This window comes from Sorex araneus, chromosome 1 (genome assembly GCF_027595985.1).
Source record: "Sorex araneus isolate mSorAra2 chromosome 1, mSorAra2.pri, whole genome shotgun sequence".
In the NCBI taxonomy this organism is placed as follows: Eukaryota; Metazoa; Chordata; class Mammalia; order Eulipotyphla; family Soricidae; genus Sorex; species Sorex araneus.
In genome coordinates, this window is record NC_073302.1 from 244,187,431 (window position 1) to 244,252,156 (window position 64,726).

At 42.1% G+C, this 64,726-nt stretch overlaps 3 protein-coding genes across 3 annotated transcripts; 2 read left to right on the top strand and 1 right to left on the bottom strand.

Annotated features, from left to right (window-relative positions):
* The first annotated feature begins 37,895 nt into the window (after positions 1 to 37,895).
* Positions 37,896 to 50,306, top strand: MED4 (mediator complex subunit 4). Its single transcript, XM_004604569.3, has 7 exons — positions 37,896 to 38,048; positions 39,778 to 39,844; positions 40,085 to 40,255; positions 43,236 to 43,293; positions 45,216 to 45,302; positions 47,588 to 47,719; positions 49,680 to 50,306. Exons 1-7 carry the CDS (start codon positions 37,924 to 37,926, stop codon positions 49,850 to 49,852), a joined length of 813 nt encoding a protein of 270 aa, XP_004604626.1. The 5' UTR covers positions 37,896 to 37,923; the 3' UTR covers positions 49,853 to 50,306.
* Positions 39,356 to 39,626, top strand: LOC101541942 (60S ribosomal protein L39-like). The gene has a single exon (XM_055123707.1). The coding sequence runs from the start codon at positions 39,356 to 39,358 to the stop codon at positions 39,509 to 39,511; it is 156 nt and encodes a 51-aa protein (XP_054979682.1). The 3' UTR covers positions 39,512 to 39,626.
* A 530-nt stretch (positions 50,307 to 50,836) lies between the features above and the next one.
* On the bottom strand, positions 50,837 to 60,098 carry NUDT15 (nudix hydrolase 15). Its single transcript, XM_004604658.2, has 3 exons — positions 59,915 to 60,098; positions 56,321 to 56,517; positions 50,837 to 55,442 (listed from the first exon to the last, which is right to left on the bottom strand). The coding sequence occupies exons 1-3, from the start codon at positions 60,067 to 60,069 to the stop codon at positions 55,306 to 55,308; spliced, it is 489 nt and encodes a 162-aa protein (XP_004604715.1). The 5' UTR covers positions 60,070 to 60,098; the 3' UTR covers positions 50,837 to 55,305.
* Positions 60,099 to 64,726: the final 4,628 nt, after the last annotated feature.

Here is a 64,726-nt window from a genome sequence, read left to right on the forward strand (position 1 = left end):
AAACATCACTACTCTAGGTTTGGGTGTTTTTTTTTCTTTTTGGATCACACCTGGTGATGCACAGGGGTTACTCCTAGCTCTGCACTCAGGAACCACTCTTGGCGGTGCTCAGGGGACCATATGGGATGCTGGGAATCGAACCTACGTCGGCTGCGTGCAAGGCAAACACCCTACCCGCTGTGCTATCGCTCCAGCCCCACTACTCTAGTTTTGAAGGTAGATGTTGCACATCTCTAAAGTGGCAAACACTGGCCTTCCTTTTCTTTTATTCATATTATTATCTAGTTAGGGACCTCCCCAGCAGCTCTGGGACCACACCCAGCAGTGCGTGCCAGACAGCTCAATGTAAGTACCTATTGAAAAGGTTTGCTCAGGAGCCAAGTGTGCAGGGCTCAAACTTGGAGTCTCCTGCATGCAAGTCATCTGCTCCAGACAGCCCTTTAAGCTATCTCACTTGCCCTGGCCTCGCTTTTACATTTCTGCAGGCTTTTTTTTTTCTTTTTGGGTCACACCCAGCGATGCTCAGGGGTCACTCCTGATTCTGCACTCAGGAATTACCCCTGGCCATGCTCAGGGGACCATATGGGATGCTGGGAATCAAACTGGGTTGGCCGTGTGCAAGGCAAATGCCCTACCCACTGTGCTATCATTCCAGCCCCTACATTTCTGCAGTTTTCAGGATAAACTGATGTCTAGTTGGTTAGTGTTTTCTGTCTTTTATTATTAAGTATATTCAATTGTTTGTCAACAACTTAAATTCAATGTTTAAACTTAAATATTAGGTATCTTGCAAGGAGCTGGGCCCATAGTGATGTGTGGGATAGCTCCACTTTGCTGATTAACTAGGACAGGCAGATCTGACCCGCTCCTGCTTCCCACACAGAAAATTAGAATGATCCCTGAACTAAGTGCCTCCAAGGAGTTGCATGAGTTTGTAATGCAGGTTCTGTCCTAGTCTGGGAGTGTAGAGCTAGGTGAGGGAAAGGGTTAGTGTGCTGGCAGTTGGGAGGGGAGATGGTACACTGGAAGTTAAAGATCCTGAAGCGGAAAAGGGCCCTAAAAAACTTTGATCTTTGCCTTATAAGCAATGAACAGTGAAAAATACTAGGCATCTGTGTACTTGAAATGATCTTTGAAAATTTTAAAACCCAGCGGGTAGGATGTTTGCCTTGCATGCAGCCAATCCACGTTTGATTCCTCCGCCCCTCTTGGAGAGCCTAGCAAGCTACTGAGAGTATCTCGCCTGCATGGCAGAGCTTGGCTAGCTATCTGTGGCATATTCTATATGCCCAAAACAGTAACAACAAGTCTCACAATGGGGATGTTACTGGTGCCCACTCGAGCAAATTGATGAGCAATGGGATGACAGTGACAGTGACAGTGATTTTTGGCCGGTGAGATACGTAAAGAGAGGGGTTCGGCAGGGCAACACCATTTCACTGAAACTCTTCAGTGCCACCCTAGAGAACATCATGTGATGACTGGAATGGGAAGGAATGGGAGTGAAGATAGATGGTAGGCAACTACGCCACTTCCGCTTTGCTGATGACATCGTTCTCATAACGCCAAACATTAGCCAAGTGGCACAAATGCTGGCTGACTTTGACCACGAGTGTGGAAAGGTTGGACTGCAGCTGAATCTTACCAAAACAATGTTTATGAAAAACAAACTAGTCCCTGATGTTCCATTTGCTCTCAATGGAATGAACATATCCAAATGCAGCAGCTCTGTGTACCTGGGTCGAGAAATCAATATGGGGAACAACTTGGTGCCAGAACTGCACAGGAGGAAGAGCGCAGCGTGGAACGCCTTCAAGAGCATCTAAGAAGTGGTTAAGAGGACAAAGAACCTCTAGCTCTGGGCACATCTTTTCGACTCCACTGTTCTTCCTGCACTAACATATGCCTCAGAGACCTGGGCCCTATGAAAACAGGATGAGAACGCTATTCGGGTATCCCAAAGAGGAATCAAAAGAGCCATGCTAGGAGTATCAGATTTCACTCATGTGAGAGAAGGAATCCGAGTTCCGACCTCCATCGACTGTCAAGAATCAGGGACGCTGTCTCGTTTGCCAAGGTGTCAAAAATCAGAGGGACCCGGACACGTAATGCAGTTCAGAGATGACAGCTGGACTAGAGCTGTTACCGACTGGATTCCACAGGATATTAAAAGACCACGTGGCCGCCCACCAATGAGATGGTCAGACTTCTTCATCAAATCCCTGAATGAATGATTTGAGGTTCTTCCTGTTCCTGGAGCAAACAGAAATCACTGGGCTACACTATCACACGACAGGAACAAATGGAGACGTTATTGGTGCCCGCTCAAGCAAATCCAAGATCAACGGGATGACAAGTGATACAAGTATATTTTTGGCACTATTAATTACATGCTAAGATTAATGAAAGGGTTTCATATTTACAGTGTCCTAACACCACACTCTCAAGCAGAGTTTCTACTTTCCTCCACTACTGTCTCAGGGTCCTCCTGCCCAAAACCTCCTTTATCCTTTATATCCATATGGTAAGGTCAATTCTGTTAGAGCAGTTCATAGCTTCAATTGCCTTGGGGTGTTTATTTTATCCCCATGTCTTTAAAGCCCATATATGAGAGAGACTATTCTGTATATGTCCCTCTCTTTCTAACTTCTGTCAGCATAACACTCTCCAGTTTCATCAAGGTATTGGCAAATTGCATAATTTTACCTTTTTTTTTTAATGACCGAGTAGTATGCTATGGTCTCTCTCTATATATATACACCACTGTTTCTTTATGCAATCATCTGTTCTTGGACACTTGGTTGTTTTCAGGTTTTAACTGTTATAAATAGTGCTGCAATGAACATAGGGGTTGTACTATCTTTTAGAGTTTTTGGCCCCCTGGGATAGATGCAAAGTAGTGGAATTGCTGTCATATGTGAAAGCTCAATTCTTAGTTTTTATGAGAAGTGTCTATATTATTTTCCAAAAAGGTTGAACCAATTGATATTCTCACCAGCAGTGGATGAGAATTCCTTTTACTCCACAACCACATCAGCACTTGTTGATTTTATTTTTATGAGTCCTATTCTCACTGGTATGTGGTAATATCTCATCGTTTATTTGCTGGTATAGTGAAGCAACAGGCCAAAAGAAATCAATATGCAGAAATCCATTGCAGCTTTATATTCAAACATTGAAATAGAAAAGAGAAAACAATTTAAAACAAAAAACAAGAAAAAAATGGTACAGAGAAATAGTATAAGGGTTAAGGCATTTGTCTGCATCCTTCCAACCCTAATTAGAATTCCTGCACTGAGTAAGATGCTCCAAGCACTTCCAGGGGATAGCACAGAGTCACAAATAATCCCTGAGCACCACAGGGTGTGGCCCCCAAATGAAACAAAACAAAAATACACATGGTATTTTTTAGAGACATACCCTAAATACTGTTGAAATTTATACGGAGAAATAAAACTCCCCAAATAGCCAAAGAAGTCCTAGTGGGTAGAAAGAAAGAAGGTTCCTTTTTTCCCAACTTTAACTTATACTCTAAATCTGTAGGAATCAAGACAGTGTGGTATTGGAATAAAGACAGAATCTCAGACCAATGGGATAGAATTGAGAGCCTAGAGATAGATTTTCTGGTAGGGATTGTTTATCTTCAACAAAGGAGCAAAGAGTATCAAGTGGAGCAAGGAAAGTCTCTTTAAGAAATGTTGATAGGGAAGTTGGTCAGGTGGGATGTAAAAGCTTAGACTGTTAGGAGTGATATTTCTGTGCAGAGAGTATAGTAAGGAGAGCAAGCTTAGAAAGACCACTTCAAGACTGTTAAACCAGAGGAGCTACATCAAAATGGTGGCTTGGACTATGGTGAAGAAATCTGAAGGTCAGATTGCTATCTGGCAATATATTGATTTGGGATATAGAGAGGGAAAATCTCATGACAACTCCAAAGTTTAATTTCTATCTTTTATTATTTGGCAAGCATATTAGTATTCTTTGCTTTATTATTTATTGTGGAGTGCTAAGTGCTTCCTTTTGCTTTGTATGAATGGAATATAAAAGATAATAAATCCCAAGTTTGTGGGCTGGAGCAATAGCACAGCGGGTAGGTCGTTTGCCTTGCAAGCGGGCGACCCGGGTTCGATTCCCAGCATCCCATATGGTCCCCTGAGCACCGCCAGGGGTGATTCCTGAGTGCAGAGCCAGGAGTAACCCCTGTGCATTGCCAGGTGTGACCCAAAAAGCAAATAAATAAATAAATAAATAAATAAATAAAATAAATCCCAAGTTTGTGAGCCATTACTTCTTTGGGAGAGCAGATAACGTACATTTTTCATCTAATTATTTCCATTAGTATTTGTGCCATTTTGTCTTGCTCTTATATTAAATTCACTTAGGTTACTTTCACATTCTTTTTAGTGAAGGCTAACTATATAAATAAGTAATATTGACATGAGTAAGTATGAGTTGAAGGCTTTTCAAATAGTAAAATAACATTTTAGTAAAACATGCCAAAGGGTCATGCACCTCTCTATCTCCAACCATGAATGTGGGTGGTCAAAGTCTCGGCTTGTATCGTTTGGTTTAGGGGAATACCCTGAGGTGCTCAGGAATACTTCTTGCAGGATGTTTGGTGATGGGATCCAATCTGGAGATATAGAGAGTAGAGAGCACAGGGACTCTCTGTAAATCGACGTGAGTTGCCTCTGAGCCAACCCAGTGCTTGCACATGAAAGACATGTACTCCACCACTTGAGTCACATCCCAATCCCCCAGATTAATTTCCTCGTGTTGGGGGGGGGGTGGTGGGGAGAGGTGGTCCCCAGACTGTGCTTAGGAGACATGGGGCCACTCTTGGAGAGACTTGGGCAACTGGCCTTGTGGTTCAAAGCTCAGCCAGTCCTGCAGTTCTGCTCAGCCCAGCAGTGCTAGTGGTGCTCAGGGCTCTCCAGAGCTACTCCCAGTATGCTGGGGGCAGGGTGAACATGCAGGACCAGTGATGGAATTCAGGTCCTTTCCAATGCAAAGCATGCCCCCGGTCCCTGAGTTACTTTTTCAGCCCTTCAGATAAACATTTTTTTAGTCTTCATACAACTTGAAAATATTTAAAATGTTTTTAATCTATTTTTGGTGAGTTGTCGGGGGGAACTCCCAAGCATTGTTCAAGAGACCTGAAGGCCCCTCCTGGGCGATGCTCAGCCAACAGGGCTGGAGATTCATTGTGAGGGTCTGAAAATATGGTGGTGCTCAGACCCTGTGGTGCTGGGCCTTACCCAGGCTGGAGGCCTCCAAGGCTGCAGCCTGCAGTACTCATGGCCTCCGATGTCATATTCAGAGATACTTGGGGACCATGTGAAACCAGGGATTGAAGTGGAGTTTGCCACTTATATGACATGTGTCCTAACCCCTCTCTGACCTCTCTGACCCCAATATTTTCATTTTTTATTGTATATGTATGCTTCTACAAGACCAAGCTCCCAGAAGGGAGCGACACAGAGTCTCTGCCCCCCCCCCTCCCATGTCTGGCTGTCTTCACCAAGGCCCCTCTGAGGGAATGGGTTGCCTTTCCCTCCCGCCCCAAGCAGAGCCTTGACAGTTGAAGACCTCCAGAACCCAGCCACTGCCATGCTCAAGGCCAGTCTCCACATATTTGGACAAGCCTCACGCATGAAAGGACTGGCAGAGGAACCCAGGTGTGGGGGACCCGGGGCTGAGATCTCCAAGCCTGCTCAGATGGGGCCTGGGCCTTCTCCACCCAGACCCCCATTTTCCAGTTGCTTGGCAGCCACACCCACAAACTGCCCTAGGCACTGTGTAATCCACCAAAGGCCAACATCCAGAGACTATAAGACCAAGCTCTCGGAAGCACACAGCCACAAAGAGACATTTAATAGCCTTGTTCTCCCTCTTGGAGAACCTGACAAGCTTTCAACAGTCTATTGCCCACATGGGAGAGCCTTGCAAGCTCCCCATGGCGTATTCATATCCCAAATACAGTAACAGATATATACATACCTCTTGGAGAGCCCGGCAAGCTACCAAGAATATCCCGTCAGCACGGCAGAGCTTGGCAAGCTACCCATGGCATATTCGATATGCCAAAAACAGTGACAATAGGTCTCATTCCCCTGACCCTGAAAGAGCCTCCAATCGTTGGGAAAGACGAGTAAAAAGAGGCTGCTAAAATCTCAGGGCTGAGTGTAATAGAGACGTTACTGGTGCCCGCTCGAGTAAATCGATGAACAACGGATGACAGTGATACAGTGACAGTGATATATGCTTCTGCTGGTTTTTTTTTTGCCAGATGGAAGTTTTAATTACAGTTTTAAATTTATCATGATTTCCCTGTATATAGTTGTATCATTGAATACAAGTATATAAGTATACAAGTATATGTTCTGTGAACAGTTTTATATTTTTAATTGATGATATTATATGAAGACTCTAGAGAGTTTTGATGGAATTATTCCTAAGCCTTATATAAGCTAAAGAAAACTGTACTTTTTGTTTTGTTTTGTTTATGGGCTAATCCAGCAATGCTCGGGTCTACTCTTGGCTCTGCATTCAGGAATTACTCCTGGCAGAGCTCTGAGGGACCGTATGGGATGTTGGGGATTGAACCCAGGTCAGTCACATGCAAGGCAAATACCCTGCCTTGAGAACTGTACTTCTGATGAAAACTTAAATATGAGCAGACTTCCTTCATTGAACTAACACTCACTGGCACCTATTACATGCTGAATCATTACATTCCTGTGTGTTGAAAATAAATCAGGCATGACAAATTTCCAAATGAAAGCTTGTCTATTCTCAGAAACAGAAATAATAAATAAATATACTGCCTAGTGGCCAGAAATAAAAATTCTTGTTTCCCAAACAACTTCAAATTTATAGCTTAGTTGGTCCTGTCTTTTCTTTCTGGATGTCCCAGCAGCATCCTACTTGTTCTTCGGTAGAGACCAGTGACCTTCCTTTGTAGTACAGGTACTTATTTCCAAGAAAAGATCAAATGTTCCTCTGAGCTGGAAACACCCACTCTCCATGTTTCAAAGGGCTTCTCGCTTCTGCATTCCAGACATGTTCAAACGAAACCCAGGTTAGAAAAAGATGTGGCCCTGGTTTCTAACACAACTTGCTGCCTCTTACTCTGAAATTAGATTCGTTAAAAAAAAAAGTTTATTTCTCATTCACAATTTAATAGTTGTGTAATGATTTTTGCATAATTTAATGCCTATTTAATATTCCAGGGGGACGGGTCACACGCTGCAGGGCTTATGAGATACTCCCAGCTCAGTGTTTGAGTTGCTCTTGGCCGTGTCCTGGGGTCCATATGTGGTGCCAGGGATGAAACCAGGCATTCCATATATAAAGCACACTCTCAGCCCATTGAAATTTCTCTCTGGCCCTCAGTATTTATTATTAATAAAAGTGTCTGATTCTTCTTTTCTGTTCATAGATGAATCACAAAATATTCCTTAGTTGTAGATCCCTCCACCCAAGATTTGCTGACAGAGCTCCAATAGAGCAACTTATTGTTGGGTAAATGCCATCTCTGAAGCATGAAGTAGTAAACAGCATTCTTATTTTTTTTTGTTTTTTTGCTTTTTGGGTCACACCCAGCGATGCTCAGGGGTTACTCCTGGCTTTGCACTCAGGAATTGCTCCTGGCAGTGCTTGGGGGACCATATGGGATGCCGGGGATCGAACCCAGGTTGGCCGCGTGCAAGGCAAACGCCCTACCCGCTGTGCTATCACTCCGGCCCCAGCATTCTTATTTTTGTTTTGGGTTTTTTTTTGGGGGGGGCACTCCACATTGATGGTGCTTATGACTTATTCCCAGCTTTATGATCAAGGATCACTCTTGCTGGTGTTCAAGGAATCATACGAAGTGCTGGGTTCAAATCAGGGCTGTGTGCAAGACAAGTTCTTTAATATCTGTGTTATCTGTCCAGTTCCTAAAGCATAGTTTTAGAACTGAAAGGTGCCAGTGAGTCTCTTGGTTCAACTTCCTCAATTTAAAGAAACAAGCAGAGACCCAGAGAAGTCTGGGAACTTCGCAATGTATTTCCTGTATTTATCCAAAGTCATCACAGCCATAAATAAAAGAGCCCTCTTTATTTTATTTTATTTACTTTTTGCTTTTAGGGATCATTCTCAGTAGTGCTCAGGGCTTATTCCTGGCTCTGTGCTGTGGGGTAACTCCTGCAGGGCTCAAGGATCAATATAGTGCCTGGGATGGCATCAGGGTCAGCTGCATGCCAGGTGAATGTCCTAGTCCCTGTACTATCTCTCTAGTCCACTCTCTTTATTTTTATTTGATTAATTCATGTAGTTAGCATGTTCATCTGTTGGGTTTTGATCTTGTTGGTGGGGGCACACCCAGCAGTGCTCAAGGCTTGCTTTTGGCTTTGTGCTCAGGAGTCACTCCTGGCAGGGCCCAGGGAACCTATGGAAAACTGGGGACCCAGCCTGGGTTGGCTGTAACTGCCCTTCCTGCTAGACTATTGCTCTGGCCCTTGTTGGGTTTCTTAAATGTGGAAGTATAAAGATGTAGTGGGTAAGTTGTCCCAAAGCTCTCCTCCTAGGGAAAGTCACTGTTAGAAAGGCAGCACGGTGTCACTAAAGGAATAAGCTTTGGAGCCATATTATGTCAGAAGCTCATCCATCACGGTTTCCAAACTTCAGTATCTTTATCTTTAAAAGAGGGATGTAGAGGGGCCCAAGAGATAGTATAGCAGATAAGGCTCTTGCCTTGCACATGGCCAACCTGGGTTTGATCCCAGCACCCGTTTTGGACCCCTGAGCCCTGCCAGGAGTGTTACCTCAATGCAGAGCCAAAAGTAAACTCTGAGCACAGTTAGGTGTGGCCCAAACACCAAAAAAGAAAAAAATATGTAATATTTGATTCACCACTGTATCACTGTCATCCTGTTGTTCGTCTATTTGCTCGAGTGAGCACCAGTAATGTCTCCATTTGTCCCTGTCACGTACTAGTGTAGCCCAGTGGTGTCTGCTCGCTCCAGGAACACGAAGAGCCTGAGATCTTAGCAGTCTCTCCTTACTCGTCCTTCTCAACGCTGCCACACTAGGAGCTCTTTCAGGGTCAGGGGAATGAGGCCCCTATTGTTACTGTTTTTGGCATATCAAATATGTTACGGATAGCTTTCCAGGCTCTGCCATGCAGGCAGGATACTCTCGGTAGCTTGCCAGGCTCTCTGAGAGAAAAAACTGCATTGCTCTCTTCCAGTTTTGTTTTATAGTCTCTGGATCTTGGCCGTTGATGAGATTACATGGCGCTGGGGGCGGTTTGTGGGTGTGACTGCCAAGCTACTGGAAAACGGGGGGATCTGGGTGGAGGAGACCCAGTCCCAATCTGAGCAGGCTTGGATATCTCAATCACAGATCCCATATACCTGGGTTCCTCTGTCGGTTCCTTCATGCGTGAGGCTCATCCGAGCGTGTGGAGAGTGTGGAGAGTGGCCTTGGGTATGGCTGTGGCTGGGTTCTGAAGGTTTTCAGCTGCCAGGATTCTGCTTGGGGTGAGGACGGAAACTCAACCTGCCCCCCTCCAAGGGGACCGCGGTGAAGACAGTCTGGTGTGGGGGCAGGAGAGTCTGCCATTTGCTTCATAGTTAATATTAAAATATATCTCATAGATAAAGCATTCAGCTCAGTGACTAAAAAGATTGTATTTAAATTTTTGGCAATTATTAGCATTACAACTGAGAGAGGTCTATATATAATTTATCTCGGTTTTTCACACATTCTGTCATTTTACTAATACATCATTTTTATGTATGTTCATCTCCGTAAAGAAACAGCAGAGTTATTTTTTGTTTCAAAGCCAAAGTTGCATAGATCTTCTCCCCAGAGAAGAAAAGCTGAATCAGCAGTTGCCAACAAAGGAGAAAGGAAACAAGGTTTAATTAAGAGGAACTATTTTGGAATAAACAGCTGGATTTACAAGGGTGTGCATGAGAATTCTTTGAAGCATGCATTTAGAGAGTAAAGGATATAGAATAATTGATGGCTATATTAGCAGATCAAAGTGTCTCAAGGGCATCACAGGCTGTGGAGTTCAACCATTTGCACTTTTCCTCCATTTAGTGTGTGTGTTTTGTGGGCATAATAATAATTTGTACTCACACAGGACCTTTCATCTGGGGAGGAGCTCAAAGCACTTTGAAGATGTTAATAAGAAAAAGACCTGCTAATTAAGATGGCTTCAAAATAAAAAGTCTGCTTTCAGCATGTTTCCATGATTGCTGGGGAGGTTCAGACATAATGAGATTTGTTATCAGAGCAAGTTAATTTGGAGTGACGTTTTCTTTTTAAAATATACCATTGAATTTACTCTACTGATGAAATGTTTTTCTCTGGACAGGCACACTAGATATAACAGAAATAACTCAGTTATCCATGACATGCTTTGGTTTGAAGACCACACATTTACCTAGATTGGTTTTTTTGTTTGGTTGGTTTTTGTATTTTTGGGGGTAAAGCAAAGAGAAGTACCAGGTTGGATATTTGTAATGAGTTTTCAGGTTATCAGATAAAGTTGTAAAGTAGACCCAAGAAATAAGCTTAGCCAAAAATCAAAGCATTCCAGGACCTTTCTGAAATTATATTTATTGAAGGAAATGCAGAGAGCAAAATATGGAGAGGACTTTGTCCTCATGCTTGGAACTTCTTCATAACAAACATGTAAAGCAATTTGTTCTGTAGGTGAAGTTCATTTATAAAACCTTCCCTAACCCCAGTTGCCATAATTGGATGTCTCTTTCTTTCTGCTCTCTGGGCAAGAAATATGTTATTTGTTTGAATCAGTTATATGTCCGACTATTTAGAAACAAAGTCCGTTTTTTTCTCATATCAGATGTTTATAGTTCTCCCTAACTAAAGTATAAATGCCAAGAAAGCAATTCCTTCTTAATGCTTCCTTAGAGCAATTGTGTGTGTACATATATATAGAGAGAGAGCATCTGTATGATAGAAGCAATTGTCATGACTGAAAATTATAAAGTTGGCTTGAAAAAAATTAGACGATGGGACTGGAGATATAGTACCTTGGGTAAGGCCTTTCATAGAGTCAACCCAATTTCTTTTTTTTTTCATTTATTATTTTTTTTAATTTTATTGAATCACCATGAGATAGTTACAAGCTTTCATGTTTGGGTTACAATCTCACAATGATCAAACACCCATCCCTCCACCAGTGCACATTCCCCACCACCAATATCCCGGGTATACCCCCCCTTTCTCACCCTCCCCCTGCCTCTAAGGCAGACAATATTACCCATACTTTCTTTCTACTTTTGGGCATTATAGCTTTCAACACAGACACTGAGAAGTCATCATGTTTGGTCCATTATCTACTTTCGGCACGCATCTCCCATCCCAACTGGTTCTTCCAGCCATCATTTTCTTAGTGATCCCTTCTCTATTCCATCTGCCTTCTCCCCTCTGCTCATGAATTAGTCTTCCAGCTATGGGGCAATCCCCCTGGCCCTTGTATCTACCGTCCTTGGGTGTCAGCTTCATGTGATGCTACCCCACACTCCACAAATGAGTGCAGTCCCTCTATGTCTGTCCCTCTCTTTCTGAGTCAACCCAGTTTCGATCCTGGCATCACATATGATATCCTGAGCACCACCAGGAGTGATTCCTGAATATAGAGCCAAGAGCATTGCCAGGTGTGGTCCAAAAACAAAAAAGAAAAATATTAGATTATGTATGGAATTAACTGCTCACAATTTCTCTCTCCCTTCTGCAAAAACAAAACAAGAACAACTCTGTACATCAATACCATATACTTCAGCACTATTATAGCCATCTTATCTGAATTATAATAAATTTTTAGTGATGACTCCCCTCTCCAACAAAATGAAAATAGACAAAATGGATAGTTGATAAGGGAAAACTAAACAGGTAGATTGGCCAATTTTTAAAAATATAACTCATGGGGAAAAGATAAGTTTTATGTATAAATATATACAAGCATATTATGTATTTCACATTTAAATATTACATATTTTACATATATATATATTGGCTTGGGGAAATAGTTCAAAGGCTAGTGTGAATGTTTGCATGCAGGAGGCCTAGGTTCAATCCCTGGCACTAGATGGTCCCTCAAGCAACAGTGAAAGTGACTCCAGAGCATGGAGAAATCTCTGAGCACTGCTGGGTGTTCAAAAAACTAGCAAATCAACAAAATGCAGATAAAATTCATGCAATTAGGAAGCCCTAAAAAATATAAGTGAGTTCTCAATAGTGAGTATTTCTGGTGAGACGGAGCTGGCTATAGAAGGAAAGTCTTAACCTCCACTGTTTGAAATTTCATCAGTGAACAAGTATTACCTTCAGTCTTAATAAAAAAGAAAACTGCTTATTGACTTGAAGTTTGGATTTGTTGAACTTGCCTTCAGCTGGGCAGATGACCTAATATCCCATATTTCTAAATTTCTCAGTCTTTCTTCCTTACAGAGATTCTGGCAGTGAGCACACCAGAGGGGACAAAGTCTTCCTTTTTCAAGAGTAAGCATTTGGCTGGCTTGAAACCGACTCCCTTGGGCATCTCCCTTGGGCACCTTTCCAAGCCCTTGCTTTCTAAACTTGGTAGACTAATGCACTGGGACAGATTCCCTGGCTGACTTGGGCAGTTGTCAAAATCTCTCTGGTAACTTTCCTAGGACTTTTGGCCTCTAATGAGACATCAACGTTTTTCAATTGTAAATAAGTTTAGATCAAAATTCAAGCAGGCAATATCCCTGGCCCTCCATCTCTTCTGCTCTTTCTTTCTATCCACTGTGTTATTGCTTACTTGAACCTTGTGCTCCTCGGGGAAATAATCAGAAATAGTCACCTGAGCTAATTTCCTAAGTGACCGTTTTTTTGTTTTGACCAGCAGGAGGGATGTAATCTATTTTCTGGGTTTGTGTAGATTGGCCTACTGCCAGCATGATTCTCTCCACTGAAGGAAAGCTGAACATTCTCAAACAGGAAAATAAGAGGAGATTCGTGTGAATATTATAAATTATTTCACTTTGCTGTGATCTGGCCTGACCCACTTTTAGTAGGAGCTGGTGTAGGGTTAGTTTGTGGTTACATAAACTAGCCTATTATCCAGAAGAAAGAATACCCTCTGGTGGTTGGATTAGATCCTTGCACCATAGACTATATTTTAGTTCTTGCCTAGATTCCTGACTCTACTTGGACCATCAAATATGTAAGCATTTTTAGTTACAGAAACCTATTCTTTTGTTTGTTGTTATTTTGAGGTGAGGGGGCCATACTCGATGATTCTCATGGATCACTCTGGCTCTGAGCTCGTGAATCATTCCCAGAGGTGCCGAGGGTAATCATGTGTAGTGCTGGAATTCTAACAGGTTGGCTTCATGCAAGGCAAATGCCTAAAGCACTATACTATCTGTGTCTCTGGTCCTGTTTATATTTGTTTTATTTTGTTTTGGGGACCACATCTAGTTGTGCTCATAGTACCATGACATTCTGGTGGTGGAACCCAGACCTCCTGCATGCCTGCATCCAAAGGAATTTTTTTTTTTTTTTGGTTTTGCAAGGCAAGCTCCCTACCTGCTGTACTATCTCTCCAGCCCCCTGCATCCAAAATATGTGCTCTAGTACAGTGAGTTATCTTTCTGGTCCCCAGAAACCTATTCTTAAAGAAATCAGCTCAATTTTAGTCTGGAGTGATTATACAGAGGCAAGATGTAAATTTATGTTATTATTTTTCTGAGTTGCTGAGTTATACATCATGCAGATTAAAATTTTATGCTGCTTTGTTTGGGGGTCATGCCCAGCGGTGTTCAGGGCTTTCTCCTGGCTCTGTGCTGAGGGGTCACTCTCAACGATATGTGGTGTTGGAGATCAAATGGGTTGAGTGCCTGCAAGGCATTCTTACTTCCTGTACTATCTTATCTTCTGTACTATCTCTCCAGATCACCAAAAGATTACAATTCTGATATCATTTTATTGTTGGAAAAAAACTGCTTTGTTATACAAACTCAAGTATATTTACTTTTTATATAGGTTTTGAAAAATGTACTTGTTGAGTAGTAAAGAAGGTTTTTGGTAGTCATAGTGTACTGCTACATCCAGCCACATAATACCACATTCTAATGTATTCATAGCTATGGATTCCAATCTTGTTAATCTATGCATTTGAATCGCCACAGTTGGGTTCATTGCACAAAAACATCATCAAAACAGATGTTTCTGCTCCACAATTTGCAGGGTGGTGTGGAATGTTTAGCTGAAGTTGGAGTTCTGAGGACCCTAGACGTTGGCCTTCATCAGGCTTGTTGTTTGAATTTGGGAATGAAGCCACGAAGCTCATTGTTTCTCATTCTGAATATTCCTTTTTGTTTCTGTTTTGTGAGAACTCTACCTAAAGCTTTTTTCCTTGTCTGCTCTTCCCAGCTACAGATCAATTCTGAGTAAACAGAGTGGAACAACCCAGGGTTCCTTCTTGGGAAGCCAGCAGTAACGCCTGCAGCGCAACGTATTGTTGGAGGGGCTGTGGCTCTGCAATCAGAGGCGAGAGAGGAGAAAAGGAGCCCAGCCTTTTATGTAGAACTTTCATTTACTTCTTTTTTGAGACATTCATGAACCTCTGCTAGGTGACCAGCATGTCAGTTTGCCTTTGACTGCGAAGAGGACCAGCATCTGGGACTGGCTCCTGAGAATCAGGACACCCATGTCAGGGTGGGTCTAGTACTATATGAATTCCGTCTTTGCTCCTGTCTCACTTTCTCCAGTGAGTTATTATTTTATTTACCCCAGATCTGCCAAGTGCTGTCTCTTATGCCTCCTAATACAATCTGTGGTGTTTGAAAATGTGGTGCTTGAAAGGAGTCTCTAAGTCACAATGTTAACCATGGGAAACATCTTCCTTGAATTAAAAAAAAAAAAAAAAGTACACAAACATGAACTTGAGACAGGCAGGGCTGAGCCACTGTGCTGTAATGATGATTGATCATTTTGAGACACATGGGAAGGTTGATTGCTCTGTGCAAAGTCTAGCGGTGGGGGAGGGGAACTGCCTGGATAAACAGACAGCCCAGAGACGCCCAAGTGCTGCGTAGGAGGCCAGAGAACAAAGTGACAATTTATGGGTTGGGACAAAGGGGAGGGGATCAGTGCAGGCAGAACTGAAGCAGAAGGACAGGATGGAATCCAAGAAAATGCAACTCTAGCAGAAAAGAGGAGAGATCATCCCAGAGGAAACATGGGTTTGAGATCTAGGAATGCCACTGGGCGCTGCGTGGGCTAGTTGCCCTAAGGCTGAGATTTCAGATTATTTAGAAGAGGCTCTTGGAACAATCCCTAGGTTTCTGTATCACAGCTTTTGCAGTTATTGTACATCCAGAAGACACAACTTTACCAATCAGTGGGAGCACCTCTTTCTCTCCCTGTCCCTCTGCCGGTCTTTATAGTATGAAGCCTGGTTCGTCTAAAGAATCACCCATTGTAATTCTGTGATTGGGACTGTCTCTAAAAATATTCAGGGTGCAAAGAGTAGAAACATTGTCAAAACTCTGAATGCTGACCCCACCCTTCCTTCTATTGAGTCCAGTCCAGGGTGGGACCGCCCTGGGGAATAAGAGCAAGCGATCCTTCACCTCCCTGTAAACAAGCTTTGGCACAGACTGGGAGCCCTGGGTCCGTGCCCTAGTTCTCAGCAAATCTAACGATCGTTTCTCTGTGAAGTGGAGCTGTTGCATTCCCACTGACCTCCCTTGCCTTTCACAGCAACCTCATGGACCTCCAGTGACCCTTTGCAGACTGGACATAACAAAACAGCACCACACAATTTTACCTAACTGACCTTTTCCTTACATGAGGCTCACTGTTCTCTAGTATAAGGAACCTCTTCATTAAATCCAGGCAATGGCTATGTGAAGATGAGTTTATAAGCCAGATAACCAGCACCCTAAATAGAACCAAGGAAGACAGAGGTGGACAGTGGCTCAGCAGGATTTGAAAGCAGGGATAGGAGCAAAGTTCTCCAGCCTTGGCCTTGAAGATTCCTTCCTGTACAAAGAGGAAACATTAATCTGCAAATAGGTCTGAGAAAATTATACCTTCTCTTACTTTCACACTGAAGAGTCTTCATTAGCATTTTCCCAGAGTCTTGAGTTCTTAAAGGGACAATGCTAACACAAAGGAAAGGCTTAGCTTTACCCTCCTCCGTTCCCTCTTTCTTTTATTTTTGTTGTTGCTGTTGCAGTCACCAGGGATGCCTGGTTGTCACTTACACCACCATCCCAGGCTGTCGCTTCTACCACCATCCGTAGGGAAGTGAGGGTGGTTTATGCCACTCTAGTTGTGCTCAGGGCTAACTCCCTGCTCTGCATATCTAGTGCTGGGCCAGAGCTTACCCACTGTACTATTTCTCTGGCTCCATCTTGCATATTTTTTCCCAACTGGAATGCTCACTGGAGGTTACACACAGGTTGCAGTGCTTGTACACTCAGCCGCAGTGCTCACGGAGGTCTGTCCTCCTTTAGTTGTGGTGCTTGCGGGCTTCAGGTAAGGGGATATACTATTAGTTGAGCTTAGGGTTGTGGTACCTGCTGGTGACTGCTTATACTTACATGCACTTGTCAGAGTTGTACTCCTGGCCGAGGTTCTGCCCCACTTTTGAGTTTGCAGTGCTTTCTTGCCCTGGGCCCACTCCTCTCTGTGGTACTCACACACACAGGAGGGCTGTACTGCAGCTGGAGATGGAGCTTGTGGCTATGCCATCTGCAATCCTCGATGCTTTAAGCAAACAGAGCCGCCAGGACCATGCTTGGCACATGTAGGCCACAGAGATTTGAACGGATGATTATACCCTGAAAGGCTTAGACTTTCAAAACCAAAGCTTTTATATTTACATTTAAATTCATCGTAGCTTTCGTATGAAATAGTCTGAATCACAACAGCTCACAACTCTGGGAAGTGTTTCTTATTTTCCTTATCTTGGATTTGTTGTTTGCTTAGTATTTTATGGCCTTGACCATCTACCATCTTCCTTTTGCTGTTCTTCTATATCTTTTCCTCTATTTCAAATTATTTTTGAAGGCCAGAGCAATACCACACAGCAGGTAGGGTGCTTGCCTTGTACATGGTCAACTGGGATTCTATCCCTAGCATCCCCTCTGGTCCCCTGAGCCCACCAGGAGTGATTCCTGAGTGCAGAGCCAGGAGTAAGCCCTGAGCACAACTGGGTGTGGCTCTGAACACTCTGGCCCCCCAGTCAAAAAAAAAAAAAATCCTTTCTGTAAACTATTTTATTCTACCCGATTTCTGTTCCCAGGTTCCACCTGGGTTCCACTGGCCCTGTTTATTTATTAGTTCACAATAGTTGCTTCCTTTCTCAGTTCTGGAAAGGCATAAGTCCCTCCCTCCCCAAGCTGTCCTTGGAACACATAAATGAATACAAGTTTAAACGATTAAGTTGATAATTACATCTATTAAGAATATCTTGATCATCCTGCTTTTGTTTGTTTTGTTTTTTTTTAATTTCAAGACCAACAGTTATTTCTATGCTTTAAAAAATAGAGGAGGTTCAAGTGATAGTACAGCAGGGAGGTGCTTGCCTTGTACGTGGCCCAACTCAGGTTCGATTTCCAGCACTCCTTAGGGTCTCCAAAAGTACCGCCTGACTGCAAAGCCAAGAGTAAGCCCTGAGCACTGCTGAGTGTGGCAAAAAAAAAAAAAAAAGGGGAGGAAAATTCCACTAGACAGTGGCAATTAATCAGATTCATTTTTCTTAAAGCAACAACACAAAAGCCTGACTCTCCACTTCTTTTTTGTGTCTGCTGGTCCTTAATCATAGGTACAGTTCAAATTCCTTTCTCTACTCTGTGTCTTGGGCATGATCTTGCCTGCATATTTTGTAAATCATCAATTTTTAAAAACTTAACAACTGGTTCTGCTTTTAGTGGTGCCAATGAAACCATTATCTTTGAATTGAATGTTAAGGTATGCTGTTTGCTATTAGATTAAGGGTTTCCTTGGAGTGAGTCCAGTGCTTTTTAATCTTTTTTGATAAGCAATGGCTTTCAAAGTCTTGGCTTGGAAATTCTTATTTTAAATTAAGAATTTTTATCTTCCTATAATTTAAGTGATGCCAGACTATACAGGCATCCTCCTGATCTACCAGACAGTGGTTCTTCACTGGAGCCACAGAGCCTGAGTCTAACAGAGAATTCAGGCAACCATAGTGGACCAACTGTTCTTGTATTAAAGGGTAATTAGGCAGCTGAACTAAGAATATGTAAAGAAGCTACTGAGAGAATGTTCTGCTACTTCTGTCATTTCAATGCTTCTGCCAACTCACACTGGTGTGTGTGTGTGTGTGTGTGTGTGTGTGTGTGTGTGTGTGTGTTTTAGTGCAGTTGGCCCTGGTTCATGGCTCAAAGTACTTTGTACGTAGCAGTCCATTAGCCCTGCATTCCTCTGAATCAGGGAGCTGACAAGTGGAAATAACCCAGTTTCCAAATGTGGACTCAGAGGCACAGGGAGCTTAAATAACTACAACGGGACCACTGATTCAGACAGCAGAGCGGTACACAGATGGGACCCAGAAGGCATCAGAATGTTCCTGGGGACTGTGTCTGGTAACCTCATGGGCGCTGGCGGCCCTTTCAGGAGCAGAACTACCCACAGGAGAAACCACCTCCACGCTGGACGCCTCCTTATCCCGAGCACTCGGAGGTAAACACGTGGTTGGACAACATTGTTCCTGTGCAGAAGTTCTGCCTACTCGACCCTCTTCTCTTTGAACCAACTTTCTTTCAGCTGTCACCAAGAATCTGCTCTTTAGGGCAAAAGGTATCAGAAACCTTGGGTCTACCACTATTGCCCTGGGAAAGTTACCTAACTTCTCTGTGGTTTAGTTTCTTCCCCTGTAAAATGGGAGTAAGTACTAGTTCTTGCTGCAGACAGGGTGCTGGGGAGTCAGTGAGTCAATAAAAGCACTTAGGATAGAAGCCAGGGCAGAGTGGTTTAATGTGCTTTCTTCCTCCTTAGGAGACCTCACACCAGTGCCTTCTCGTGGTTTTATTTCCTTTTCCTAGTAAATAGCCAAATCCCCATATCAACCATTAACTTTTTTTTTTTTCAGCTTTTGGGCCACACCCTGTGGTGCTCAGGGCTTCCTCCTGGCTCTGCTCTCAGGGATCACTCCTAGTGGGACTCAGGGGATCATATGGGATGCTGGGAATCAAACACACATCAGCCATGCTCAAGATGAGTGCCCTCCCTGCCATACTATCACTTCAGCCATCAGCCATTAACATTTTAGTGAGAGGGGGTTTTACCTCCACCACCTGCTTGCTGATTAAGTTCTACCTCGACTGTTGAATGAAAAGCATTACTCCCTGTTGAAAGAAGTTTAAGTACCTTTAGAAAATGAGAGAAGGTAAGAGGTGAGAACAGGAAATGTTTCCGTTTCCCAGGGCCTGACCCACACAAGGTGAGACACTCCACAGTGAGCCATATTCCAGTCCCTATCCTTGAAAACATCTGAAGGATTCAACTTGTCTTTAAGTAACTCTTCTTCCAAAGACCAAGTCTACCTCTCAGAATTTAAAGGAAAAAAGAAAAGAAATGCCTGGTTAGGCCACCATTGAAGGGTAACTGGGGTAACTAGGGACATTGGTGATGGGAAATGTACACTGATAAAGGGACAGATATTGGAACATCGTATGACTGAAATTCAATCATGAAAAACTTTGTAACTGTATATCTTACAGTAATTCAATTTAAAAATAAATTAATTAACAAAAAAAAGTTTTTCTCCATCCTGATCCTGTACCTTCCTACACTTGCATAAATAGCTTTCCCTTTCCTCATCCTTAAGTTTGGGGCTTAGGTGGGGGAGGGGAGGGTCGTGGGGTTGGGCAACACCTGGTGATGCACAAGGGCTTATTCCTGACTGTGCTCAGAGATCACTCTTGGCAGTGTTCAGGGGAACTTAGGTGATGCTGGTTTTCAAACCAGGTTGGCAATGTGCAAGGAAAGTGCCTTAATGCCTGTATTATCTCTTTGGCCCTTACCCTTTGGTTTTCAGTCTTCTTTTCTGTCCTTCTAAACAAGACCTCTAGTTGGCAGGAATGCAGGGGCCCACTTTCTTGTGGCCTCTGCTCACCAGCTACCCTGGCCTACCTTCTTCTCACCCCAACCTTGTCTAGCCATGACAATGATGTTGTATAGATCAAAAACGAGAATAATCCAAGCTATAAAGGTATAATTTACATATTAATTAACAAACATCCCATGTTTGTTTGCCAATTGTGATTGTGTAAGACCACAATTAAAAACAGACCACACTAGTAAGTATATAAAATATTAAATGTATTAGCCTTTGGAAAAAGAAAAACTAATGGCAAAATTATTCACATGTGCTTTTTCAAATTCTTCATTAGTTGCTGTCAGAGCATTATCATTTGATCATAGTCCTTTGAGTCTATGCTTTTTCTGCTTCCAAGGCATGTGTAATTAAATACATGTAATTCAACTCCCAACCCCTTGCTATTTGGGAGAGATGAAAGGCAAGGAATAGAGAGAAGGGACCAAATAGGAGGTAGATATGAGACAAAAAGGTCTGAGATGACTTTTCCCAGGGCCTCTTCCTACATAGTTCTACCAGAAGTATTTTAAAGCCACTATTTTAAAACCACAGAGCTTTGGATTCAGTGATTTACATTTCAGCTATCCTTAAATGGTAATCTACCTTTAAAGGGATTTTTTTTTAAATTAGAAATACTCTATTTCCATTTATGTTGAAGTTTTAAAGAACACAAGTGACTTAACTAAAGTTTTCACCAAAACTCTAAAAAAATTTGAGATGGTTGGTAATCTCTTGGTCTTTGTTTTCCAACTTGCTTTTTACTCTTAGGTTCTCTGTCAGAACCCCATTATTACCGATTTTATAAGATATTTACAGGCACTTAAATTTTCATTCACTGTCCCACCAACATTGTATTATATATTTTAGATGCTTCAGTGTCTATTCATAATAACTCCCAAAGTAACATATTTTATTTTTCTCTAAACTAGTGTCTCCTGTTAACTGGTTTCCTTGGCAATGCCAAGGACCCTGTTTGATCCTGGCCCTCCAAGTAGGCACCTGATGGTAGAAGAAATGTCCTCAATGGAGCCAAATTTATTTATTTATTTAGCTATCCACTTACTTATCATTATTAAAGTAACTGGTTTACATCACTGTATGTGTTTTCAGACTACAATTTTATATCTCCTGAAATGTAAGTTATGAAATCACACCCTTCACCAAAGTCCCATCAGAGTCTATTGGTTTCCTCTATCCTTTGCTCCCATTCTGGTAACTTCAGTTCTGCAGTCAGAATCCAAGAGTTTGTTTGGGCTAGAGTTGGTCTGTTGCTTTTCTTTCTTTGTTTATATTCCACATCAGTGAAATCATCCAATATTTGTCCTTCTGACTTATTCAGTTTAGCATAGTCCTCTCAAATTCAGTTCACAATATTGCATAAGACAAGATTTTATCTGCTTTTCCCCATAGTTGACTAGGACAAATACATATATGTATATATATATATATATATATATATATGTATATACCATATTCCTATCTGTCCTGGGAACCTAGGTTGTTTAGGTATGTTGACTATTGTTTTTAAAAACTGCTGCTACTATGAATATATCTTTTTAAATTCTATTTAAAGAAAATATTTTTCGGGATGGAGCAATAGTACAGCGGGTAGGGCGTTTGCCTTGCACGTGGCGGACCCCGGTTCGATTCCCAGCATCCCATATGGTCCCCTGAGTATCGCCAAGGGTAATTCCTGAGTGCAGAACCAGGAGTAACCCCTGTGCATCACCAGGTGTGATCCCAAAAAGCAAAAATAAATAAATGAATAAATAAAATATTTTTCTTTCCTTTCCCTTGATTATTATTGTTACACGCTCAGCTGTAGTGATACCACATCTTTAGTTGTGGTGCTTGACTGGTCCCACACTTCCATTGTGGTACTGGCACACATCTGACTGCTGCGGGTCAGAAGCTGGACACTATTGTAACCCCGAAGATCCCACACAGAACCACAGGAACATCCCACAGTACAAGTGGATGGAACTGGGGAATGAACTCGTAGCTTCACACTTGCAAGGCAGTCACTTTTTGACAATCTCTTAGTCTCTTTTTCATTTTTTTCTTTTTTTTTTTTTTTGGTTTGGGGCCCCATCTGGCAGTGCTCAGGGCTTACTCCTGTCTCTGCACTCAGGGATCACTCCTGGAAGGCTCAGGGGACCATATGAGGTGCCAGGGATTGAAACTCAGTCAGCCACATGCAAGGTAAGCACTCTGCCTGCTGTACCTAATCACTCTAACCTGTTTTAGTTTTTTTCTTAACGTTCGAGGCCAAGTAAAACATTCATGTTCCCAGTGCCTCTTAACAGGAAATTTATTGCATCCTGTAATGCTTCGTTGCACCTTCTGAAGACTCCTCAAATTAACCTGGACTTATACCTGCTACACTTTCCCTGAGGCAGTATTTTGACTTTCATCTACCGCTTCAAGAAAGTATCGTTAAATGAATGGTCTGTTTCTAAACCTATGATTCAGTCCATTCTTTTCCTCTGTAGGACACTGATATTTCTAACAAACACTGAGAGTCTTGACCCACTATTGGTTCAACCCACAATGACTCAAAGTCCATCTTGTTTTGGTACAGAATCCTCCTAAAGAAAAAATAAATAAAATAAATACCTGATAGAAATTAGACACCACACTAAGTGTTTGAGTTTATGGCATTTCATTTAATTCTGAAAATGACTCTAGTAAGAGGTTGGACTAGAGACTGGCACAATAGATACTCATAAACATTTGCTGAATGAAGGAAGAAGTTCCTATTTTTTTTTTTGCTTTTTTTTTGGGTCACACCCAGCAATGCTCAGGGGTTACTCCTGGCTTTGCACTCAAGAATTACTCCTGGCGGTGCTTGGGGGACCATATGGGATGCCGGGGATCGAACCCGGGTCGGCCGCGTGCAAGGCAAATGCCCTACCCGCTGTGCTATCACTCCGGCCCCGAAGTTCCTATTTTTATTTTACACTATAGATGAGAAAAAAATCCACATAAGAGAGACCACTGAGTGACCGAGGTAGATTTGTCTCTTTGTTCTTTATGCAGCATACCGTGTGCCTTAAGAACAGTAAATGGTCATTATACTCTCTGAAAAGGTTTCTGCTACATCACCATTTAAGGATTTCTAAGGATTTTCTAAGTCTTCATAATCAACACCCACTAAACCTCCTCAAGTCATCAAAGTCCTTTAATCCCTAAATGTGAAAGTAAAAAGCAATGCTTTATCTTTGTGTTTATGTTGAATAAAAGTCTGTCCTGCATCTTGTAGGTCTCAGATATCAAGTATCTAAAGAACTGCAAAGAATCTTTCAAGAAAATTCACAGGGCAAAATTAATCCTAATGACTCATAAATTATATACTAGATGACAAAGCAACTGTCTTATACAGTAGCAGTCATTTTGCCCTTTCCTGCCCTGTTGAGTTCTAACCCCTTTTTGGCCTATCCACCCAGCTCCCCGCATTGACTGTCATAGCATGCCCCTCTGGGTTTTGTTCCTTCTGTGGGAAGCTTATTCCTATCTGTGAGCCATTTTTTTGTGGCCCACCCAACACCTCAAAGACTTACTAAAAGCAATGCTGCGCTCCTTATTCCACAAACCATTTCTTTTCCAATTTCCTGTCCTGTTAATGGGTATTTCTTGCACTTATCATAGTCCTTCTTCTACTCAACTAGCTTGGATGCTTACTGTCCCCATGTTAAGCATTATCCTATCATATCTTAATTATTCCCACAAATACTGAGGGTCAGAGGCAGGTGACATAAAGGTCCTCCTAGGTATTTTTTTTAAGAATTTTATTTTATTGAATCACCATGTGGAAAATTACAATGTTTTCAGGCTTAAATCTCAGTTATACAATGCTGAAACAACCATCCCTTCACCAGTGCCCATATCCCACCACCAAAAAAAAACAAAAAAAAAAACACAGTACACCTCCCATCCCGCACCCCCGCACCCCCCCCTGCCTTGTAACTGATAAATTTCACTTTACTTTCTATTTACTTTGGTTACATTCAATATTTCAATACAAAACACATTATTATTGTTAGGAGTACCCCACTAGAATCAGACCTGTTGTGAAGAGATATGAGGTTTTGGATTTCTGTATGTTAGCAACTAAGTCCAAGGAGATTTCTTCCAGATATTGGATCAATGCAAGCTTGTAAACCCCATCTGTGGTCTTCATAATATGGCAGTCACCATGCCCTTCACCCTCGGCAAGGAAGAGGCGAGAGAGAGAGAGAGAGAGAGAGAGAGAGAGAGAGAGAGAGAGAGAGAGAGAGAGAGAGAAATACCTTTCCCCTCCTGGGAGGGCATGGGGCCGCAGCTTAGTTCTCAGTCTGGAGACATTCTGCGAGGAGCTGCCCATGCCGAAAAATTTAGCTGGCGTCTGGAGTCACGCTCGTGCAGCTGTGGGGAGGCCGCACACACGTGCAGCCTCCGGGATCACATCTTGGCAGCAGGCTGGTCCTTCTAGGTATTTTTGACTCACCTCCTACGCCAAATAAAAAGATCTTCCTCATATGGTCCCCTTTTGTGGCTGTAGTTATGAATTTCTGCTACAAAAGTAAGTAGAGTCTTGCTGACAACGGCCATCTACAGTTTCTTTCTGTCCTTAAACTGGAATCTTGGTTGTGTTCCTTCACATTTATCAAGGCCAAAAATGAAATTCCTATTTTCTCTAAGATCTGCACCTTGACGTTGCAGATCCATAGTCAGTCCCCAATTCTTCTGCAATATGGTCCCCTCAACCTCCACTCCCTCTCTCTCTGAGAGACACTTAATTTAGTCTTTCATGGCTGGAGAGATAGTGCAACAGGTAGGGAGCTTGCCTTGCATGTAGCCGACCTGGATTCAGTCCCCAGCACCCCATATAGTCCTTGGAACCCCACACCACCAGAAGTGGCCCTAAAACAAACCAAAAAAGATCATTTCTTTCCTAAATTAAGTTTTAGGCTTGATATTTTATGTACTATGTCTTAAGTTGTCTACTTCTTTGCATTCCCCACAACTGTCTTGGTTCTGACGCAAATGAATATTTTTTGTGTTTTGTTTCATGTCCTATGTTTTGCTAGCTCTTGAATTTCCCTACTACATCAAAATAATTTATGTTTTGTCTGTTTATCTTTCAAGATAGAGCATAAACTCCATGATAGTAAAGAATGTGTCTGTCTTGCTATAATATCCCTAGGACATTGAAGTTCTTAATAAATAGCTAATAAATGAGGGATCAGGGACATAATTCCGTGATAGAGCATTTTCCTTGTATGGCTTGGATTTTATCCTTGACACTGCAAAATAAATATTTAATAAATGAATGAGGAGCCACCATAGGTCATCATACTATTTTAGATATCATTGGTCACAGCAATTCATAACATATGGAAACACCATAAGCCAGATCTATGAGAAGAGAAACTTCCCTTATTAATGATGATGGTCCTGATAAGCAACATGGTTAGAATATTTAGCACAGTTACCCAAAATCTAATCTCTGTTACCTTGGCTATTTAAGTGAGTTTACTAGGTTGCAGGAATTCCTTAATGCTCAACACACTGATACACATTCATACTATAATGAATGCCCTCTTGACCCTCATTGTGACAAAACTAAAATATCAACTGTTACAAGATTTGGTCCACTGGGGCCTCTGACACTCCCCACTCATCCTACCCACTATCTTTTACCCACTTTGCTCTCTCCTCTGTAGATCTTCAAAAGCTCTGACGGAGTCCCTATGTCAGGACCTTTGTATTTGTCCTGCATTCATTTTGCTGTGGCCTCTTCCCTGAATGTCTCACACTATGAGGTCCTGCTCTTTATCCCATAGGGTTTCCATCCTCTTCTCAGAGAGGCCTTCCCTGGCACCATCTGTACCTTGGCCCTCACCCTCTCATAACAGCTACTGTAAACTGGAATCATGTGGGCTATTTATTTGTTAATTGCCTCCCTGGTTAGAAAGTGAGATTTGTTGTAGACCACCCCACCAGTGGTCTTGTTTGGCTTATCCCTGGCTCTACCATCACAATCTAGAATAGTGGTTTTCAGTCTTTTCTACATTTGTGGCCCACACCTATTTGAAATGTCCATAGGCTGATAGTTACACATCACTATAGTACAGCCCAAGTGACATTTTAGTGGGTGGGGCACTTGCCTTGCTTGTGACTGACCCAGATTTAATCTCCAGCGTCCCATATGGTCCCCCGAGCCTGCTTGGAATGACCCCTGAGCGTGGAGCCAGGAGTAAACCTGAGCAAAACCAGATACATCTCAGAATCAAAAAAGAAAAAAAATCACTGTGCTATATCAGTGGTCTTCAAACAGTTTATGCTAATGACTATCCCTTAGTCCACAGACTGATAGTTGAAAACCAATGACCTCTAAAATTGCATTTTTTAAAAAAAAATTTCTGTTTGGGGCCACATATGGAGGTTCTCAGGGATTTGAGCTCTATGCTAAGGGATAACTCCTGATGGTGCTTGGGGTCCATGCAGAATTCTGGGAATCAGACCTGGGTTGGCCACATGCAAGGCAAATGCCCTACTGCTGTACTATTACTGTGGCCCATAGAATAATGTTTAGAATCATAGTTTCTCAATAAATATTCTGAATGAGTGAATGAATGGATTAAATGCATGAACAGGAAGACTGTACCTGAGGTAGCACAGATATTTTTCTGTCTAGGCAATCTTCCATTTTTTCCTATTATATTCAGTTTCTGAGAGAAATAGGAAAAGGAAACTGGAAAGTACTTCAGCAACTCCCGACTCAGACCTCAGCACTGTCTGCCCTCCTTTCAGGCTCCTCCAGGATCCCTTATCCCTGACTCCTTCAGCCTTGATCCTTCCCCCCACTTCCCCTGCACCCACAGCTAGGGTATATCCCAGTCCTCTTTTCTCCCTATCCCAGAGCCGGCGGTGTGTATCACACAGAAATTGCATGAAAACAAAACTCATGCAATTTGCCGCTACATGGATGGATGTAGAGATTACTGTGCTGGGTGAAGTCAGTCTGAAGCAGAGGGACAGATACAGAATGATCTTTCTCCTGTGTGGGATATAAAGTAATATCATAAGGGAATAATAGATGGCCAAGGTAGCAGAGCTAGAACACTGGTTATAAAGGAGATGTATAGGGAAAGTTGGTTTAGGGGACACTGGTGGAAGGTATGGTGTTAGAATATTGTATGCCTGAAGTCCTACCATTAAGTCTTGTAACTCACATTGCCTAATGTTTTAAAAATAGATAAGAGGAAACTGCATGTGTTCCAGGGGTTACTAGAAATAAGGAAGTGAACTTGTTCAAGTGTGACAGACTCTGAGCTTCTCCCGACTTCTCTGCCTGATGCACAGACATGGATGGGCCTGGTTCATCACTTGTATGATGAATATTGTAGAATGCAAACAAGCCCAAAAGGCAATTTTTGTAAATAGATGTAAATATGCGTCTATGGTGGATTATTTTCTGAAATATGTTGTGTTCCCCGATTTCACCTCTCACAGCTAAATCCAGCTGAGCATGCTCTGGGGTTGGTGTATAAGACAAAAAGAACCACTGGTGTAGCTCAAGTCAAGTGGTCTAAATTCCCCTGGAATGGCTTTGTGGAGGAATGGAGTAGTCCTCCTGCCAGGACTGAGAAATAAATACCTTTGGGCCACTTTCCATCACACGTATTGGTCCAGCAAGAGCACTGTGTCCAAGAAGACCTTGGGAATGGATCACTTCACCATCCAGCAAATGAAGCATTCTGCATTGGTCTGGTTGAGAGGAGATAAAAAGCATGGCTCAAATGGAGTGAAATGTGGCCAACGTTTGGCCAGGGCTTTCAGTGAAAATGAAAGGTCTTAACAAAGAGTGGGGCTCGCAGTTTTGGATCTCCTAGGAGAGAGAATGTGGTGTCTGTAATTAGAAATTTTATATCAGTGTGTTGGATGTACAAAACAGGCAGGCAATGGGGCTGGAGAGATAGCACAGCGGGTAGGGCGTTTGCCTTGCACGAGGCCGACCCAGGTTCAAATCCCAGCATCCCATATGGTCCCCTGAGCACGGCCAGGGGTAATTCCTGAGTGCAGAGCCAGGAGTAACCCCTGTGCATCGCCAGGTGTGACCCAAAAAGCAAAAAAAAAAAAAAAAAAAAAAAACAGGCAGGCAACGTTCTGGAAACCTAGCTGAGGATAAGGAGCCTGTTCCCCACTGGCAAAGGGCAGCCTGAAGGGAATAACTTGGGGGTGTGAAGGGGGGAGGTAAATGTGGTTTGAGAACCAGATATGGCTGAAGTTCAACATGTTGAAGAGCAGCAAATTGTCCAAGAAGAAGCAAGGGCCAAGCCTCAGCGAATGTGAAAAGACACAGAAGCCACTGTTCTCTCCTGATGAACGCCAAGAAACCTTCTTTAACCTCACTGTTTTTACTCAAACATTTAGCAGTAAACTAATCTGTATGGTTTTTAGTGATAAAAAATCTTGCCAAGGTTGGAATCAGATAACGTGAATTTGGAAGTATTTGAAAGTAAGTGGGAAAATGGGAAATAATGATGATGCATTTATATCAAAAAAGGTTAAATAGGCTGGGAATTCAGTGGCTTAGAGGTGGATGCAATTCTTCCTTTCCTGGCATGTCAGTGTTTATCTCTGTGCCTTTGGGAGAATACAGTGACTCATTTGCACACAGGGTTATGCAGTGCTTTCTGGGACAGTGGTAAACATTAAGAAAGAAACAAGGTTAAGGCTATCTGAGGCCAGTTTTGCAACTTGAACTATATTTTGTTTCACTTACAAGTTATTTTTCTAAATTAAATCAGAGAATATTTATCAAGCATCTGTGTATTATGCAAGAGGATAACAAACACAAATGAATAGGATTTGAAGTGCAAGAAAATTAGGAACAAACCAGCAGCTTAGAGATTATAGTTCATTTTGTTTCTGAATTGTCTCCACAGAGTTAGCGACAGGAAGTGAACAAACTTACCAACAGCCAAAAAGGAAACTTTTTCTGGGAAATCTCCCTTGATATAGCCAAAATAAATATTTTGATCCAGAAAAAAACAAAAGTTTAAATGAATGGAAAAATGGCCTTCACTTTAAGATGTTAGGTAAGTCAAGTAACTTCAACAAGAATACTGAAAGTTGGGGCTGGAGCTATGGTACAGTGGGTAGGGTGCTTGCCTTGCACGTGGCCAACCCGGGTTTTATCCACAGCATCCCATACGGTCCCCCAAGCACCACCAGGAGTAATTCCTGAGTGCATGAGCCAGGAGTAACCCCTGAGCACCGCCAGGTGTGACCTAAAAAGCAAAAAATAAAAAAAAAAAAGAATACTGAACGTTACTATGAAGTTACTATGTGGGAGGTACTGACTGATTATATGACATTAAAAGATATGGCTGGGAAAAAAAAGATATGACTGACATCCATGAGGATAAATTCTAATATTTTACTCTGCGCAGGGTCTGGGTGGCAGGGGGCAGGTGAACATGCCTTGCATCTAATGCCTTACTACTAGTAGTATTCCATGATATGAAAGGAAGTATTCCATTAATGAATATGCTATTCCACCACTGATTCAATATATTTTTTAATATTTTAGTTGCTTTCAACTAAGGCACCACACCTAGCAGTACTTAGAAGCTACTCCTGGTGTGGTGTTGGGGGTCACTTCTGTTGATGCTTGATGGACTATTATTTGCCAGGCATTGAACTTGGATCTTCAGAATGCAAATGAGGTGTTCCAGCTAATTCTATGGTCCCAGAAATCTTTTAAAATAAGTTCTAATTTTAAGCTGAATCAGTAAAATTATGATGTCCACAAAAGTTACTAGAATGCTAGGGTGCATTTGGAGAACTTGACTGACTTGGTGTTAGCTACCATTCAATGTGGTATAGTGGTGAAAAACACATGTTCTGAATTCAGATTCCCTAGGTGCTGCCACAGCATGGGTGGTTCAGTGGTAGAATTCTCATCTGCCTAGGTGCTGCCACCTCCCAGCTGACTGGATCAAACTTTCTGGGCCTCAGTGTCCATGTTATAAGCAGGGATAATAATGGCATCCTTAGGGCTTAATTAAGTCATTATTAGTGTATATTATTTGACAAGTAGCAGCCATTTTTCATATCTTCCTCCATGCCATTTCACAAATTTCTAAAGGAGCGTGGTTATACCTTTTTTATTAATGGGGAGCCTAAATGCAGACTCCACAAATCAATGGAGTCAGACCTTGAACTCAGTTGATGATATAAAAGATGGATCTTTATTTTACTATTGTGTTTTTTGAGAGTATTAGAGAAGTCATCATTCAGTCAGCCCTAGACAAACTGTGCAACCAAAATAAAAAGTATCATTTAGGGTTGACATTTTTTTTATGAAGGATCAACTAGAATGTCTTGAAAGAATTGTCAGGGGGGCAAAAAATCTGGAAATCCTTTTTAACAAATTGCTCTTAAAATTAATTTTATTTTATTTATACAAAGTTGTTCACAATAATTTATTATATTATATACAAGCACCAATCCCACCACCATTGCACTTTCCCACCACCATAAAGGGGGGGGAAATGCGTGAAGATTGTTGTATTTCACCTTGGAGTCATTAAGCCCTTATATATGAGATTGCAAACATATATGTTAAACCCAGACAAATGTGTACTAGTCTTGGTATATCAGTGTTGTAGAGTATGAGAGTTTGCTCCAGGAATTCTGAAATTTAGACTAAAATTATAGAGCAGATTCATTCGTGGGTGAGACCTATGTTGCTCTCTTTTGGGAACTTTATTTCAGAGTGTCTGGATCTTGGCTGTTGATGAGATTATATGGCACCAGGGACAGTTTGTGGGTGTGACTGCCCAGCTACTTGAAAACTTGGGAGCTGGGGGGTGGAGGCCCAGTCCCATTCGAGCAAGCTTAGAGATTTCAGTCACGGGTCCCTCATACCTAGGTTTTTCTGCAGGTTCTCTTGTGGGCGAGGCTCCTCTGAGCCTATGGAGAGTGGCCGTGAGCATCAAGGTGGTTGGGTTCTGGAGGTAGTTGCCTGCCAGGATTTTGCTGGGGAGGGGAGAGAAACTCAACCTGCCCACCACCAAGTCCACCGGGTAAAGACAGCCTGGTGCTGGGTCAGGACGTTCTCTTAAATGAATGGCCCTTAAGGAAGTAGGAGTGTTTGTAAAAGAAAATAAAACATTGGGAAAGAGGAGTTGGAGTGATAGTAAAGCAGGTAGGAAATTTACCTTGCACACGGCATCCCTGGGAATCCCATATGGTCCCCAGAGCACTACAAGGAGTAAATCCTGAGTACAGAACCAGGAGTTACCCCAAGCGTTGACAGTGTGGCCCTAAATAAAAAACAAACATACAAAAAGAGTTGGAAAAGAATATGGGGGCGGGGGAGGCAAAGTCATTATTGTGTGTCTCTAAATGGTGGGATGGCAAGTCATTTTATTTTCTTTATATTTTCTAGTTATTAAGGAAATGAATATGCATTTTCTTTGTTATTTTTCTCCTTAAAAATATTGATTTGGGGGGCAGGGCAGAGCAATAGCACACACACATAGGCCATTCGGGTTCCGCCCCTGGCACCCAGTATGGTCCTCTGAGCACCACCAGGAATGATCCCTGAGGGCAGAGTCAGGGGTAAGTCCTGAGCACCACCAGAGGAGGCCCAAAAATCAAAAAGTGAATAAATATATAATTGATTTTATAATGAGAAACTATGACTTTAAGTCACAGTTTAAAAAAAAAGCTCATGTACTGTTCTGGGAAAGATAGTCAATGTTAAGATTAAACAGATTAAATCTGACACAGAAGATAGTGGGGGCCCATGTATGAAAATTACCCTGAGGCACATATGAGCTCAATATAAGCAAAATTGGCTGACACGCAAGGTGCTAACTTCCCTCTACCAAAAAGAGTCTAACCAAAGATGGGGGCTGGCTAGACTGGAGGCCTCTTTCAATTACCTATTCTATAACCTGAGTTGCTTCTAATGAGCACAGAGTGTTTTGAGGGTTTTAACTCATGATGTACACGTACACGTGTGCTAAAATGAATAAATTCCGTTTATTGTCTTTGGGCATCCAAGAAACATAGTGATTTATGTTACGTAGGGGAAGAAATGGACCTGTATTTCCTTAGCATCTATCTAACTCTCCTCTGCTCACTCAGATTGGACTGTTTCCACTCTATTAGTTTCTTAGGGCTGCTGCAATAAAGAAATTGGCACAAACCAAGAAGCTGAAAAACAACAGAAATTCATTCTCTCACATGAGTTCAGGAGGCCAAAATCCAAAATCAGGTCCAAAATCACTGGCAGAGCTTAAGGCCCTAGGGAAGTATCCTTCCTGGCCAAATCCAGCTGCTGGCGCCCGCAGACATTCCCTGACTGTGGCTGCATCTCTTTGAGTCCCGCCTCTGCCACGGTTTATCTCCTCTCTTCTCTGCATGTCTCATATAAGAAAGCTTGCCACTGGATTTAGTTCCTCCTTGAAGAGCTGGGGTTAATCTCTTTTCGAGTTCATTAGCCTAATTCATTCTTCAAGGAGTCTTTCTCCAGATAAGGTAACAGTGTGGGATGTGGGTCTGGGATCTTTTTAGAGGTCCACCATTCAATCCACTACCCATCTGAATGAAAGAGTTAATTGTTAATTAAGAAGAGCAATTTGGGGGCTGAAGAGATAGTACAGCAGGTAAGGTGGTTGCCTTGCACGAAGCCAATTCAGGTTCCATCCCCGGCAGTCCGTATGGTCCCCTGAGCACCATCAGAAGTGATTCCTGAGTAATCTCTGAGCACTACACAAAAACCAAAAATAAATAAATAAAATTCTAAAAATATAAAAAATAAGAGCTATTTTCACAATTCTTATTCTTTCCTCTATCCCTGCCAATCTTTTTGTCCCACCTTCTTGTAATATTTAGTCCCGTCAACCTCTGTCCTCATAGGAATTTCTATTTAATCTCCTGTAGGAAGCCCTGCCTGACCTCACTTGTCTTGTTCACCTCTTCAAACCCCGAACTTTGTGTGGTCCCTAGCACATAAACAGAACTTCATAAATATTTGGGAGGCTTTGTGTTTGTTTTTTTGGTTTTGGTTTTGGGGCCATACCCAGGGGTGCTAAAAGCTTACTCCAGACTCTGCATAGGAATCATTCCCGTCATGGCTGTGGGGTGTGGAAACCACATGGAATGCCAGGGATCAAACCCAGATTGACCACATGCAAGGCAAGCACCCTACCCAATGTACTATAGCTTTGGCCCTATAAATATTTGTTGAAATAATAAGTGAATCTGTCAGATAAGATCAATACTAAATTTTGCTCATCCTTTTCTTCCCCCTTGCATTACTGAGTACTAACTTTTGCAAGTTACTAAGAAGTGGGGAGTTTTCAATGATATGTGCAGAATTTCAGGGAGATGAGACTTTATTTTTTAAAGCTCTCGTTTATTCTAGAAAACCTTTCCATTGAAACCATACCACCAATATTTAAAGAGAATGAGATTTAACCTAAGCTGTTTTTTTATTTTTACGGCACAAGAATGTAGGGAGTATAAGACAAACACCACACTTTCCAAAGGCCAATGGCTTTAATTAACACTGAGCCATTGTCAACAGTGGGAGCTTTTCATTATGTTGTGATTTTGGAATCAGGAGACCAAGGTGCTTCTGAGAGCAGATTCAGTGTAAGTAGGGCCCAACATTGACGGAGGTAAGCAGCCTGATTGTGTTTCTGGCTGGTCTTCTACATCAAAGACTCATCACTGCCATTCTACTCAGAGTCCTGAACCTGTTTTCAGTATATAAAGACCCTTTTTTCCTCTCTTGAAAGAGAGACTGGATAAACACGGTGATTAAGAGAATCCCAGCTTTGTCACCAGCTTTGTCACAGTATGATCTTGGGCAAGTCTCATTTCTTTGCCTCTACAGTTCTCTACCTGTAACAAGATGTTAACAATAGTATTTACCTCGGGAAGTGTTCAAAAAAATTAAGTAACTTTTTTTCAGTACCTGGGATTGTCTTACACAGAGAAGACATGCTTTCTAACACTGACATCCATTCCTGGGTACAGTGAGTTCTTTTCCTTTTTTTGTTTTTGTTTATTCTGGCCATATTCAGTGATGCTCGTGGGTTACTCCTGCTTCTATGCTCAGGAATAATTCCTGGTGGAGTTGGCAGACCACATGGGATGCTGGGAATCAAACTCAGGTTAGCTACATGCAAGGTAAGCACCCTACCTGCTGTACTGTTTCTCCAGCCCTTCAATGAGTTCAATTTTTAAAAGTGTTTAGAAAAGTGCCTGGCATGTTTTGTTTAAAAATTAAAAATAAAAATTCTTTGGTATTGGGGGTTGAGCCCAGGGTATCAAATATGTAAGACAAACACTCTATCACAGAGCTACATCCTCAGCTCATCCAGACATGTTAAATACATAGTTTTACAAGAAGAAATCACAAGAACCTATATACTGAAAAATACTTAAACTCTTAAGTGACCATGATTTCAGTTATTACTATAATGTATTCATATTTTCTTCTAACGTATAAAATAAGTCATATGTTATCCATCATACCTGATCCCGCACAGTTTGCAAAACAGTACATCTATATTGTATGATAAGTCGGTGGACATTGTTCAAAGTGCAAATGAACTAGCTATAAAACGGAGGTATTTAGAAGTTCAAAACATACATACAATGACCTTTAATTTCCATAAATAGAATTCAAAGTTGGTCATTTTTTTCCTGATTAGACTTCCTCAAATTTTTATGTAGAACCTACACTATTATGATCTTCCTTTCCCCAAACCAGAATCATGGCCCAAGATAAATCTATGCTTGTCAAGTAAATAAACAAGCACATGTTTATCCACACAGATGGCAGGAGTTTAGCCCCTAAGAAAAGTAACATTAAAAAAATTATTGACTATGCTGCTGGGAGACATGCTTAGAATGCAACTGTAAGTAAGAAGCTAAAACTAACTTATTCCATTGTCTGAGAATTGGCTGCTTAGCAGAAGGGGTTAGCCAGGAACAGAAGTGGGGGGGGACGGTTGAAAAGCAAAAGGTGTCCAAGGGTTTTTGCACAGTCTAGGAAAGTGTGACAGATGAACACTAACCTTCCAATCTCTTTGGCATAAATATCCTATACTGTAAAGATTCAAATTCTGATTGTTGTGTTCATTATTAAAAAAAATTCTATCGGGGCCAGAGCGATAGCACAGCCGGGTAGGGTGTTTGCCTTGCACGCGGCCAACACGGGTTCGATACCCAGCATCCCATATGGTCCCCCAAGCACCGCCAGGAGTGATTCCTCAGTGCAAAGCCAGGAGTAACCCCTGAGCATCGCTGGGTGTGACCCCCCCCAAAAAAAAGCAAAAAAAAAAAATTCTATCTTCACTGTCTAACAAAGGACATTCAGGTGGTAATTTTGCTCCCTGTATGCTTTGTCTATGAGGAAACTTGTGCTTGGCATTTTGTTTGTGAGTAAAATCACTGGCATTCTGGGTTATGCAATAGTTGTTCTGGATGAATTTATTCACACGTTCCCTGAAGAGACTCTCAATGTGGTGCCCAGCAGAATGGACCAAAGGACAGGTGCTGGAATGAGGAAACCACAGGCGCTTGCCTTACTTCTGGTAGGCTTTAGGTGACATCTGTTCATCTCCTCTTTAATAATCCAACTTGTCTGGATTCATAACAGTCCTATATTAACTCTGACTGTTCCTGTTAGGGAAAGTCCTCTACTGTATATAGGAAAACTGGGTTGAAGTGTATTTTGTTCACTATAGGAAAAGTGGGTTAAGGTCTATTTTTGACTTTGATACACTTTGATACACTTCTGGTTTGGAATTGTGCTACTTAAATTGTGCTTATTTAAAGCATTTTCACTAACAAAACTACATAAATTAATTTCAACTCTCATCATGAACAGTGAGCAGCACATTTTGTAAGAGAGATGTGATTATAGAGATGGATTATGAAAACATGGGAGCAGAGCAAATATTCGTCAACAGATGGTGAGTAAGCACAATGTGTGTGTACATGTGCAGAACAGAATATTATTCACTTTCTAAGAGGGGGGAACCATGAATGGTCCTATTTTGGGTCTAGAGAGACAATATAGTGGGTAGGGCACTGGCCTTGCACCTGGATCCAATCCCTTGCAACCCATGTGGTCCCCTAAGCACCCCCTCAGGAGTAATTCCTGAGTAAAGACAAGGAGTAACCCCTGAACATCATCAGGTGTGGCCTCAAAATCCAGTAAGTAAATTTTTTAAATATTAAAAGGGGGAGGGAATTCTGACATAAATGAAACTTGAAGGCATTAAGCTAAATTAAATATCAATCACAAAAGAACAAGTAATGAATGCTTTTGTTTATGTGTATCTAAAAAATGAAAATTCTGGGACAGAAACAGAATGGTGACTGCCAGGCGCTGTGGATAAGGAGAATGGAGACTTGTTCAATGGGTACAGAGTTTCTGTTCTGCCTGATGAAATCTTTCTGGAAATGGATATTGGTGGTAGTAGCTCACACCATGAGTACATTTAATGTCACTTGCACTGGGCACTGAAGTATAATTAGGATAGTCAATTTTGTTGTGTGCTACAAGAAAAATTAAAGAAAAGAAAAATGGTGGTGATGGTCCCTGGTCTAAAGTGTGCATGTCTTCCATGAGATGACTAACAGGAGGATTGGAAAAGTGTTTGGAATGTAGACTAAAGAGAGGTTAATGATAGAGATAAGAGATTGACATCACAGGTAGATGAGATATGAGATCCAATGTATGAAAATGTAAAATAGTATGGAGACAGTGAGTTTGAAAAGTTCTTTGCTGCATAGGCAAAGAATGATATGACAGGTCATAGCAGATTCTCTGGTTCCTAGGAAAGTAGTGGAGTATATTTGTGTGCACAGAGGACTTTATAGATCAAGTCAAAACAAAGGAAATCATTAAACAATATTAAAAGAAACTGTTTGGTCTAGCAAGGTTATTTCCAGAGCTGACATAAAACCAGGGCAAAAGTGCTGCTAAGTTTGCAAAGTCATCTGGATCTGTGAGCGTTGCTCACTAAGTTATCTGTAAAGATAGGGTCACAGGATGCTCTGTCCCCACGTTTCTGCAAAAGACCTTGGGAACGCAGCTCACAAAGCCTGTTAATACTTTTTAAGAAATGTGTTACATTTAATAATCGTTGTTCATGAATGAACACCAATCCCACCACCATTACACCTTCCCCCACCATATTTAGAATATTTCCACCCCCAAACCCTGCCCCCAAAGCAGAATCGAATTAATTTATTTTGTATGGCTTGCTATGAATAATCCACTAAAAATGATCCAAAAAAGTTTCCTTAGAGGAAAGTGTGTAAAGATTGCTGTAGTTCACCCAGGAGCCATTAAGCCCCTGTTTAAGAGATAACTAACATGTAGTTAAAGGCTGAGCCTTGTGTAAAGCCTGTTAACTCTTAAGACTCCAATCCTGGGTAGATATGCTAATAGTTAATTCTGTGGAGACCCGGGCGGCTTAACAAAGAACTGACAGACGTGGCCATTACATTGTTGCTTCAACTATTTAAAATCCCTAGCCGAATTCCCGCTTGAGAAACAGAAGACGCATAACGGAAGGCTTTGTCCCTCCCAGTCGTGTTTGGCTTCGGCTCGGCGACCGTGCCTTCGCCGGTCCTGCAGAGGGCGCCGGCGCCCGCAGTGTGCCTCCAGACGCGCGCGGGGGCGCTCTGACAGAGCCTCTCTTGCCCGCCGCCTCGGTGACCTTCCCTTCCGCCGCCGGAGCCCGCCTCGCCCTGCGCCAGTGGCGAGGATGGCGGCGTCTTCGAGCGGCGAGAAGGAGAAGGAGCGGCCGGCCGGCGCCTCGGGGGCGGCGGGCGGGAACAGCACGCGAGAGAGGCTGCTGTCAGCGCTGGAAGACCTGGAGGTCTTGTCGAGGTAGTGTCCTAGGGGCTGGCGGGACCCTCTGCTGCGGACGCGGCGGCCCTGCGTGGGCTCCGCTCGGCGTGCCGGGCCGCGCTCCCACAGATGCTGCACGGGCGCCCGGAGTTCCCCCGCGCCCCACGCGGCATAAAAGTGCTCTCCTGGGGGATGGAGAACATGTTTAATAAGGACAGGGACCTGAGAGAGCCGAGGACCGTAGGTCTCCCTCCCTCCACCGGCTCGCGATGAATCGGGAACGCCCCCCTGGGTCCCCGATACTGGGAGAACTGTCGTGAAGGGGACAGAGTCGCCGCCCAGCTGCAGGAGCCCCGGGAGGGCAGACGCAGGAGCTGGGACGGCGGCGCGGCACTGCTGGAGCCCGGGGCTCGGGGTGGGGGGATGGGGAGACGGGCGCCTGCCGGGCTCTCGGACACTGGTCGGGGTGCCTGGGAAGGAACTGATCAGCTGGCGGCTCGGCGGAAGGGGCACGTGCGGAGGCCTGTGCCACGTGAGGTCGCACCACCTGTAGGTGAGCGATCCTGCGGGTTTGGGAGGGCTGGAATGCAGCGTGGGGGCCTTTCACGGCCCCTTCTGTCAAATCGGAACCGCCCCTAACTCCCTGGAGTGCCAACTTGGCGTTGGATCCTTCCACATGTTGCTCGGATTTGACTCCCTGTACCCATTTCCCACTGCCAGCGCAGAGAAGACAGTCCGGCCTGCCTTCGTGCCTCTCTGCACTTACATCTTTTCACATGAACCAGGAACAGGGCTCTCTTTTCAAAAACCTCTAATCATTCTCCCGGCTTCAAAATATACGCCAGGGGGCCACGTGCCCGCTGAGATTGTGTGTTAACTCAACTTCTTACTGCCTGACAAGTACGGCCCAGTGGAACTTTTCTGCCAGGTAGCGGGTCCCAAAGTTCCAATGAATGAAAGCGCTTTGGGGCTGGGGGGAGCCTTTTTGGGTTCAGTAGTTTGTGTTGGAGAGCTGCTGAGTTTCCTCTTTTGTTAATCCTATGAACTGACAAGTTTGTTCTTAGTCTAAAGAAAGTGGGGCGAACTCAAGTGCAACTTGCAAAGCTAGGTTTGGTGAGGAACAACGCTGAGACCTGTGAATGGTTGATTGCAGCTGGTCTGTCTTGAACGCTTCCCTCGGCCCTTTGTGGGATCCTGAGGCTGAAGGGAAGAGATGCCGTAGGGCAGTAGTCCGGAGCACTCGCGCGCAGTAGGTGCCATGAGCCCTGCAGGACAGGCAGAAACCGACTGAGAGCTTTTCTCTCCTTTCCGCCGCCATCGTCTCCGTGAGAACGTGGCGCTTCGCCATGTCTTCCCACAAGACTTTCAGGATCAAGTGGTTCCTGGCCGAGAAACAAAAGCAGAATCGTCCTATTCCTCAATGGATTCGGATGAAAACTGGTAACAAAATCAGGTGTAACTCCAAGAGGAGGCGCTGGAGAAGGACCAAGCTGGGTCTGTAAGGAGAGTCACAGGAGACGCATGCACATTTGCTGTGCTAGGCTGCTAGGATCTTGAACACACAGCAGTTGGAAAGGCACCACAAGTCTGAAGTCATGTTTCTTTGAATAGAGAATCTGTTCCTCTTCTCTAGCTTCTGTACCTCGTTGCTAATTCAGCAATAAATCTTGTGATACCGTGGGGGGGGGGGGTGGAGAAAACGGCTGAGAAAGCTCAGTTGTGTTTGCTTTGCAATGATTTCTTTTTTTCCTTCCTTTTTTTTTTTTAGAGAACTTATTGAAATGCTGGCAATTTCAAGAAACCAAAAGTTGTTACAGCCTGGAGAGGAAAACCAAGTAAGTAGCTTCTTTGTTAATTAAAAACAGCTTTCTTGTTTATTTTGTATGAGGTCGGGATGATTAAGATTCTTTCAAGTTAATAATTGAAACTTCCAGGAGGAGGGAGGTCCCCAGTGGCCCTCCCTATGCTGAGGGATCTAACTGATGGTCCTTGTCCAACCCAGCGCAATTTAAGTCCCCAAGGATGTGGTGCTGTTTGGGTCCTTTCAGTTGTCTGTTTTGATTATTATCTGACAGGTGCTAGAGTTGTTAATTCACAGAGATGGGGAATTTCAAGAGCTGATGAAATTGGCACTTAATCAAGGGAAAATCCATCATGAAATGCAAGTTTTAGAAAAAGAAGTAGAGAAGAGAGACAATGATATTCAGCAATTGCAAAAGCAGCTAAAGGAAGCAGAACAGATACTGGTACGTTGACAGGTTGGTTTTCAAGGTTTTAAGAAAAGGATATTGTTTAATATTTCTGAAAAATACTCAAGTAGTTGACATGGTGGGAAACTTTCCAAATCCAAAAGTGAGTCAATTTGATTCCTATAATATCATGCTCATTCTGTCTTTATAGTTTGTATTACATTGGGCCTGCATTTTCATTAAAGCATTTGTATGTCTGAATTTTAGAAATAGGAAGTTTCACTTTTCTCCTGTCCTGATATATTTCAGTTGTTAATAGTCTTAATCTTTCATTTAGATAGTTGGCCTTGAGAGGTTTGACTGCAGATTCACTTGTACTTGGAATTTCTTATAAATAAACGTAGCATAAGTTTGATAAATGCCAAAAAAGGCATTATAGATATATTTCTCTTAACCTCTTGTTGGAACCACTTTTCTTTGGTTTTATTGTATCAATATTGTATCAATATAGTCCATGGTACATCTAATATACAACAGATGTTATATTCTTTTGTTAAAGTTCTTTTCAGTTTGGCATTCAACCAGCCAGGGGCTATTAAAGCTAAGTTTAGGGGGAGTCAGAAGTTACAAGTGGGTTTCTCAGCTGCACTGAAGTCAGTGCTTCTCTTCCTGCATTAATCAAGGTCCCACTGTATTAAAATATTTATGATTTAGTCTTCTCAAAACTAGATGGAATTAGGTGTATGTCAAGGATTTTAGTTTTTCCTTTCTTGTTCTTGGCTACTATTTTAAGGAGGCAATTTTTGTTTCTCTTTTTTTACTATGATTTGCCTACTTATTTGGCCAAGTGTTAGTTAATGTAATTGTTATAGAGTTGCTGGAGTGATAGCACAGCGGGTAGGGTGTTTGCCTTGCATGTGGCCAACCCGGGTTCGATTCCTCCGCTCCTCTCAGAGAGCCCGGCAAGCTACCTAGAGTATCCCACCCGCATGGCAGAGTCTGGCAGGCTACCCATGGCGTATTTGATATGCCAAAAACAGTAACAACAAGCCTCACAATGGAGATGTTACTGGTGCCCGCTCGAGCAAATCAATGAACAATAGGACAGTGCTACAGTGCAATTGTTGTATGGTGGTATTGCAGAAATACTTATATTTGGGTCCCCTATGGACCAAACCTTGCTACCATCCTTGCCTCTGATGACCATTTTCAAAAATGTGTCAAAATGTTCTAATTAAAATAAGCCCTGTGACCAAGGTTTGCCGGGGGAGGAAGTTAGAGTGAATCAGTACAGTGCTGGACCGCCTGGGGTACTTCTGGTGATGGTTAAAGTGTAGTAATTATACATAAAGGTATAAATATTCACTCTATTATAATCATGTTGCCTAAAGTACAATAAAAATTTAAGAGTTCGAATCTTAACTCTGCCACTGAGGGGTGGGAATCTGAGCAGTATAGTATTTAACCCCTCCTACTGAAAAAAAAAAATCACAAATGCTTTTTTTTCTCAAAAATTACTCCCTCAGTTTGACTACTAAACGAATACTTATTTGTCAGAATATATTAAGGAAATAGAGGAAAATAGAAGAAAAGTGGCCTGTCTCATCTCAAAAATTGCCCCTGCTATTTGAATTTTGGTATGATTCTTTCTGCCTCTTGCAGTCAGCAGAATACTGTGACATGTTATTGCTATTTACTAAAACAAACTTTTTTCACATGATTACAGAATTTTTAAGTTCCAACTTTCTATTATAAATCACGCTTTGATGAATATTCTTTTAGAGCTTCCTTTGGGGGGGCCAGAAAGATAAAACTGGGTGGGGTGTTTGCCTCATACAGAGCTGACCTGAGTTTTGTCCCCTACATTGTTTATGATCCCCCAGAACTGCCAAGAATGATTCCTGGGTGCAGAGCCAGTAATAAGCCCTGAGTACAGCCTGTACATCCCCAACCCATCCCCCAACCGCCTTTTTAAGTGATTAAATATGCAAACAAACAGAAACTTATTTTAATTGGATTATATTCTTCAGATTAGATTTCTGAAAATCTAACTTTTGATTCAAAGATAATAATTAGGGCCAGAGCGACAGTACAGTGGGTAGGGCGGTTGCCCTGCATGTGGCCAACCCAAGTTCGATGCCCGGCATCCCATATGGTCTCCCAAGCACCGCCAGGAGTGATTCCTGAGTGCAGAGCCAGGAGTAACCCCTGAGCATTGTTGGGTGTGACTCAAAAAGACAAAACAAAACAAAAACGATAATAAATAGATGGGCTATAAAAGAACTGACTGATTCAGATAAAAGTTGACATCGATACTTGTATACCAGGCCCTTTGATTTTTACTAGATGCATATTATCTCAGTCTTAAATAATAGTTATGTAAGATCAGTACTACCATTTCATTTTATAGATAAAGAAACTAGGATTTTGAATGAATCTTGTCCACCAAGAGTAGACATGAGAGATGACATTTAAGTTTTTTGTTTTGTTTTTGGACTACACCTGGTGATGCTTGGGGCTTTCTCTTGACTTGCACTCAGAGATGTCTTCTGATGGGGTCGGGAGGGGGTTGTTGGGGTTGCATATAGGGTGCTCGGAATCGAACCCTGGTCAGCAAGTCAGCAAGAGTGCAAGACAAGCACCCTATTCACTGTACTATCTCTCCAGCCTCAGAGATGAAATTTAAGCGTTAAATGGCTTTGACTCTCAGCTTGTGAATACATATACTAGATAAAGCTCATTTTACTTTTTGGTTTACCTTATTGTGGGAGAGGGGGCCGTGGGGTTCTTTATAACAATTGTCAAATATGAGGTTAATGATATTATAAATAAGATTAGCATTTTAACAGTATACTCCATAAACTATTAAATAATTTTGCCATTTTAGGTGCAAGTACTAGATTCTTGGTGGGGGATATTGTACCTGATCTGGTTCTCTTCTGCAGTGGCTATCAAGAAAAAACAGTAACTGATCCAGTATAGGTTTGATACAGTGAAAATTAAACCATGTTTCTTTTTTTAATGTTGTTTAAATTAGGCAACAGCTGTTTATCAAGCAAAAGAAAAACTCAAATCAATAGATAAAGCAAGAAAAGGTTAGTTCCATTGGAATATTATATTTCTGAAAAATACTATATTTCTGAAACAATCCAAGTTTTTATTTCAAGGAAGTGATGAAAATATTTTGGTGACCATTTGCTGCTCTTGACAGGGTTCCAGTAAGTTTTCATTATAAAATGTCTGCTGAGTGCTAGCACTGTGCTAGGTATTACTAAGGACTATCATGCCTTTTTCAGGTTATAGCAAGCAATATACCACAAGTTGACTGTACCCAAATGTGCAATAAAGACAGTGGGTTTATACAGTTGCTAAGAAAAGGAAAGAAAGCTGTGAATTGGAAGTGGGGTTTTAATTTGGAGTTTGAAAAACAGTGTACAGAATGATGAAAGGAGAGCATTCGTTGATCACTGGAGTGGGGCTTGGCATGTTAGGCACTGGGAACTGGATAAGGCCTTGGGATGCTCTCACCTCCAGAGCTTAGAGAGACCCAGTGTGCCTTTCTGTCTGTCTCCTGGAAAAGGCTTCCTTTTTGAATGTTTCAGTTTATGTACTAAAAAGAGAATTATAATAAGAATTTTAGCTACTTTGCTTTCTAATATGATTTACTTATTTTCTTTCCCTTTTTTAGATAACTTGATATTTGGTCTTTCTTATTATATAAATATAACAAGAGTAATGCAAATCCTTATATGTACATGAACATATATTCTGAAATAAAAACACTCTTGGGGGCTGAAGCGATAGTACAGCAGATAGGTTTCCTGCTTTGCATGAGGCCAACCCTGGCTCAATCCTGGCATCCCACATGGAGTTCTGAGCACACAGCCAGAAAATAGCCTGAGCGTGCCTAATTTTGACCCCCAATAAATAAATAATATTCCTGTGCTTTGGGACTCCCAAAAAGTGGTCAGGAGGCCCTGGGTTCAGGCTCACCGATGCTCAGCCAACCGAGCCAGTGGTTCAGTGCTAGGCCTGAGGGGTCCGATGCTGCTCAGGCCATGCATTGGGAGGGCCTCTGTGGGTTCCAGGGCTACATTCCCAGCAGTGTTCAGGAAGCCTTGTGGCCCCCAGGATCAAATCTGGGTTGGTCATGTGCCTTGCATACATCCTAACCCCAATACTACTTCCCCAGGCCCACTAAACTGTTTGGGATTTTTTGGGTTTTGTGTTTTGTTTTATATTTTGTTTTGGGGGACAACACCTGGCATGCTCAGGGGTTACTCCTGGCTCTGCACTCAGGAATTACTCTTGGTGGTGCTTGGGAGACCATATGGGATACCAGGGATTGAACCATGGTCAGCTATATGCAAGGCAAATGCCCTACCTGCTGTACTATCTCTGCCTTCCCCCGCCAAACATTCTTGTTTGTTTGGGGCCACAGCCAGTGGATCCCATTGTGCTTAGGGACCATGCAGTACCAGAGATTGAAACTAGGGCTCTTATATGCAAAGCATATGCTTAAGCCCTTGAGCCATGTCCCTAGCCCTTGAAAGTAAACTATCAGGCCATACTATATATGTATTATTTAGGAGCTTTATTATTTTAAACCTAGTGAATATATTGTGTGTATCTTTCTAGTACTTGTCTATGTCACAACTTTATGTCAATGTAAATACCTAAGTAGTATAGTATGAACTTTCCTGTTTTAACAGCTTGGCTATGTTAGGAGATGAAACTTCTGTGTGCATTGTTGCCTTCAGAATAATAATAGTATTTAATGTTAGTTAATAATGGAGATTATTGAGTGTTATGCTTGTCTTCCAAACTTTATGTAAGATGATTTCCTGAATTGTGCTTTCCCTCTAACTTGGAGATATATATGATTGATGATTATAATATACAGGAGTTAGCTAGCTTAGATTACCATCCAGGTCATTTAAGTATGATGTGCAACTATGATAGAGGATTCTATAAATTTGTTTATTTACTAAACTGTGAAACTTGCCTCTTGATTCAGGTGCTATCTCCTCTGAAGAAATAATTAAGTATGCACATAGGATTAGTGCAAGTAATGCTGTGTGTGCCCCACTGACCTGGGTTCCAGGTAATACCTTTCTTGATTCAATATACAATTATTTGAATATACAGTTATTTTATTTTGTTCACCTGCTCCCTGTCAATAAGAATAAAGATCACAGGCTTGATCAGTTTGGAGTTGTGCAAAGCTATTGCTAATAAGGATTATGTTTCTTTTCTTTGTTAAGTGTATAATTTTTATTTATTTGTTTTGGGTCCACATCCAGCAGCATTTCTGACTCTGTGCTCAGAAATCATTACTGGTGGAGCTTGGGGTGGCAGGGATTGAACCCAGGTCATCTGTGTGCAGAGCAAGCACTTCTTAGCCCGCTGTACTATCTCTCAGCCTGAATGTGTTTTTGTTTTTAAATACAAAACATGAGATGATTCTAAAACTGTAGATAATATATGCCTGTAAGACCTAGGCTGAGCAAAGGCCATTGCTTTACAACCATTTTGATTCCACAAAGATTCCAGTCTGAAACAGTCAATTCTTAGGTATTAAATATGAAGCACTGAGCGCTGGGAAGGAATGAAGTAGCTAAAGTCAGCAGTTATAGTAGTAGTCTGCACTTACATTGGCACTGGGTGACATAAGCAGAGATAGATCCAAGGTAAAATAGCATAGAATCTTTGGGATGGAGTGGGAGTTGGTTATTTCAACTTTGTTAACTCCTTTGGTGTTTATAATGCCAAAAACACTGAAGGGTTGAATGGAGAGAAAGTACAGGGGTGAAGATGCTTACCCATCAGGTGGCCAGCCCATATTCAGTCCCCTGTACATATATGTTCACTAAGCACATCAGATGTGGCCCCAAAAAACACCAAGCGGACAGCTACATCTTTTCAGGGTGTGAAAATCTGGCCATCTTTTTTATTAACCCCAAATTGCTATTTATTACATTTTTATGATTATAAATGAACATTATTGAATCCTGATAACTCCACTGGAAAATTACAGTAATAATATAATCAAAGATGCTGGTTAGATAATAGTTTTGAAACAATCCTGTGTTTGTCAGTCCTTTCTGTCTTTTAAAAAATGTGTACCTGCAGGAGCTGGAGTGATAGTACAGTGAATAGGGTTTTTGCCTTGCATGCCACCAACCCATGTTTAATTCTTGGCATCCATATGGTCCCCTGAGCACCTTCAGGAGTGATTCTTGAGTGCAGATCCGGGAGTAATCTCAGCATTGCTAGATGTGGCCCCAAAATAATACCCCTCTTGCCCCCCCAAAAGTGCCATCAGGGGCCATAGAGATAGTATAGCAGGTGGGGCTTGCATGTGGCTGACGTGGGTTCGAGCCCCAGCACCCCTGAGCACTGCCAGTGTGGCCCAAAAACAAACCAAGAAAACCAGTGTGACCCCACCTGGGCACTATCATCTCCAACAGGCTGGAGCTTCCAGTGCTTGCTGGAGCCCTCCCCTGCCCTCCTTCCCACTCTGTTTTTTTCTTGTTGTTGTTGTTGGTTTTAATAAGTGACAGTGAGGTACACAGTTACAAAGTTGCTCATGATTGGGTTCCGTCATACAGTTCCAACACTGGTGTCTGTACAAGTGCATATTTCCCACTACCATTGTACTCTGTTGGTCTGTCTGTCTCTCTCCTCTCCCCTCTCCCCTCCTCTCCTCTCTCTCTGTCTCCATCTCTCTCTTTCTCTCCCCCTTCTCCTCCCCCACCCCTTGGACATTATGGTTTACAATACAGGTACTGAAAGATTATCATGTATATCCCTTTAAAGAGGCCCAGATTTTATCCCCTGCACTACATGATTCCCCCCCAGGCACCACTAGGAGCAATCCCTGAGTTTGGAGTAGCCTCTTCAGAGTATATATTTCTCTTTCCTTACTAGAAAGAAGAATCAGTATCTTTTGTCATTTGGAATTTTGCTAAAATGTTATTTTTGCCCACATATGAAGCAGTATATAGTCTTAACACTCAGAATGCATGTAATTTTAAATAAGTTGCTGAAAACAACTGTTATGATGATCTCTCCTCTAAAACTTTAAAATATTGCTGGAAGGTTTCAAAAGTCATATAGTACATGAATGTATCAACCATTTGTCATTGTTTACTATTTGGCAGAGCCTGGAAAGCTACCCGTGGTGTATTCGATATGCCAGAAACAGTAACAACAAGTCTCACAATGGAGACGTTACTGGTACCCGCTCGAGCAAATCGATGAACAACGGGACGACAGTGCTACTATTTATGGTGTCAGGGATCAGCCCAGGTCCTTCACATGCAAGGCATTTGCCCAGATTCTTGTATTGTATGTAAAGGTTGTTTTTGTTTGTTTGTTTTAAATAAGGGGACCCACGGAGACCATACCCAACTGACTTAGAGATGAGAAGCGGGTTATTGGGTCAAATGAACAATCCCTCTTCTAATGGTGTGAACGGTCACCTACCAGGAGATGCACTTGCAGCGGGCAGATTGCCAGGTAATGTTGCTCAGAAGGATGCTTTCAAACTAGCTGGTGTTTGCCAGGCCCAAGTGGTAGTTAGGTTCTCTACATGTGCCCTCTCCCCCACTCCCACACCTCCCCCCCCACACACACACAGAGGAGTTTTTATGCTACCTTTTGCTTATGTTAAAGACTGTTCTAGATGGAAGTACTGAAAATTGAGTTTCTCCGCCATGCTAAATACCATTTTTCTTAGTGATTGCATGCCTTTTTAAAAATTATTGCTCTAAATACACTTTTTAAAAATTGTGAATCATACTGTGTAAATTGTAAGATGGTATATGTGTTCAGTTTAAAAACTAAAACGAATATGCTCTGAAGAACCTGCAAGAAAAAAATAAAGCCTTTTAAAATCAGTTTTAATTATAATCAATTTATTGTGAGCTTTCCTCAAGTTCTAAAGGTATGCTGTTTTTATTTTATGGCTACCAAATTTTATCTTGTTTTGATTTGTAAAACATTTTTAAAGTTTAAGAACAGTGTAAGACAGGAAAAAATAGGCTCCTTGAACACTTGTTTCATTTCCGCTCTGGTTTTTACATTGAAGTTAGAAAGACTGAGTGCCCTTTGGGGGACTTAGCATTTTATTGCAGAAATTTCGGTTACTGGGGCTAGAGCAAGATAGTACAGCAGGTCGAGCACTTGCCTTGTACGCTGCTGACCTGGTTCAATCCCTGGCACTCAATATGGTCCCCCAAGCCCTCCAGGAATATGATTCCTGAGTGCAGAGACAGAAGTCCTGGGCACCACTGGGTGTGGCCCAAAAATAAGTCCAAAAACTGCTGGTTACTAAATGCTGTAAGCATCATTTCGGTTACGTCCTGGGAACTCCCTGTTCATTAGTTTCCCAGGCCATCTCATTGTTCTCATTGTGATTGCTCTGTGTCACACGCAAACCATGGTCCAGTTAGGAGTTGGCAACCACACCAACAATGTGAGCAAGGAAAATTTAAAACCTTTTTAGTAACTAACAAGATCCTGCTAAAAGACAGGAATAACAAATACAGGAATCAGTGACTTGACCTAAGACCAAGGCAGAGTATACCACCACTACCTCCAACCCTACCATCTCCCCCTGTGCGGACTGATAGATGAGGTGCCTCTCCATCCAAGCCCAAGGCTGACACATACCTTGATGCCCTCATTGTGGGTCTATTGCTTGACCCACTGGATAGCAGAGCAGTTAGGTGAGGTATCAGGCCAGAACTGACAAGCAGAAATTACCTATTCTGATGCCTGAGACTTGCAGAGAAGTTTCTTTTCGGAGTAAGGGTGACACAACTGGGACAGCACCCTCTGAGATGAAGCTGAAATTTGTTAAGGGTGAAGATGATAAAATACAACAAAACCACCAGATACCAGAAGAATGAGGAAACAGCCAAATTCAGCAAGATAAGCTATTCCTCCTGTAAAGGCACTCGAGTGCCCCCTACTGACAAAACTTTGTCTGTTGACAAAGGAGAAATATTTTCAGGGTCCGTGGAGAAGGGTGGGTTTGAGGATTAAGAGGAATTTAATAACTGGCCATCTTTTCACCAGTTATAGAACTGTTTTAGCTCTTTTAAAATCTTAGTCTTGATCTACACTGGCTTATGGACTATATCCCCCTTTTTAGGAATAGATTCCTAAAACCCCACCCAAATGCAAAGCTAGTGCTAAACTTTGCGCTGCATCCTCCCTCCTGAAGGAAATATTTGATTTGTTACCATCAATGTTTTACAAGTGAAAAAATGTCAGTTGACTTTTCCTAAAGAGTTAATTAAGGGAAAGTCAGATTTAAACAACAGGTTCTAGTTAATAAAATACCATAAACAGTTTAATCTTAGCCAAATGTGTATTTTGATTCCAGCCTTAAAAATGTTTTACTTCATGACCAGCAAAAGAAAAATTAGTCCGTGGTAGAAATGTTCTTATACATGCTTCTTCTTTTCTCCAGATGTCCTTGCTCCTCAGTACCCATGGCAGTCAAATGATATGTCAATTAATATGTTGCCACCAAGTCACAGTAGTGACTTTTTATTGGAACCTCCGGGACATAATAAAGAAAACGAAGATGATGTAGAAGTTATGTCAACAGATTCCTCAAGCAGCAGTAGTGACTCTGATTAAACGTCATTGATGACAAGTAACATAGAATGAATACTAAAAAACTCTAAGTGCAGTTGTGCAGTCCATTAAAAATCACAGTGGACTTTTCTCTTTAAAGACATAATCATGGTTTTAGTTCTAAACCACTAGGTGACTACTAGAGAATAATTTGCTGTTGGAAAAGATTATTCTGGTCAGTGCTATCTGACCCTGTTCTATTCCAGTTGTGTTTGACTTGTACAAAGTAGTTATTTAAATAAAACTTGAAGGAAATGGCCTGTAATATAGTCTTGGAAATATGTAGAAAACCTAAAGAAAAAAAAAGAAAAGGACTGTGCTGATTGTATATCATACTCTCAAAATCCAAACCTCATTTGAAAGTGAAGGCTGTTAACTTCTGTCACAGTAACAGGAGAAATTCTCTGTATTATTTGTAACTATTGTAATTATTGTAAATAAATCATTTTTGTTTGTATTTTCTTAATTTAAAATATTCCTTCACTCTAAAATTATTTCTATTGCATTTTATACACTTAGAATTCTGGGGGTTTTGTTTGTTGGGGTCACTCCTGGTGGTGCTTGGGGGACCATAGTTGAAGTTGGAGATGGATCCAGAGTTTGCCACATGCAAAGCAAGCACCTTAATCCCCCTTCCCTCTTCAGCTTAATCTCTAGCCTAAGGCAAGTATTTTTGTCTCCATGATCTTTGATACTATCACTTTCAACTTCTGCTGTTACAGATGCCACAAGCTGAGTGACTTAAAATAAACATCTGATACGGGTCTCTTCTGACAGAACCCAGAGTTCATGTATGTCTTTAGACAAAACCAAGAAAAGTCCTACTATTAAGATTGCTGCTTTTTTTCCTATGGTGAAAAGTTTCATTTGATCTTGGAGTACTAAAAAAGACATCTAGATCAGCACATCTGATACCCTTTGATACCCGTGTACAGCAAGCATGAGGATGGGAAGTGTAACCAAGAGGGGGGAAAAAGCCCACACTGCAGTGATTCATAGACACTTTATTTTCCCATGATAAAACTGTCCATAAAGTCAGTGGCTAACATTTTTTACATTTCTTCATCAAAAGCTACAGTTTCTCTTGGTTTGGTGTGAAAATATACTCAAGCATTGCTGTTCAGTACTGAATAGGTTCTTTTAGTATTTTTCTAATTCAGGTAGGCTTTCTATACACAAAATATTGTGTCTTGGTGATGTAACAATAGAATTTCATTTTGATGAAATACAAATAGTAATGCTGCCATCAGGCTGGATTTATGATAAAATTGCATTCCAATGACCAAGGTTTTAAAGAACATGCTTTCATAACCAAGAGTTAGAAAAAACACCCCTCATCAATGAAGGATTATTAGACTTGTGCAAAATATGGTCGTGTTGTTTACATTTGGGGGGGCACACCTTGGCAGTACTCAAGGGACCATGTGGGGTGCCAGCGATTGAACATGCAGGATAAGTGCCCTGCCCATTGCATTGCTCTCCAACTCCATAAATGGTTGCATTTTAAAACCTCTTTAGGGGCTGGAGTGATAGTACAGTGGGCAGGGCATTTGTCTTACATGCGGCAGATGCGGGTTCAATCCCCAGTATCCCATATGGTCCCCCAAGCACCACAAGGAGTAATTCCTGAGTGCAGAGATGAGTAACCCCTGTGCATTGCCAGGTGTGACCCAAAAAAGCAAAAATAAATAAAACCTCTTTAAAGTGGCCAGTCACCCAACTGTTAGAAACAGGATTCAAGAACTGGTTCCTTAGCTGCCTGTTCCTTTCTATGGCCAGTCTGAATCACCGCACCCCACAGCTCTTAAGGTCCCTCATCACTGCCACTTTCTCCAAGAGTATGAGCACCTTTTCAGTTCAAAGTATTTTATTTAAAAACCAAGAGAACCAGAGAGAGAGAGTACAGGGGTTAGAGTGTTTGTATGCTGCCAATCCTAGTTCAATTTTTAGCCCCACATACTGTTCCCCCACTTTGGGGTCACCACTGGTGTGACCCCAAAGCAAAAGCCACTATAAAGAACATGGCACCAAATAAGCCACAGAAAGACAAGGTCTTTAGATAAAGGAACTTTCTTGTAAGGAGACAATACAGTATAGCAGATCCTTGAGTAACATGGCCTCAAACAACTGATAGAAATAGCTTTTGTCACAGTGTGACATATAAATGAGGTGCATTTTCTATCTTGAAGATTTGCCGTCATCTCCAGAGACATATTCAGCTTTCAACTTTACTGGGGGGGGAGAGGAGGGGCTTTGGGTTTGACTGGGGGATGGGGTGCTCAGCTTACTCTTGGTTCTGTGCTTGAAGGGCACTTCTAGTGATGCTTCAGGACCATATGTAGTACCAGGGATCAAACTTGGGTCAACAGTGTACAAGCATCTTAACACCTGTACTCTCTCCTACCCTAAATAAAATTTTACTTTACTTTCAAAAAAAGGGCAGACAAAAGACGAGAGAAAGAAATACACCTGGCATAGAGGCAAGCTGGGGGGAGGGGGTGGGGGGGAGGGTGATGGGAGGGAGCCTGGGGACACTGGTACTGGGAAGTGTACACTGGTGGAGGGATGGGTGTTGGAATACTGTATTGCTGAAATCCAATCATGATTTGTAAGGGTGTAGTGTATCTCACAGGAATTTAAAAGTTTAAAACAAGAAAAAAGGGGGACAGAGAACAGCATGTAGAGCGTTTGCTTTACACAGCTGACCCGTGTTCAATTTCCAACATCACATATGATCCTACAAGCTGACCAGGACTGACCCCTGAACATAGAGCCAGAAATAATCCCTGAGCGCTGCCAGGTGTGGCCCAAAACTACAATAAAAAAAAAAATGTTTATGAAAAATTTCTAAATATTTATTCCTGAAAAAAAAAATCTTTTTTTTTATAGCTTTTATTTATTTTTTTCTTTTTGGGTCACACCCAGCGATGCTCAGGGGTCATTCCTGGCTCTGCACTCAGGAATTACCCCTGGCTGTGCTCAGGGGACCATATGGGATGCTGGGAATCGAACCCGGGTCGGCCGCGTGCAAGGCAGACGCCCTACCTGCTGTGCTATCACTCCAGCCCCTCTTTTTTTTTTTTTTTTTAATTTTCTGTACATCCAGTGGTGCTCAGGGCTTACTCCTGGCTCTATGCTCTGAGATCACTCCTGGTGTTTGGGAGACCATATATGATACCAGGGATCAAACCAGAGTTGACCTTTTGCAAGGCAAGTGCCTTAACCCCAGTACTGTACTATTTAACCCTATATCATTCTTTGTTTTGGTTTTTGGGCCACACCCAGAGGTGTTCAGGACTCACTCTTGGTCATGCTCAGAGCACCATATGTAGTGCATATGGTGCAAGAGACTGAGTTGGAATCAGCTGTTTGCAAGGAAATTATTAGCCCCGGTACTTCTCTTTGGCCCCAGGGGGAGAAAAATTTGTAGCATATATGACAAGAAATACTGAAATACTGAACTGAGTGATGAAAGGAGGTAAAGTGATATGCTTGATACTCTTTCAGTAACAGTACTGCAAACTACAGTGCCTGAAGGAAAAGGGAAAGTGGCTGCCATAGAGGCAGGCTGGGGGGTAGGAGGGAAACTGGGGGCTTCAGTGAAGGGTCTGGTGCTTGATCATGATGATTCAGTAAAGAAATTTTAAAACACTCCAGTCTTTTGAAAGAAAAATAGTCCAATGCAGCTAGCTCTAGAAGCACAGGATTTCACAGATTTGTATTAATGGTCTAAGCAGTTTTTTTAAACATTTTGGTTTTGCAGCTTTTTTTTTTTTTTTTGCTTTTTTGGGTCACGCCTGGCAATGTACAGGGGTTACTCCTGGCTCTGCACTCAGGAATTACCCCTGGCCGTGCTCAGGGGACCATATGGGATGCTGGGAATCGAACCCGGGTCGGCCGCGTGCAAGGCAAACGCCCTACCCGCTGTGCTATCTCTCCAGCCCATGGTTTTGCAGCTCTTTATGCTCTGAAGTTAAAGGGCCTCAAGGAGTTTTCACTTTTGTAGAGTTTTATCTACTCATAGGAATTTTAAAAGAAATTTTAATATTTTTACTAATTTATTTGAAGTGTTTTGTATGTTTTTTTGTTGTTTTGTTTTTTATATGGAGGCCACACCTATGATGCTCAGGGGTTACTCCTGGCTCTGCACTCAGGAATTATTTGTGCTGGTGCTGGGAGACCATAAGAGATGCTGGGAACTGAAACTGGGTTTGCTTTGTGCAAAGCACAGGCCCTACTGGCTGTACTATCTCTCCAGCTTGAAAATAATTACATGTTAATATGTAGCACTGTAGCACTGTTCTTTGTTCATTGATTTGCTCGAGGGCACCAGTAAAGACTCCATTGTGAGATTTGTTACTGTTTTTGGCATATGAATACACCACGGGGAGCTTGCCAGGCTCTGCTGTGTGGGCAGGATATTCTCAGTAGCTTTCAAGGCTCTCTGAGAGGGACAGAAGAATCGAACCCGGGTCAGCTGCCTGCAAGGCAAACGCCCTACCCGCTGTGCTATCTGTGCTATCGCTCCAGCCACATGCTAATATAATTTTTATGAAAAAGTAACTTTTCTAATAAAGGAGGATGAAAAGGACTAGTGATTGCAATTTATGTGAATTTCTTTAGCTTAACAAAAGAGAGCTGGATTCACAAGTCTACTTTTATATTTTGTTAGTAGGCTGTTAAGAGTATATTCATGTAGCCTCTGGAAAGCTCCTCTCTACACTCAACAAAGAGTGAAAAAGGCAAATAATGTCATGGTATGATATGACCTTACAAACTCTTAAGACCTCCTCAGTGGTTTGAGAACCAAGGTCCAAGTTTAATCTCACTTTATACATAAGGGTGCTGGATCTCACAGAGATTGAGAAGTCTAAAATCATTGTCTGTCAGTGATAAGAAATAGATCCTAGTTTGTTTCACAACTCCTACTCTTGGTTCTCCATCAGAAACCTGGAAAATACACTAATGATCACTCCTATTTGCTCTAATAACAAGTACTTTTATAGCATTTACCAAAATAAAATTTGTTTTAAATAAAACAAGGGGGGAAATCAACACATACCATGAACTCTACAAGCACATTGTATTCACAGTTGGATTAGGCTCTCTGTTTGAACTGAAACATTACAGCAAATCTCACTGCACCTTTCCTTATGCAAGCTGGTATCAGTGCAACACAGTAAATATCACAGAGAAACCGAACAATTAACCAAAATGTGATCATCATTGATCATGCTGTGTGTCTGAAATGCACAGATTCTTACAGAATTCCAGAAAAGTTTCCATAAGTACTCGCAGAAAGACTGGTGGTTATATTAGGAAAACTGCAAATAAACTGTCAATCATCTGAAACTTCTTGGTCAAATAGATTTCTGAAATATAAATATTTTTCCTTTCTCTAAGATCTTTCTTCTTTTGAAAAAAAGAATTCAGGGATATCTTTTCTTGTTCGCTTATCAGTGATTTCCCTTGTATCCTTTCAGATGATCCATATCTTCTTTAAATGGATCATAGCCTTGTTCCTTTAGACAACGGAGTGCCCAGAAAAGCTGGTCCAATGGAGGAAATTCTTCCCATGGAACCCATTCCCAGCCTAAAACAGAAAGACATCAATTTCAGTTTATTTGGCTTTAAAAAAGGGATGGGGGAAGGGAGGGAGAGAAACGACATTCATTTTGGAATGCTAACCTATGCCACCCTCCAAAAAATTTTAATGCTTTGCATGCAGGAAATTTGATTCCTAGCACCACTTAGCCACTGAGTATACTACTGGCCCCCCTAACAAAAGGGATAAAGGTCAACAGAGACACCATATTTAAGGAAGCTTAACTATTGCATAATATCTGTCTCTAGGTTTTTTTTTGGGGGGGGGGTTGCCTATAGAAAAGATAAAAATAAGGAAACGGGGCTAGAATGTGGCTCAGTATTTCATGCTTTATGTGTATGAGATTCTAAGTTCTATCCCTAACAATGCAAAAATGTTAAAACTTAGAATATATTTAAAAATAATATTAACCTATGCTCATTATATGAATACATTACATTTCAAAACTAAACTCTAGGGGCCAGAGAGGTAAAACAGCAGCCAGAGTGCTTGCCTTGAAAACTGCCAATCCTGGTTTGATCCCCGGCACCATATATGATCCCCTAAGCACTGCCAAGAGAGATCCCTGTGTGCAGAGCCAGAAGTAAGTCTTGAGCATAGCCTGGTGAGGCCCAACAAAAAATAAATAAATCTAGGGTCACGAGATAGTATAGAGGATGCCTGGCTGGAGTTCGATCCCCGGCTTCCCAAGCACTGCTGGATGGAATCCTGGTGGCCCAATAGCACTGCTTCCCCCAGGGCCAGGTCAGCCAAGTGGTCCCTTGAGCACCACTTAGGAGACACCAAGAGGGAAAAAAAAACCCAAAAAACCTGAACCGGTATTTTCTCCTCAAGGAAAATAGCATTATTATAAATAAGTCCCTTACTTTCATTTTTTTCAGGTTCCACATTCTTTGGTTCTGAATCATGAACCATGTCGACTTCTCCTTTCATTAATATGGTAACATAATGGTAATTCTCTTTCTCAGCAAAAGAATTCACAACAGAAGCAAAGCGAACATTTTTCAGGTGAAGAGCTGCTTCTTCCAAGGTTTCCCTTTGAGCACATTCTTCCCAGCTTTCTCTGAAATACAGAAACACACCATTGGATTCAATTCTCCGAAATACAGAAACACACCATTGGATTCAATTCTTTTTTAGGTAGCTTCTTTTTTCTCATTAAATTCTTGGCTAGAAAAATCTAACATAAAGCAAGAAGAACTCTATTTGGTTCATGCTTTATTTTATTTTATTTTATTTTTGCATTTTGGGTCACACCCAGCAACGCACAGGGGTTACTCCTGGCTCTGCACTCAGGAATTACTCCTGGCGGTGCTCAGGGGACCATATGGGGTACTAGGAATCGAACCCGGGTTGGCCGTGTGCAAGGCAAACGCCTTGGCCACTGTGCTATTGCTCCAGCCCCTGGTTCATGCTTTAGAACAACAAACCAATTTTAAATTTGTTTAAAGCTCATAAATTGTGCTTTTGACATTTTGTACATTAATGCCTACATATTTGAAGACCAAAAGGACTTCTTACTGGACAAATGATGAACATTTAGCTAATCTTAGCAGGAGTTCACAAGTCTGGGTATGGTATACAAACTAAGGGAGTTCAGAACATTAGTTTAAAGCACAGGCTCTGAAAATAAATAAAATTAAATTAAAAATAAATAAATAAAGCACAGGCTCTTGTAATCAATTAGCACTGGGTTTGAATTCAAAGTTCATGACTTTGGATAAGAAAAAAGGTATAACACATGGTGGTTATACCAAAATTAGAGTATGCATTTTCCTATAGCCTCAGAATTTTAATGTGGCAATAACATCTGTAATTCCAAAGAGTACAACAAAAAAAGCAAACAAATGCCATATAAACCCAAAGGTTTGCTAGCAATGGTCAGATTTAACCAGTGCTGGCATGCTTGTGAAGAAAAAAGAAGCCTCATGTACTATGGGAATGTCAACTAATTTGGTCTCTCTGGAAAACAGTATATAGATTTCTCAAGAAAATAGTGCAGTGTAGGTAAGGCATTTGCCATGGATGTGGCCCACCCAGATTCAGTCACCGGCATCCCATGTGGTCCCCTAAGCACACCAAGAGTGATCCCTGAGCACCGACTAAGCCCTGAGCACCACCAGGTGTGAACCAAAAACTGAAAAAAAGAAAGAAAAAGAAAAAGGCATTTGTGCTCCTATGTTCACTGCAGCACCATTTGCAACAACTAAGATCTGGAAACAACCCAAGTGCCCAAGAACTAGCAGTTGGCCCAGCCTCATAAGAAAAAGCATGGAGATAACTTTAAAAAAACATCTACCATATGATCCATCAATTCCATTCCTAGGCATCTAGCCAAAGAACACAAAACACTCAAAGAAATATATTTCTGTACCAATATTCATTGTAATGCTATTTTTAAAACAGCCAAGGTATAGAAAAAACCACCTAAGTATCGAAGAACAGCAGAGTGTATATATACATAATGAAAGGCTTCTCACACCTATAAGAAATGAGGAAATACTGCCTTTTGCTACAACACAGATGGAACTGAACAGACTCATAATGAGTGGAATAAGTCAGAAGAAAAATACTCGATGATCTCACTTCTATTGTTGTGGAACTTCTCACCTTGAGCCTCAGGCTCTGAGAGTTGACAGAACTCAGGTTTTTTATGCCAGGGACCCAGCAGAGCTCATCTGAAAGACTTGGTCCGAACAAAGGTGACAGTACCCAACTATAGAATGAATATCTGATACGGGATACGGCATTTGCAGGCAGCTGGCGGGAGAGTACAGAAGAAATTCCTAAGTGTGCCACCTGCAAAGATGCAAGACCATCTCAAGGACAGGGGCACACTGGGAGTCCATTTCCAATGTAAGGCTATGACCATCTCCAGGACATCCCGAACACATTCCATGGCTACATTATGTCACCCAGACTTGGCTGCCTCGGGGCAGTAACTCTTTGCTGTTAACCACTTTGAAATGTGTACAGGGGTCTATTTTCCTCATCAATGTAAAGGAACAAAGCAAAGGAAGACAGAACGTCCAATCAAGATAAACTCTTGAGTCTGGCAACAAAAGTGAGGTTATCTACGGGTGTGGAAGTAGGCTGCAAGACTTCAGTGGACAGTGGTAGAGGACTGGGCAATTGGGTGATGATGAAGAGTATACTGTACCCTTAAAATACTCAGTATCAGTATCAGTCATCCCGTTGCTCATGGATTTGTTTGAGCGGGCACCAGTAACGTCTCTCATTGAGAGACTTATTGTTACTGTTTTTGGCATATCCAATACGCACAGGTAGCTTGCCAGGCTCTGCCGTGTGGGCGCGATACTCTCGGTGGCTTACCGGGCTCTTCGAGAGGGGCGGAGGAATCGGACTCGGGTTGGCCATGTGAAAGGCAATCGCCCAACCGCTGTACTATCGCTCCAGCCCTACCTAAAATACTCATAAACACCAATTTAAAAAAATTAAATTTAAACCACAGGAGACAATACAGTGTGAAAGGTGCTCGCCTTGCTGTAAACGTTACTGACCTGGGTTTGATCCTGGATCAAGGACCCCATATGGTCCCCTTAGCACCGCCTGTAGTTATTCCTGAGTGCAGAGCCAGGAGTAAGCCCTGAGCATCATTGAGTGTCCCTCGCCCTTACAAAAAAATAATAATAATAATTCAAAATAATAATTAAAAAATCGTCTAGAAAGGAGAGGGAGTGAAATAATGATAGAACAAGCTGAGAAACAGAGATAAAGGGATTTAGTTAACTTTAACTTTCACATGATTTTTGTGCCAAAGGAAAAACAAATGCTGGGTCAGACCTTAAGAGTATCTACTGCTGACTTCAGCTCACTCTCCACAACTTAGCACAACTCCAGACTTTCGTCACCTTTGTGTAGACCTCTTAGCTGTCCAGTTCTGCCCATCTTATACATCAAATCCCAGAATGCGAAACTAGAGAAAAGTACCTTTAAAAGAGTACTTCGCCCGACACCCCATTTTAAAGATGAAGAAACTGAGGAAGGATTTTCAGTGCGCAGCAGGCCTTTGTCTCGCCTGGGTGATGCTGCGGGGTGAGTCCACCACCGCCAGAAAAGAACAAAATAGAATTAAAAGTATAAGGGAGACAGCGAGAGTTTTCCGTGCCCATATGCTTCGACAGTAATGGCACACACAGTTACTTACCAGCTGTGTACCTGTAAATCACAGGCAGTTCATTAACTGACACATGTGGACGTCTGGATGCTGAGAGTCAATTTCCGTTTTTCACGGTGCCACTAAGTGTTTCCAAACCTCCCACAGACCAAGTCCCGGGCAGGGACCGGGCTGCCCCACCGCACAGCCCAGGGTCCGAGATGCTCGGCCGCCCGCCGGCAGGTCCGCGGGGAGCCGGGGGCGCGCGCGCGCTCACACACGCGTGGACGGGTCACTCGCGCGCACGGTCAGCGTCCTAGGGGCTCACCCTACCGTGGCTCACCCGAACTCCAAATGACCGCCGGGAAGTTGGAACGTGCCCGCGCCGACCGACCCTTTCCGCTTGCCCAGGAGCACGCACCGCGGGTGCCGGCTGCTGGTCACCACCACGCCGACTCCGACTCCCGGCCGCGGCCGCGGCAGTCCCGCACCAGCCATCCTAACGCGGCGGGCTCTAGGACCGCGCCAGGAAGTGACGCTCGCCCCCGCTCTGGGCCGCCAACCAATCGCTGCGCGGGGACGGGCGGGCGCCTTCGCACCGCTACCCCTGGGCCTTTGCTTCCGCAGCCCGCCGCTCGCGGTTGCGCGTTCATTCATTACCTAGTCATACTCAAATTTCCCCAAACGTCCCATTACCAGCCGCCACCTGCTTTCAGAAATAAGACTCGTGCCCTTGCACAGCTGGTTCCCTAGGAGGAGCCTCTCCACTTCTCACTTCTCACTGTAGCTCAAATTAGTGTGTAAGAGCAGATATTTGTAGTCACATTCTTGTATAAATAGCCTTACTTAAAAGTCATGGGAAAATATTAAGGACTGATCAGAAAGTCACTTAGTTAACTATTTGAGAGGGAAAACAGATGGTATTGTCCGTTGTTTGTACACCACGTGCCAACAAAAACAAAAGCCCAGCAGAATCAGAAACTTAACACAAACAAACAAACAAACAAAATAAGCCACTAAGTTTCTGGGTGAAGATTTTTTTACTATTGTAAATTTTGATTTACACTAAAATGATGTAAATGGAAGTCAAATGATACAAAAACTACAAGAAACCTGCTTCACTTTCAACCCTTTAAACTCTTATTTCTAAAGTTTGGCCACATATTTTGAAAAACTCTGCCTATTCTGTGGATCACTCCAGGTGGGACTCTGGGAACATTATTGTGTGGTTCTGGAGACTAAACCCTGGTCTGCCACATGCAAGGTAAGTGCCCTACCCAATGCACTCTCACTGGCTCTAATGAAGCTTTTTTTTAACAGTATTGCCCCCTCCACTCACAAACATATTCTCTGCGTTCTCCATCCTTTGTAAGTACTCTATAATATTTCTCCAAATAAAAGTTGGCAAAATACCATGGCATACAGTGACTGAATCTGCTTAATCTTAGCTATGCAGTGTTGGCTTAGTATCTGAAACATCAGTGTAATTCCTCATGTGAGTAGAAAGGAAAGGGCTTGCATAATCATATCAACAGATGCAGGTGGGAAATGGACAAAATTCAGTACTTGTTCATGATTTTTTAAAGTTTAAGGAAACTAGACATAAGTTGTTTAATAACCTACAAAATTTTGCAGCTAACATTTTAATTGGGGGGTGCTGAACCATGTCCTCTTTGGATTCATATGTTGAAGCCCTAACCGCCAGAATGTCAGAATGTGACTGTGTATAAAGACTAGGTATATCGAGATGTAATTGAGGTCACGAGGGAGGGCATAATCCAATGCCACTGATGTACTTCATAAAAAGAGACAGACACAGAGAAGTCTGAGTGAACATATAGGGAGAAGATTGCTAACTGTAAGTTGGGGAGAGAGGGCTCAGGAAAACAGAATCTCCACTGACACCTTGGGCTTAGATTTCTAGCTTCTAGACCATGAGAAAATGAATTTGTGTTGTCTAAGTCACCTAGTCTCTGATAAAATGGTATGACAGCTCTCACCAACTACTACAATGGTGAAATACTAAGTTTGAAATATTATAAAATTCATCTAAAAATCTAATAGATTTATTCAACTATCTATAAATCAGGCAGCATTCCATCTTGTAAGTCAAAAGGTGCTCCAAGAAAATGTACAAAATGGAAACATTTTTATAGTCAGAATATTAACCAAAGGTATTAGTAATGAAGAGAGGTTTGGTTTTTTTTTTTGTTTTTTTTTTTTTTAAGCCGCCTTCCTTAGGGAAGGCAGTTGGATAAGGAGATTTTTCTTGAGTGGAGGGGGTTTGTGTGCAAGCTTGGGCTTCAATGTGTAGTGCTTAGAGACTGGCTCCTTGCGCAGGAGTGAGCTCTTATGTACCTGGGCGGCCATATGCAGCACCAGGGACTGACCCATGGGTCATCTCAATGCAAGGCAAGCATCTTACCCCTTATACTGTATCACTGACCCACAAGCAAGAGGATTATTATCATGTGTATTACCTCGCTTATATGGACTTAGAAATTCCGGACTGAGTGGTTTGAAGTTCCACGTTGGGGAGAGGCTGAAGTAGTAGATTATGTATTAAATCTTAGGAGGTCTTGGATAAACTACTCCATTTGCGATCTGTTGCTTCTTTCCTTTTAATACAAACAAACATAGATATCTATCTTAAGGACAGTTATTGCAACCAATGAAATTAAGAAAATAAACAAAAAGTTAAGTTGGAAGTAGCTTTTTATTCACCCACCATCCTAAACAATCTATAAAGAGGGGCTGGAGTGATAGTACAGCAGGTAGGGCGGTTGCCTTGTATGCGGCTAACTTGGGTTCGATTCCCAGGATCCCATATGGTTCCCTGAGCACTGCCAGGAGTAATTCCTGAGTGCAGAGCCAGGAATAACCCCTGTGCATCGCCAGATGTGACCCAAAAAGCAAAAAAAAAAAAGAAAAGAAAAAAGAAAAACTATAAAGAAAAGAAAACCTACTAGAAGAATAAGTAGAAATAATAAGCTCATAAGACTCTACCTGTTCTCAAATTCTTCAGAGTGGAAATCAATTCTATTAAACCAATTATATTTCTTTATATTAGTAATGAATAGCCAGTTGACTTTTTAAAATAATAGCATTAAAAGGGGAAAACAAAATATTTGGGGGTAAATAGATACCCTGGACACTGAGCTAAGTGGATAAACAGATATGTAGTTGCTAAAGATATGCAAGACCTCTACACTGAAAACGATTAAGGGAAACTAAAGATTTTTAAGTGGAATTTTAAATAAAAATATATTTTATATTTAAAATAAAAGATTTAAGTAAGTTATTTAATTTAAATATTTGAGTAAAATGTTTTGGCAAAATCTATTATAATGGGTTAGAGCATTCCATATTGTTCATATGCTAGCTAATTCTGTTCAACATGGTTTCTATAAATTCAGTGAAATACAACCAGAATACAAAGTTATTTTTTTCTACCAGTAGAAACTAGATAGGTTGATTCTAAAACTTATATAGAAAAGCAAAATACTAGAATAATCAAATGCTATAGTGAATTTATTCACAATCATAACAAGCTAAAAACAGCATGTAAGATGTGACTTAGATATATTTGAGTCTGTGTTCAGTTCAGGGCACTGCATGCTCCCCCTCTTTGGCATCTAAGAACACACAACAAACAAAATTGGAAACAACTCAAATGTTCTTTAGTTGGCGAATGGACAAACAACTTGTAGTACAGTCACATAGTGGAAAATTATTCAGAAATACAAAGTAACACTACTTTTATAGTGAATAACATGAATACATTTTATTTGTATGTATTTATGGTTTTTTGGGCCACACTTAGCTGTGAATAGTATTCACTCTTTTTCACTCTTTTTAAAATTTTGTTTTCTTTTTGGGTCACACCCAGCGATGCACAGGGATTACTCCTGGCTAATGCCCTCAGGAATTACTCCTGGTGGTGCTCAGGGGACCATATGGGATGCTGGGGATCAAACCCAGGTTGGCCGAGTGCAAGGCCCTACCCGCTGTGCTATCGCTCTAGCCCCAGTAGTACTTACTCTTGACTCTGTGTTCCAGGATCACTCCTGGCAGGCCTCCAGAGACCATAAAGGGAGCCCAGGGTCAAATATGAGTCAGCTGTGTGCAAGGCAAGTGTTTTATCCACTGTACTATCTCTTTGCCCTACACCTCCCTCTCCCTGCCCCATCTGCTTTATTTCACTTAGCACAATAGAATTAAAATTTATCCATGTTGGACTGGTCAATGATTGGAAACTTGCCACAAGTATGTTGGGAAGCAAAGGGCAGTTAAGATAAAGAATAGAACAATATGATAATAATAGTTGGAAATGATAACTCTGGATAAAAACTGAGTGTTAAAATAGGTAAAGGGATATACGTAATAAACTTTCAGTATCTGTATTGAGGTAGGGTGAGGGAGCGAAACTGGGGACATTAGTGGAGAGAAATGTACACTGGTGAAGGGACAGGTTTTGGAACATTATATACATATGACTGTGATCCAATCATGAACAACTTTGTAACTATATATCTCTTTGTGATTCAATAAAAAAAGAATGAAAAAAATTTTAAAAATAAAATTTATTCATGCTGGGGCAGGAGAAATAGTTACTATCACTGACACTGTTATCCTGTTGCTCATCGATTTGCTCAAGCGGGCACCAGTAAGATGCCATTGTGAGACTTGTTTGTTACTGTTTTTGGCATGTTGAATACACCACGGGTAGCTTGCCAGGCTCTGCCGTTCGGGCGAGATACTCTCGGTAGCTTGCCAGACTCTCCGAGAGGGCCAGAGGAAACGAACCCGGGTTGGTAAGGTAACCCTACCGCTGTGCTATCGCTCCAGCCCAGGAGAAATAGTATAATGGGTAAAGTGCTTGCCTTGCACAAAACTGACCCAGGTTTGATCCCCAGCATGGTTCCTTGAACACCACCAGATATGATTCTTAAGCGCAGGGCCGGGAGTAACTCTGAGCACATCTGGGTGTGAGAGAGGGAGGGAAGGAAGGAAGGAAGGAAGGAAGGAAGAAAGGAAGGAAGGAAGGAAGGAAGGAAGGAAGGAAGGAAGGAAGGAAGGAAGGAAGGAAGGAAGGAAGGAGGGAGGGAGGAAGGGAAGAGGGAGGGGGGAGGGAGGGAGGGAGGGAAGGGAGGAA

Excerpts from the sequence above, each read along its gene's own strand:
- NUDT15 (XM_004604658.2), bottom strand. The coding sequence starts at position 60,069 with ATGGCTGGTGCGGGACTGCCGCGGCCGCGGCCGGGAGTCGGAGTCGGC. Across the intron at positions 56,518-59,914 it reads GGCGGTCATTTGGAGTTCGG|AGAAAGCTGGGAAGAATGTG; the intron begins GTGAGCCACGGT and ends TCTGTATTTCAG. Across the intron at positions 55,443-56,320 it reads GGAACCTGAAAAAAATGAAA|GCTGGGAATGGGTTCCATGG; the intron begins GTAAGGGACTTA and ends TTTCTGTTTTAG.
- LOC101541942 (XM_055123707.1), top strand. The coding sequence starts at position 39,356 with ATGTCTTCCCACAAGACTTTCAGGATCAAGTGGTTCCTGGCCGAGAAA.
- MED4 (XM_004604569.3), top strand. The coding sequence starts at position 37,924 with ATGGCGGCGTCTTCGAGCGGCGAGAAGGAGAAGGAGCGGCCGGCCGGC. Across the intron at positions 38,049-39,777 it reads GACCTGGAGGTCTTGTCGAG|AGAACTTATTGAAATGCTGG; the intron begins GTAGTGTCCTAG and ends TTTTTTTTTTAG. Across the intron at positions 40,256-43,235 it reads AGGAAGCAGAACAGATACTG|GCAACAGCTGTTTATCAAGC; the intron begins GTACGTTGACAG and ends TGTTTAAATTAG.